The sequence below is a fragment of the Odocoileus virginianus genome, chromosome 16 (assembly GCF_023699985.2).
Source record: "Odocoileus virginianus isolate 20LAN1187 ecotype Illinois chromosome 16, Ovbor_1.2, whole genome shotgun sequence".
Classification (NCBI taxonomy): domain Eukaryota; kingdom Metazoa; phylum Chordata; class Mammalia; order Artiodactyla; family Cervidae; genus Odocoileus; species Odocoileus virginianus.
Window position 1 is genome coordinate 13150287 of NC_069689.1, and position 72089 is coordinate 13222375.

The following is a 72089-nucleotide window of genomic DNA, read 5'->3' on the forward strand; positions in this document are numbered from 1 at the left end:
TTATCAATATCTGTTTATCTATCTATCCATTCATCTATCATCTATATCTCAAAGTTCACTTCGGTTTCTTATTTGTTTACATTTTTCACTTATATATATATATATTTTTTTCCCACTTAATAATGTAACTTCTATGTTAGTGGTCATGGAGCACACTTTCTAATGGCAGCAAAAATTTACATAGCTTAGATTGGATTAACCATTCCCCAACATTTTAATTTTTGTTACTCGACAAACATTGCTAAAACTATCGCTCAAATATATATTTTATGTTATATAATTGTATGACATGTTGCGTGTTCTTTTTATATGTACTTGTTCAAATGTATAAGCATTTTTAGAGTCCTAAAAATACACTTGCTGGGTCAAAAGTATGCATCTTTTTCATTGTTGTTAAAAAGCCAAATGATTCTCCCAAAATGGTATCAGTTTTCACTCCAATCAGCTTTGGTCAAAATGCCTGCTTTTCAACAGTTTTTTCAATTACATTTTTAAAAATGGCTTGCAATCAGAGCAATTGTGTCTCAATTTTAAAATTTTCATTCCTCTGATTAATAGTAAGTTTGCACATCCTCTTATGGACTTATTGGCCACTTGTGTTTATTTTTCTTGGTTTGAACGTTATAACTTTCGAATATTTTTTTTCTGCCTTTTCACTTGTTTGTCTCTCATTAACTCTATATGCGTGTGTGTGTGCGCTTAGTTGTGTGTGACTTGTTGCAGCTCCATGGACTATAGCCTACCAGGCGCCTCTGTCCATGGAATTTTCCAGGCAAGAATACTGGAGTGGGTTTTCATTTCCTTCTCCAGGGGATCTTCCTGACCCAGGGATGGAACGTGTGTCTCATGCATCAGCAGGTATGTTTTTTACCAGTAGAGTCACCTGGAAAGCCCAAATGCGGATAAAAAGGATTCCTATAATTCACTATGGTATTAATGTAGCAAATAATCTATTTAGAAAGTACCTCTTTTATTTTTCTCACCTATCAGTCAGTTCAGTTCAGTCGCTCAGTCGTGTTTGACTCTTTGCGACCCCATGAATCGCAGCACGCCAGACCTCCCTGTCCATCACCAACTCCCGGAGTCTACTGAAACCCATGTCCATCAAGTCAGTGATGCCATCCAGCCATCTCATCCTCTGTCGTCCCCTTTTCCTCCTGCCCCCAATCCTTCCCAGCATTAGGGTCTTTTCCAATGAGTCAAGTCTTCGCATGAGGTGGCCAAAGTATTGGAGTTTCAGCTTCAGCATCAGTTCTTTCAGTGAGCAACCGGGACTGATCTCCTTTAGAATGGACTGGTTGAATCTCCTTGCCATCCAAGGGACTCTCAAGAGTATTCTCCAACACCACAGTTCAAAAGCATCAATTCTTCAGTGCTCAGCTTTCTTCACTGTCCAGCTCTCCCATCCATACATGACCACTGGAAAAACCATAGCCTTGACTAGATGGAACTTTGTTGGCAAAGTAATGTCTCTGCTTTTTAATATGCTGTCTAGGTTGGTCATAACTTTCCTTCCAAGGAGTAAGCGTCTTTTAATTTCAGGGCTGCAATCACCATCTACCCCTAAAGAAATGACAAGTATTTCCCCAGATTGTGTCCTTACCCCCAGTTTGTTCCTTCCACCAGGCAGAGTGCCAGCTTTTGCTTTTAGAATCCAGGCTTCCGTAATCCCAGAGCGGGGAAGGTTTGCATGTCCCAGGCACAGTGAGGAAACCATGCCAGATGGCGGGTGCCCTCCCTAAATGGGTCTTTGATTCTCCCGCCTGGGCCCACTGAGGCAATTAGGGTGGACATGTCTAGTTATGAGGCAGGGGATTGAAGGTCTGATGTTCTGGGAACTGAAGAGGAGAAAAGCTCAACTTGGGAATGGGAAGGAAAGTTTCCCCAGGACAGGGGTGGCAGGCACCTCCACGTGGAAACCTGAGCCAGAGAGGAAGCAGCCCCTCTGACATGGGAGGCTGGGGAAGGGATGGCTAGGGCCGGTGCAGGTGAGGCCTGAGCACTTGCTTATGCAGCAGGAGGGAGTCAGTTGCAAGTTGCCTGCTGTTGGACTGGACCGTGAGACCTTGGCCAGTACTGGGCTGCAGCAGCCATCCTGACCTCTTCCCAGGACCAGGTTCACGTCTGAAAAATAAGCTTGGATGAGATACTAATGCTGGACTTCCCATTAGTCTTGGTGGATGAGCACTGCAGCTGGATTTGTTTTGAATTAGACACATGAGAGCAGCTTCCTGGGTGGCTCAGTGGTGAAGAATTTGCCTGCTTAAGCAGGAGACCAGGGTTTGATCTTTGGGTTTGGACGATCTCCTAGAGAAGGAAGTGGCAAAGTACTCCAGTATTCTTGCCTGGGAAATCCCAGAGAATCCTGGTGGGCTACAGTCCATGGGGTCACAAAAAAGTTGAACATGACCTAGTGACTAAACAACAATAAGAACAGACACATGAGAAGGTGACATTAGCAACACAGCAGAGCAGGGTCACGGTGAGAACGGATACTGAGTCCTGGCCGAGTCCCAGGTCCTCTGCCGACTTTCATGTGACCTCAGCCAAGGTACTCTGGCTTGCCTCTCAGTTTCCTCTGCACAGTGGGGATGATACAGTGTTTACCTCTGGCAGCTTTATTTAGTTAACGTTTGTAAACACATATCAGGCACTCTAAAATATTAGCGTCATTATATCTCGGGGCAAATATGTTCTCCATTTCTTAACTTTGTTTATGTGAATTATGTGGCCTAGAAGTGTAGTAATTGTACTGCTGCTAGTAGTAGAAGGATTGAGGTTGTTTAGCAGTAGCGGTGGCTGAAGCATTAGCGTGGCATTAGAAGAACGGCAGTGGTGGTAGATTCTCAGCAGTAATACTGTAGTAGTTGTGGGAATAGCAGAGTCAGTATAGTGATATAGTAGCAGTTGTGTGGGAATATTAGCACTCCAGTAGGAGCAGCGGTGCATTAGTAGCAGTCAGGCAGTAGGTGCAATGCTAGCAGTGTGGTCCACTAGTACATCAGTGCTAGGATAGTGGTGCTGGTGGCAGGGGAGTTGTAGTAGTGGCAGGAATGGCACTGGTAGTAATGAGCAGTAGTGTGTGGGAGCAGGAACAGAGTGGTAGGAGGAGGGGGAGGATGCTCACGGAAGGAGCACAGAAGCAGGAGGCTGACGGACGAGCGTGCAGTGGAGGCAGACCCGGAGCAGCAGCGTTAGAACAGTATAGCGGTACAGTAGTGAAGTAGGAGTGTGCTAATGGCACAGGTGGTGCAATCGCATTGGTGTGATAGTAGTATAATAGTAGTGCTAGTGTCGGAGCAGTGGTGCTGTAGTAGTGATGATAGTTGTGGTCGTGTGAGGACACAGGAGTTTAGGGTCAGCAGTAGCAGTAGCAGTAGTAATAGCGTAGTGGTTAGTGGTGGTGATGATAGTCGTGGTCGTGTGAGGACTGCAGGAGTTTAGGATCAGCAGCAGTAGTAATAGTGTAGTGGTTAGTGGTGGTGATGATAGTCGTGGTCGTGTGAGGACAGCAGGAGTTTAGGATCAGCAGCAGCAGCAGCAGTAGTAATAGTGTAGTGGTTAGTGGTGGTGCTGATAGTAGTGGTAGTGTGAGGACCACAGGAGTTTAGGATCAGTAGCAGCAGTAGCAGCAGTAATGGTATAGTGGTTAGTGCTGGTGATGATAGCAGTGGTAGTGTAAGGACAGCAGGAGTTTAGGATTAGCAGCAGCAGCAGCAGTAGTAATAGTGTAGTGGTTAGTGCTGGTCTACTATACTTGGGGCTCCCCCGGTGGCTCAGACGGTAAAGCATCTGCCCGCAATGCAGGAGACAGGAAGACTTCCTAGAGAAGGAAGTGGCACCCCGCTCCAGTACTCTTGCCTGGAAAATCCCATGGATGGAGGAGCCTGGTAGGCTGCAGTCCATGGGGCCGCGAAGAGTCAGACCCGACTGAGCGACTTCACTTTCACTTCCATAGTGGTAGTATGTAGCGGCAGTGATGGTACAGTGCACAGTTGTGGTTGTTCAGTCACGAAGTCGTGTCTGACTCTTTGCGATCCCATAGACTGCGGCACATCGGGCTTCCCTGTCACTCACCATCTCCTGGAGTTTGCTCAGACTCATGTCTCCTGAGTCACTGATGCCATCCAGCCAGCTCACCTTCTGTTGCCCTCTTCTCCTTCTGCCCTCAATCTTTCCCAGCATCAAGGTCTTTCCCCATGAATTGGCTCTTCGCATCAGGTGGACAAAGTATTGGAGCTTCAGCTTCAGCATCAGGCCTTAAAATGAATATACAGCAGGAGAGCAGCATAGCAGCAGTAGGAGCATAGCCACAATAGCAGGAGCAGTGGTACTGTACTAGTAGCGTAGTATAGCAGTACACTAGTAGTGTATAGTAGCAGTAGTAGGTATAATTGTATAGAAGCAGGAGGAGCAGAGCAGTGACATTGATAATAATAGTAGTAGAGCAGCATCAGCAGTGGAGCCACATAGCATTAGTAGGAGCAGTTCACTTCAGTTCCGTTCAGTCGCTCAGTCGTCTCTGACTCTTTGCAACCCCATGGACTGCAGCACACCAGGCTTCCCCGTCCATCACCAACTCCCACAGTTTACTTAAACTCATGTCCATTGAGTCAATGATGCCATCCAACCATTTCATCCTCTGTCGTCCCCTTCTCCCACCTTCAGTCTTTCCCAGCATCAGGATCTTTTCCAATGAGTCAGTTCTTCACATCAGGTGGCCAAAGCATTGGAGTTTCAGTTTCAACATCAGTCCTTCCAAAGAATATTCAGGACCGATCTCCTTTAGGATCACTTCATGGCAAGTAGATGGGGAAACAGTGGAAACAGTGGCAGGCTTTATTTTTGGGGACTCCATAATCACTGCAGATGGTGACTGCAGACTTGAAATTAAAAGACACTTGCTCCTTGGAAGAAAAGCTATGACCAACCTAGACAGCATATTGAAAAGCAGAGACATTACTTTGCCAATAAAGGTCCATCTAGTCAAGGCTATGGTTTTTCCAGTGGTCATGTATGACAGTGAGATTTGGACTATAAAGAAAGCTGAGCACTGAAGAATTGATGCTTTTGAACTGTGGTGTTGGAGAATACTCTTGAGAGTCCCTTGGACTGCAAGGAGAGCCAACCAGTCCATCCTACAGGAAAGGAAATCAGTAGCAGTAGTACTAGTTATTATTTTACTGGTAAAACTTCTCTTCCATCTTTTAGGTATTGCATCCTACTTAGGAAGTTTCTACAAGCCTCTCAGTGAAACAGAATCAACCAAATTTTTCTCTACAATTCTGTGTTCTTTTGAGATTTAGATTTCTAATCCCATTTATTTCTCCAATTCCATCTCTTAACATCCCTGCCTTCAGGTAACATACTCAGACCAGCTGGTTCCTTCAGTTTCTGGAAAGCACCATCTTTCTCGTCTTTGGCCTTTCACAAGTCTCTTCCACTCTGCATTTCAGCTAAAAGACCTCTGAGCAACCCATCATCTTTTGCCACAGAAACATGTTGGTTTCTTCCCAGCACTTCTCACAGTTGTAATGACATCTTATTACCATCTGTGTTGTCCAGCTCCCAACTGGAAGAGCCACTGGTTCAGGGCCTGAGACTGTGTATGCGCCCATTACCACTGTGAACCCAAGTGCCTAGCCAGGCCCTAGCGCATAGATGTTGAATGAGTATTTCTAAAGTGAATGAATAAATCCATCTACAATTTATCTGGGGACAGATTATAAGAAAGGCATTTTATTACCTTTTCTTCCAAATAGATAACAAGATAATATCACTTCATTCTTTGCAGAAGGCATTTTTCCTCCGTGAATTTGACATGCCCTCTTTTTTGCACATTTTATTCTGGGACACACATGGGACTATTTCTTCACTCTTTCTTCTCTTACATTTCTCCATTCATCTCTTCTTGGAACAATAGCATAGTTTTAATTATTGTAGCTTTATAGTCTTATTTATGCCATCTGTAGGGCAAGTTATCCCTACCATTATTCTTAATTAATTTCTTCTTTGACTATTCTTGTACATTTTCTTTTCTGATTAATTTTAGCACTGTCTTGCCAAGTTCCATAAAAGACTCCATTGGGATTTTGATTGAGATTATATTGCTTTTGTAGATTAAATTGGAGTGTCTTGACAACTTTACATCATTCCATCTTCTCACCCAGGACACTGAGAGTCTCTATTTAGGTTTGTGTTTTTTAATAATCAAGACTACTCTCTAGTTTCCTACATAGATTTCTTGGATGTTTCATTGTTCATTTTATTCCTAGATATTTTATTTTATTTTGTTTTTGTTTTTCATTTATTTTTTTTTTTTAATTTTTTTAAATTTTTATTAGTTGGAGGCTAATTACTTTACAATATTGTAGTGGTTTTTGTCATACATTGACATGAATCAGCCATGGAGTTACATGTATTCCCCATCCCTATCCCCCCTCCCACCTCCCTCTCCCTCTGGGTCTTCCCAGTGCACCAGGCCCGAGCACTTGTCTCATGCATCCAACCTGGGCTGGTGATCTGTTTCACCCTAGATAATATACATGTTTCAATGCTGTTCTCTTGAAACATCCCACCCTCACCTTCTCCCACAGAGTCCAAAAATCTGTTCTATACATCTGTGTCTCTTTTTCTGTTTTGCATATAGGGTTATCATTACCATCTTTCTAAATTTCATATATATGTGTTAGTATACTGTAATGGTCTTTATCTTTCTGGCTTACTTCACTCTATATAATGGGCTCCAGTTTCATCCATCTCATTAGAACTGATTCAAATGATTTCTTTTTAATGGCTGAGTAATATTCCATGGTGTATATGTACCACAGCTTCCTTATCCATTTGTCTGCTGATGGGCATCTAGGTTGCTTCCATGTCCTGGCTATTATAAACAGTGTTGCGATGAACATTGGGGTGCACGTGTCTCTCTCAGATCTGGTTTCCTCGGTGTGTATTATTCCTAGATATTTTAAAATGTAGTTTTTAATAGTATGAATAGGAATTTTTTTCTGTTATATAATTTTCCAATTTTAGTAATGCCACTTTAATAATTTCTAACTGAATGTTTCTGTGATACTATGACTTAATGACTGGGGTAATAGTTATACTAATGACACATCATAATAGCAACCCATCACCCAATGTCTAGTATGTGCCACAAACCATGCTGGAGATTTTATGTATATCATATCTTGTTTAGTTATCACAAAAATCCTATAAAGTTGGCATACTACCCTTCCCCATATGTTAGAGGCAGGAAGCTGAGGCATCTTCCTGGGCCCACAGAGCCAGTGATGGCCAGTGTACAACACACATGGATCTGTCAGAGGCTGGATGCAGACTTGTCCCACGTGTCCACGCTGCCCAGGTGAGAAACACCATTAAAAGCAGTTTTATTAGAAGAAACACAATGATCATCAGCAATTTTACTCCCTGATTTTTAGAAATGACCAGATTTGGAATGGATCTTCAAGTGTGCCAAATACAACCTCACTGCGTAGAGCTTGCAACCCTTCAGTAACATCTCTCATAGAAGATGCAGTTACTGCACACACACACACACACACACACACACACACACACATACCTCGGACAATAGGAAGATCAACCCTTCCCATAGCATCCCAGTGAATTGTTGGACCTCTCTGATTCTCAGAGCATTCTTCCTTGGGCTGAGTGAAACATCTCTTTCTGATCTTCCCTCCTTGCCATGGATCCCATTTCTCCCTGGACTTACTCCTTAGAGCAGGCCTCCTCCTTAGATTCCACTGTCCAGTGCAATCTTTCTCTGGAGACTTTAAGCTAAATGAAGACAGACTGTATTCTGCCTTCCCCTGAGTCCCCAGTTCTGAGCTTCACACTTGACATGGAGAAATATCTCAATAGGTAACTTGTTGAATGAGTTGATGAGTTGCTCTTATTGACTTACCTGGAACAAGTCTATTCCCACTTCTTTGCAGCACTTTCTCAGATCTTAAGATCTCCTTATTAGGCCCCTGTGTGCCGGCTTGAACAGCCCCGATTCAAAGATTCTTCTAAGGCAGAGACTAGAGAAGACCTTTCCTCTGACCACACTCCTCTGGGCATGGTCCAGTTTGCCCTTGTCCATATTAGGGTGTGGTGTCCTGGATTACCCTGTTTCTCCAGCTGCCATCAGAGAGGAACACAGAAAGCAAGACCTAAAACTTTCATCGTATTCTGACCCCTGGTTCTCCGACCATCACATTTTTCAACTTTGCCCACTACAATGTCTAACCCCAATGTAGTATTTATTTTACTTCATTCCAATGGATATTCAAATATCAGCAAACTTGCCCAATTGGGACTAAGGCCAGTGATTTCCCTTCTCAAGCACAGGGAATCTGACCTATTAGGAAATGTGTAATTACACAAGATGCTATCTATTGGTCCATTTCAGGCATGTTTCAAAGAGATATATTCTCTGTGAGAACTGCCTGCCCACTTCTTCACTCAGAAATATTGCAACAGAGCCTTAATATTCCTAAAATAATGACACTAAGGATGATGGAGGGAGAGCCTCTTGCTCTCCCTGGATTGTGAGTTGGGATTGGAGTTGGTGAGGCTGCTGTGTGTGTGAGTGAGTGTGTGTGTGTGTGTGCGCGCTTGCACGTGGGGGGATGGGGGAGTGGAGGCAGGTCTCAGCGACACAGCAGAACAATGAGAGGCCAGCAAAAGTGGACAGGGCTTGGCGGAGAGGAACACTCATGCCCCTGTCTCCATTTGGCTCAGAAGCCCCAGGACAAAGACAGCATTGTGTTGGGGTCAGGCCCCTGTGGATGAAAGGCCCTGCTTTGTACAGCAGAATCCAGGCATGCTTTGTAGGGTGGGGGTGCAGGGGAGAGAGAAGATAGGGAGCCACAGAGGACAGAGGCCAGGTGGACACACAGACCTGGGGACGGGAGAAGGAGAGGAGACTACCCAGAGGCAGAGGGACCCAGAAGAGAGACAGAGAGGAGAGGACATGAAGGAGAGGGAGAGGGAAAAGGCAGAGAGGACAGAGCCTGGATGGTGCTGGAGTGAACCAAGGAGGGGAGCCAGCAGGACTTTGAAAGGAGGAAGAATGGGATGGAGGCACGGGGGGGTGGGGGGGTGGGGGGGGGCACGTGGCTGCTCTCTCCCGGACATAATGTCCCTTTCCACTAGCCCTGCTTCCCAGCCCCTTGCCCCCACACTGGGTGCCCGGTATGGGGATGGAGCATGGGATCCAGGCCCCAGGCTGGGAGTGGGAAGACCATCCCACCCCTTCGGCCCATCCTAGGTAAGGATGGGCTCAATAGGCTGCCTTCCGAGGGATGCAGAGGCAAGGCATCAAGGCCCTCTGCAGGAGAGATGGACGCAGGGATCTGTTTGCAGATTTCAAACAGTTTGGCCCCCACTGCGATGTTAACTGGAGGTTAATGGAAGACATGAGAGCGTCCAGAGCCGCTGAGCAGATCGCATAGGGCTTCGGAGTGGCAACCGCCTCTTCCCTGCTTTGTTGCCGAACTGCGCGTGTGTGCCCGCCCACCCTGCACTCGACCACCTGCCTCCAGAGCAAGAGAAACTCGAGTGGACAGCGCTGATCTCGATGGGGCTGGCGGCAGCCTTCGACGTGAATTTTGGACAGGGCCCGGTGGGGATGTAGGGAGGTGGTAGGGTCTCAGCCAAGTAGGAATGGCGTTGAGCTCGGGAAGGACTACATGCCACTCTGAGCCCTCGCAGAGAGAGGACCAGGATCATGGGGAATGACAGGAAGAAGGTCCCGTCCAGCCTGGGATGCAGGTGAGTGACGAGGGAGACTTCAGGGGAAGGTGACAATTGAACTCAGACTTTGTGCTGTGTTTCCTAAGGTTCTTTTCTTGATGCATGGGTGTCCAGGTGACCTGCTCACAAGCTTCCTCAGGGCAGGCACCCTTTTGCTTACAGGACAGTAAGCTGTTTTCGGTGCTGGGCACTCGATGGGTGGGGGGTATCAGGCACCGACTCACAGGTTTACGTGTGGAGCATTTCTGATGTCCAGTGGTTATTTGGGTTGGACAAAACGTTCATTTGAGTTTTTCTGTAAGATGTTACAGAAGAACCTGAAATAACTTTTTCATCAATACAATATCAGCCTCTCCATTTAAGAAATGTGGTCAGAATGCCTTCAGTGGACTCAGGAAGTAGAAACTGCCCACTGATTATGTGAATGAAATGGGCAGGACCCTGGGAGCCCACATCAGTGTACCTGGATTTTAATATTTTTCATGACCTTGGTCCATTACATTTCCTCATCGGGAGCCCCAGTTTCTCCTTTCAACAGAGATCATATTCTCTGTGTTACAGACCCTCTTGTGTATTTAATGAGATAATGTGGGAAAGCACAAACACATTGCCTGCCTGGCAGGGCAGGTTCAAGTTTGCCAGCTGTCTTCCCACACCCCCAGCCTCTCCTGCATGTTGTTTTTCTAATACAGAACTTTCTCCTGTAGCAGTAACTTTTTAATGATTATTAAAGCTTTGAATGATGTATTTGCATGTGTCTTATATTTGAGATGCTGTGAATTCCTGTCCTGGATGTGTTGTTTGGTGCCAAGTGGTCCTGGGCCACATATTACCTCTCTCTGTCTCTTTGCTCATCTGAAATGGGGATGCTAACCCTGCCTGTCCTAAAGCTTTATTTTGAGATTTAATTCAGGGCATGAATGTGAATGCTGAGCAAGAGGGAGGCAGATCCCAACCTCTGGAGAACTGGAGCATCACTGGTTTCTGGTGTTTGCTGAGAGGAGGGTGGTGGTCGTGGTGGTTGAGTCGCTCAGTTGTGTCTGACTCTTGCGATCCTGTGGGCTGTAGCCTGCCAGGATCCTCTGTCCATGATATTCTCCAGGCAAGAATAGTAGAGTGGGTTGTGTTTTCCTTCTTCAAGGATCTTCCTGACCCAGGAATTGAACCCAGATCTCCTGCTTTGCAGGCAGGTTCTTTACCGATTGAGCTACGAGGAATCATGGAAGAGGAGGGTGAAAGGCTCCAAGACAGATGAACTTGCAGATTTTCTTGGACAGTTGGGATTCTCTCTCTCTCTCACAAACTTATGGTTGCCGGCGGGGAAGGGATTATTAGGGAGTTTGAGACGGACAGATACACACTGCTAAATTTACAATGGATAACCAACCATGCGCTACATGGAACTCTGCTCAGTGCTATGTGGGAGCCTGGTTAGGAGGGGAGTTTGGGGGAGAATGGATACATGTATACAATCGCCGGAGTCCCTTTGCTGTTCATCTGAAACTGTCACAACATTGTTAACCAGCTATATGCCAATACAAAATTAAAAAAAAAAAAAGGTCTCTCTCTCTCTCCCCCTGGATCTGGTGTGTTGATCACATTTCCAGCTTAACCCAGGGAGATGGACCAAGGTTAATGAGAGCAGCTGACGGAGGTTCCCCACCGCTCGAATCTGGATCCTGCCGACAGCTGCTTGCAGAGGCAGCAGCAAGGCAAGTCCTGCCAAGTCCTCTGATGTGCTTCGGACTCAGAGCCAGAAACCCCACTCGGCTCCTGTGTCTGAAGATGCTGGAGCGAGACACAGTGCGGCTCTGAAAACCGGTGCGTAAAATCAGGCCCTGCTCTCCCCATTCTTCCCCTTTTATTTAACCACGTCAGCTCTTGGGCAACTGGAAAACATGAAAAGGCCCCAGGATGCCTCCTGGAATATGGTCTCCATTAACCCACAGCTGGTAGCAGTTACAGCGAAATTAGAAAACACTGAAGTGAAATTGTCATCTTTTTTTTTAAGTTCGAACTCTTCGAATTCCAAGATTGTGAGCTCTTGGAATGAGTGGGGTGGTAGAAAAGGGGGAAGCCATGACCTTAACCTCTCATGTGACTCCCACCCAATGAGGGACATGTTTCCTAGAACCCTGAACCCATCCTAGAGTTTCCCAAAGCCAAGTTTCAATAGGAGGGATGCTTGAGACCACTGAAGTTCTCTGAAATATAACAGATAAATCATTCTCATTGAGGGTGACAAAATATAATTGTCCTCCATCCTTCTGATCTATTTTTAAACTGTTTTATATCGAATTAGAGCTGTTGAACAATGTTGTGATAGTTACAGGTAGACGGCAAAGGGACTCAGCCATACACATACTAATGAAAATTTTTATTGAGAGAGTTTTTCAGATGAATAAACGACTGTGAACAATAATGCGGAGGGACCCAGTGTGGACTAGCCCAATTTCTCCTCATGGCAACATTTTGTAACACGATCATATGGTATCACAAGTAGAATACCATTGCCACTGATACAACTCACCAGTCTCTCTCAGACTTCCCCAGTTTGACTTAAATTCTTGTGTGTATTTAGTTCTGTACAATTCCATCACGTGTGTGGGTTCCGGTATCCACCGCCACAGTCAAGAGACTCAGAGTCCCATCACCATGAGGAGACCTCATGCTGATCTTTTATAACTGCATCTACCTTCCTTCCATTTCCATCTGCCCCATCGCTAAACCCTGGCCGTCACTAATTGGTTTTCTATCTCGATAATTTTGTCATTTCATGAAGGCTATGTATAGATAAAGTCATACAGCATGTGACCTTTTGGTCTTTGGCCTTTTCACTCAGCACTATTCCATGGAGAACTATCTAAGTTGTTACCTGTGCTTCTCTTTGTCTCAGAGTAGCATCCCATGGTATAAGTGCATCAATGTTTTCAGCCAATCACCTGTTGAAGGACATCTGGGTTCTTCCCAGTTTTGGACTAGTATGAATAAAACTGCCATGAATATTCATTCAGGTTTTTACATGAACACATGCTTTCAGTTCTGATTTATTTTTGCATCAAGGTCTAGGATTGTGCTGAGTGGGGAGGGATTAAAGTTGGAGACTTGTATTTAAGGGCAAACTCTACTGTTGACTGGGTAGTCAATGGCAAGCTTGAAAAAATAGGGTCAGTTAGCCCTCCTTCCTTTGAGGTTCTTTATGGTGGATGAAATTAAAAATTGTATATCCAAATATTCTCACTTAGAAGCACCATAGAAATGTATATTAGCACCCCTACTGTATTTCTAAATATGCCCAGTATAATTTGCTTTAGACCAGAGAGAAAGAGGGATCAATAAAATATATTGTCACAAAGAAGCCCGACATGCATCTATGGGAGCCAGGTAAAAGTGTCTAAAGAAGCCAGGATGTTTTCATCCAGGTAAGTGTGAAGGTGGCTACGACTGTTTCTGGAATGCTGCCTGAGGCTACATGCCTGTCCTCGCGGAGCCTGAGGAACTTCTCATGTAAAAGGGGCAGGATGATATTGCTTTCTCTGAGGCTTTTATGTGGACTAAATCACATAATAAGAATTAACCCAAGGCCTGGTGGCAGCTGACAGGCAGTGAGGGCTTAAGTGTTTGAAATTATATATTAAGAGTCTTGCATAGGTGCTCAGTCAAGTCCGACTCTTTGTGACCCCAAGGACTATAGCCCACCAGGCTCCTCTGTCAATGGGATTCTCCAGGCAATACTGGAGGGGGTTGCCATTTCCTCCTCCAAGGGATCTTCCTGACTGAGGATCGAACCTGTGCCTCCTGCTGCTCCTGCACTGGTAGGTGGATTCTTACCACTGAGCCACCTGAGAAACCCATTAAGAGTCTTAAAAACACACATGCTTTTTTTCAAGTCTTTATTGAATTTGTTACAGTATTTCTTGTTTTATGTTTGATTTTTTGGCTGCGAGGCATGTGAAATCTTAGCTTCCGGACCAGGGGTTGAACCTGCACCCTCAGCATTGCAAGACGAGGTATTAACCATTGGACTGCAGGGAAGACACACACATGTATATGTGTGTAGCAACTATAAGCTTTTGACTGTAGCAACTATAAGGTTGGAAATCTGCTCTAGTAAATTATCTGAAATTAAGAGAAAGTCTCACTTTTAATAATTTGCATGTATATTTAAGTACTAGTTTCTGTAAAAACATTAATGAATGAAAGTGAAATGTAGAAAGTGATTGTTGATGTGTTGGGTATTTCTCAGCACTCTGTTAGGTAGAAAAGGCAGGATCCACTTTCACCTACAGGATGGTATTATTTATCTGCCAAAACAGCATTCAAGGGAGAGAAAAGTATCAAGAAGCTAGTGAAGGTAACATCTGGATGTCAGAAGTTTAGTCTTATATGTACAGTCCTCTGATTTGTACACATTTTCTCCAATAGCAGGTGTTAATTTGACAATTGAAAGAAAAATTTGGGTAAAATATCCTACAACAAAACCTATTTTTGGAGGCATGGAATAGCGTCATAGGGATGAGGGACAGTGAGGGGTTACTGTTCATGAATCTAGCAAAGGGTTTAGAACACCCCTCCAGATGGAGGTTAACCACCGCTGGAATGTCTGACAGGACCCCAGGAGCAGGAACAAGGGGGTCCAGGACATATGCCTGTTGCTCTCTGCAGACTCAGGGACAGGAAACAACCTTCCTGCTTCAATCTCCTCCCTGACTTATGGTGCCGACAATCCCCACTCTGCAGGTTACTGTCAGAATAAATGCAAAGAGAAGAATACCATGCTCAGCACAAAAGTGTGCCTTGTGTAAGTGGAAGTATTATAGGCAAAGCAAAAGAAAAGTGAGTTAATCATCCAATAATCAGAACCACATATACAGAATTAAGATCTAAGAGACAGAGACCAAGAAAGGTCCGGGTATTGCCAGGACCGCTGAGGACAGAGGGAGAAGACAATTCTAATGAAAGGAGAAGCAATGTCCCCATGCTTCTGGCTGCTGGGTGTAGCTGGCCCTCTTCCGTGAAGCCTTCCCCAAGGCTCCATGAAGACTTATTCCCTCCTCACTCCCTGGATATATGCCTGCTTCCGCCTTGTGTCTCCTGGAGACATTTCCATGTTCTGCCACAGTTCCTAGATTTCTGCAGGCAATAACATTTTAGGTCCTCATGTTGGGGGCTCCAGGGTCAGGCAGCCTGGGTTGAGTGCTCACCCCACTGAGGGGTAGCTGTGTAGCTTTGGACAAACTTCCTTATGTGGAGAATAAATCAGAAGAAACTTTAGCATGAGGATGAAATCAATTTAATCCAAAGGAAGTGCCTGGCATATCCTAAGTGCTCAATAAACAGCATCCATTCTTGTCATTATTATCAACTAATTACCCAGAGTCAATGGGGTTCCCAGGTGACCCAGTGGTAAAAAATCTGCCCTCCAAGCAGAAGACGTGGGTTCAGTAGCTGAGTCAGGTAGACCCTCTGGAGAAAGAAATGGCAACCAACCACTGTATTCTGGTCTGGGAAATCTCATGGACTGAGGAGCCTGGCAGGCTATGGTCCATGGGGGTTGCAGAGTCAGAAGAGTCAGACATGACTTAGCAACTAAACAGCCTCAGCAGCATACACAGCCAGTATGCCTTGTGATCTCTGGGTCTGCATTTCTGAAACATCTGCCAAGTGCAATCACCATTCTCTGCATGTGTGCGCTTGCCAAGTCTCTACAGTTGTGTCCGACTCTTCTCAACCCTATGGACTGTGGTCCACCAAGCTTCTCTGTGAGAAAGCAGAGTGAATGAAAGTCACTCAGTCATGTCCGACTCATTGCAACCCTATGGACAATACAGCCCATGGAACTCTCCAGGCCAGAATACTGGAGTGGGCAGCCTTTCCCTTCTGCAGGGGCTCTTCCCAACCCAGGGATCAAACCCAAGTTTCCCACATTGCAGGCAGATTCTTTACCAACCGAGCGATGAGGGAAGCCCGTGAGAAAGCAGAGGTTCAGGGCATTTAAACATCCTGCCCAAGACCAAATAGCTACGCTTTTTCAATTTTATTTATTTATCTTTTGCTCAGTCATCGGTCATAATTGCTGTATCCAGGCTTCTCATTGCCTTGGCTTCTCTTGTTGCAGAGCATGGGCTCTAGGCCCATGGGCTTCAGTAGTTGTGGCCCAGAGGCCGAGTTGCCCCATGCTATGCGAGACCTTCCTGGACTAGAGATGGAATCCATGCCCCCTGCATTGGCAGGTAGATTCTTACCCGCTGGACCACCAGGAAAGTCCTGGGCACCTAGTTGTTGAATAACTGAGACAGGATCTGGGTCCTTGTTTGAACTCTGCTCTCCCCACACCTTCTTTCCACACCGGATTAAGAAATTTCAGAACCATCTCTTGCAGAACATGAAAGCACATGCCCCTGGCTCTCCTTTGTCCTATTGCCACTGCCAGCCTGGAGTCGCTAATGAGTCACTTAAGACCCTCAGGCTCAAACAGAGCAGCTTTCATTATTTCCCATGGACAAAAGGAATCAGGGTCAGTATTAAATGTAATTACCATGCACAGGACTGATAAATGGCATTTTTATGCTGTGTGCACTTGGGGGGCCGGAGCCCCTGTTGTGGCCCCTCAGGTCACCTAATCCCCTGTCGCCTTTATCCTCAGAGTCTGAGCAGATGGAGCCCAGGGTTCTCGGGTTACCTTTCTCCCCTTTTCACTCTGAGTACATTCTCTGACTGATGTGGCTTTCTCTTTTTCTTCTGTTTCTTGCTTCTCTCCTCCCCATGCCCCCAACCACCCATCCCCACTCCTGCCACCTCCACGCCAGTCCATGGCCTTTTGGTACTTGAACATCCTCAAAAGTCTTACATATAAATCTGGGGTCCTTGTGGCTTCTCCTTACGTGAACTCAGAAGAGCTTATACTGGACTTAGTTGACTTAGCCAACAAAGCCGGGGGCAGGATAAATTTTTCAAAATCCTTTTATTCTGCTCACACCAACAGGGGCCTGGAAAGCTGCCTAGGTCCTCTGCACAAGCTTCTCTTTGATCTGCACCTGTACTTTGCCTGGGGCCCAGAAGTGACCGCCCACCGCAGACTGGGGAGTATAGGTAAACTTCTGAATAGCCTTGTGTCTGCGATTCTTCCTTGTGTATTACACCAAAGGTCGTAATAGCCATCTTGCACGACTCCACCGATCAAGCAGAAAGCATGTCCTTGACATCTCAGTGAGAGCAGGGATCAGGCGGGTTCTACTTTCCTGGGCATTTCAGTGCATGGTACCCAGTGCAGCTCACCTCAGAGCAGGTACGTTGTAGATGCTGGGTGTGTGCAATGAACAGCCAGCACATGTGACTCGGTCAGGATAGAGTCAATAGACTCTAGATAGAAAAATTTATCCTGCCCCCAGCTTTGTTGGTCGGGGCAACCAAGTCAGGTTTAAGTTCTTCTGAGTTCAGGTAAGCAGAAGGCATTAAGGGCCCCAGATTTGTACTTAGCACTGGGGATGTTATTGATATTAGTGTTCATGCCCCTTTGCTGATGTTGAAGACCAACTATCAGGCCAGCAATTAGGGGACCTGGGGTCTCTCTGATTCAAGCTGTTCCCTGCTCAGCTGAATGGGAAGGCTGACCCCTAGGGCTTGGCCTTGCATGTCTAAGGAGTAAATGAAGATATTGGATATGGACTTTCCAAAGCTCTTTTCACACCATGACTCTAAGATATAACAATATATAATGAAGTTATTTGTGTCCTCAAATGAGTTCATTGGGGACAAGGGGTCTCAGCCTCACTTTTCACCACTGCAGAAGGCAGTAATCCTTTAATCTTTTGTTTTCCAGGGAGAATTAATTAGTTTTCCATCTGGGTATGCTGAAAGGAAGTACAGTTGGCTCTGCTTCTAACATACAGACAGAATCTTGCCATTTTCCACCATATCCCTGTTAAATCTCTACTCCTAGAGCCATCTTATCTCACTGGGATGCTACACTGGCTTCTAATCAGCCTTTCAACTTTAACTCTTGACACTCTCCAGTCCATTTTCACAGCCTCCTGAAGACATCCTTGAGCATCCAAATTGTGTCACAGTACCTCATGCTTTCAACCTCCCTCTGCCTTCTCAAGTCAGGCTAAATACACTCCAAGTTTCTTCCTTCACCTTGGATTCTGTACCTGTTCTGGCATTTTCTCCTCCTCAGACATTTTATCCTCACTCTCTCTTCTTTGGGGCCTTCCAGATGGTACAGGGGTAAAGAATCTGCCTGCCAATGCAGGAAATATAAGTGATGTGGGTTTGATCCCTGGGTCAGGAAGGTCCTCTGGAGAAAGAAATGGCAATACACTCCAGCATTCCTTCCTAGAGAAATCCATGGACAGAGGGACCTAGTGGGCTACAGTTCATAGGGTAACAAAGAGCAACTGAACACACACTCTCTCACCTTTATTTCTTAGGGACTAGCCACATTGACTTTTTCTCTGTAATATACCATGCCTGTTGACTTTTTTGAGATTTTTGGTTGAAATAATCTTGCCTTAAAATGCTTTAGGGGAAGGCAGTGGCTCCAGAAAGACAGATATTTATGGCTCTGGTTCTTCTCCAACTGGGAGCAAAGTTTGACTAGAACAGGAAGTGGAACGATGCTCATAGAGCATCTGATGGCACACAAAATGCTTCTGTTGCATTGTTTAATTTGCCGCACATTCTTCATCAGAGAACAATTTTTATGTCTATTATGCAGATGAGAAAACTGAGATTGGAGAATTTTAAGTGAGGCTTATGGCAGAGAGTGAAGAGGAACTAAGAAGCCTCTTGATGAAAGTGAAAGAGGAGAGTGAAAAAGTTGACTTAAAGCTTAACATTCAGAAAACTAAGATCATGTGGCATCTGGTCCCATCACCTCATGGGAAATAGATGGGGAGACAGTGGAAACAGTGTCAGACTTTATTTTTTTGGGCTCCAAAATCACTGCAGATGGTGATCGCAGCCATGAAATTAAAAAATGCTTACTCCTTGAAAGGAAAGTTATGACCAACCTAGATACCATATTAAAAAGCAGAGACATTACTTTGTCAACAAATGTCTGTCTGGTCAAAGCTATAATTTTTCCAGTGGTCATGTATGGATGTGAGAGTTGGACTGTGAAGAAAGCTGAGTGCCGAAGAACTGATGCTTCTGAACTGTGGTGTTGGAGAAGACTCTTGAGAGTCCCTTGGACTGCAAGGAGATCCAACCAGTCTATCCTAAAGGGATCAGTCCTGGGTGTTCGTTGGAAGGACTGATGCTGAAGCTGAAACTCCAGTAATTTGGCCACCTGAGGCGAAGAGCTGACTCACTGGAAAAGACCCTGATGCTGGGAGGGATTGGGGGCAGGAGGAGAAGGGGATGACAGAGGATGAGATGGCCGGATGGCATCACCGACTCGATGGACATGAGTTTGAGTAAACTCTGGGAGTTGGTGATGGACAGGGAGGCCTGGCGTGCTGCAATTCATGGGGTCGCAAAGAGTCGGACACGACTGAGCGACTGAACTGAACTGAACTGAACTGAAGCAAGGTGATCATTATGTCTTCCCCCAAATGTAACATCCTAAACCGATGAGCACTGCTGGTTCTAGTACAATGTCAGCGGAAGGTTTGTAGGCCCCCTTTGGGTCTCCTGAACTTTGAATTTGGTCAGTAAGCCCAGGCAGAGGGCAGTGTCCTGTCTTCACTGGGAGTGCAGGTGTGTGAGCAAACCTTCTCCTACTGAAGGTTTCCTTAGTGATGAACTAAGAAGGTTCTCTTAGTGATGGGAGGGGGCACTCAACTCTGGTGGATGTTCTGGGAGTCCAGATGTTTGAGGACTGAGGTTGAGCTCTTATTGCCTTATGAAACCTCCTGAATATTTAGTTAACATTCCCCATGACTTGGGCAAAAAACAGCAACAACGACAAAAGAACAAACAAACAAACAAAAAAACAAAACTGTGACTCATTTGGGTTGATGAAAGGTTAAAAAGGCCTATTCTTGAATCTGAAGGCCAGCGTTTGGGTCTGGTTTATGTCTGTCCAAGCACATGTCATTGGACAAATTAATTAGCTTCCTTTGAGCTTTGGTTTCCTCATCTTTAAACCAGCAGAAATGATGGGGGCTTTTCTTACTGAGACATTATGGGGATTATGTGAGGTAATGTCTATAAAGACCTTAAGAAGGCACTTTGTAAATACTGTGAAGAAGTGAACTAGTTTATTATGCCTGTCCTCTCAAGTTTGCAAATGTCGCTGGGCAGCAAGGACATCCCTCACATCTGCGCTGACAAAAACCACAAGATCAGGTGGTACAATCGAGCTCCTATGAGCAGGGAGGGTGGGTCCAAACATGCCTGGGGGAGCACTCACATGCATGTGTGTGACGTCACCCCAGGATTCTTGCTCTGGTGATTTTATGAGATCATGCACATGAGCACAGGCTCAAACATAGTAAGAACTTAATCAACGTTCGCCATAACCATGATGGAAAATTCCCGAGTCTCTGCCCTGGAAGAACCCATCCTCAGTGTCGGCAACCGATGGATAGAAAGCAAACAACACAAACCATAGCAACTCTGACAGTCTTAAAATGCTAAAACGGACATCTGGGCAAAGACAGTGGAAAAAGAAGGGATTACTAGAGGAGGAGGAAAGACTTCTGGGGGAACGTTATAAATAAACAACCTGGCCGAAGTGTTTGATTTTCCATAAAAAGAAGAGGAGAGGAGGTATTGGGAATGTGATTTCAGGCAGAGTTTGGCAGGAGTCAAGTCAGAGGTATAGAGGGCTCTGGCATGCTCACATGGGGTGTGTGAGAACCCAGAGGCCGGTGCCTAGGGAAGGGATGGGCCACAGGAGTAGGGGAGAGAGAGGACGGCTACTTGCTCAGAGATGCTGAGCATCTCATCCTTGGAGGCTGGAGACCCCAGAGGGACTGTGAGTCAGTTAACAACATAATCGAGGAGTGCCTGGATGGTTCGTTGTTTAGTTCAACTTATTGACTCATTCACAGACTCATTCATACAAAAGAGACTTTTGTAAATAATAGTAGGAGGCCCTTTTCATTGAGGAGGGTGCTGCTCCAGCTCTCTGTTTTCCAGGCCTCCAGGCCACCAAGGGAGAAAAGACATAAGTTATACTATTTAGAGTCACAAAAGTACCAAGCACTTGGTGAGACTAAGTGCAAAGGCTTCAGGGAGAGGGAGATGACTTCACCTGAGAGATGGTGGGAAACTTAAGACTTTGAAAGGAGGCTGCATCTCAGCAAAAGGGAAGAGCAAGAAAGTGATGGTAGCAGAGAAGTGAATTCTGGGAAAAGAAATCTGTGGGCGCAGAGAGCCAAATGTATTAAATGAGGAGCTCTACGCAGGGAAGAGGGAGCAGAAAGGGAGGTTGTAGGATGTAAAATCAGAAAGCAAGGCTGTGTCTAGATCGTAGGAGACCCCTGAGAGCCAGGCAAAAGGCATTTGTGCTTTTCCCTAGAGAACAGATACAAAACAGTGAAACAATAGCATGCAAGGATGCTTGGCTACAAAAGGACTTATCCCAATCACCATTTTAACCTTGTCCTTCACATTTTTTAATTTTCTGATTCTCTTTCTCAACTTCTAATCCAAAACTCGGCTGGAGAAGCCGCTGTTTTCAATTTGTATTATCTTTTTTTTTTTTCTTCACATTTTAATCCTCTTAGATCCCATTTCTGCTAGGTTAGTGAACCCACTAATCAGGTAAGCAGTGAGCAGCAGCCAGCCCAATTATGAAGAAGAATGTGACAGGCAAAGATGGGTCAGGGCATCAGGGGGGTTCATGCTGCCAGGGAAACCAGCCTGGGGCACACAGGTCCTCATCAGAGAAGCAGTGAGAAGTCCCCTGAGGGCGGCAGTGGGGGGCTCCGCATCGCCCGCTGGGAGCCCCTCTGCCCCTTCACCTGGCTTGGTTTCTTTGTCATCTCTGCCACTTCACAGGTGGCAGCATGACAAAATCCCACTTGCTCTTCAAGGCTCGACCCAAATGCAGCCCCTCTGGAGACTTTTGGAAGGGGGCCAGGCTGAGTTGAAAGATCCTGACTCAAGTCAATGGTGTTGAGTCCCAGCTTTGCCATTTGCAGCCTCTCTGACCTACATGGGGAGTGAACACGAGCCTCAGTTTCCTCTTTTATCACCAACATCATAGTACTGCTTTGAATACTAAAGAGTGAAAATGCATAGCATAATTTGGCTACATATGAAATGCTCAGTATATATTTGAGGTTGGAGCAGCTTCCAAAATCCTCAGTGGTGTCAATAGCTCTTCCTTCTGCCTTCGCCTAACATCCTTTCTCTCTGGGGTGACTTAACACACTGTGCTAGGATGTCTTTTCCACACCTGCCCCACCTCTCCACTGACAGGTGCTTGATGACAGAGTTTGTCTCTATCTTTGTTCAGATGGTAAAGAATTTGCCTGCAGAGGAGGAGACCTGGGTTCGATCCCTGGGTTGGGAAGGAAGATCCCCTGGGGAAAGGAATGGCAACCTACTCCAGTATTCTTGCTGAGAGAATTCCATAGACAGAGAAGCCTGATGGGCCCCAGTCTGAGGTTGCAAAGAGTTGGACATGATTGAGCAACTAACACTTTGTAACCTTTGGGCCTCATTAAATAATTATTGAGTTACTAGATGGATGAATAAATAACAAACACAATGGTCTAGTAGCTTGAGCAATTTTTAAAGGCTTAGAAGAGAGTCTGGCATATACTAGGTGCTAAGTAAGCATTTTTTGAATTAATAAGTGACTGAATTGATTAATCAGCAGGTAGGAGAGATGATTAGGTTGAAGGGAATAAATCAAGCCCATGTTCTGGAAGAGTTATCTGAGGAGGTGAGAGTAAGCATGGAGTAGAACTTAACGATGTGGGTAAAATTAAGGTGAAAGAAAAGAGGCAGCAGAAAGTTTTCCCTAGTAGTAGACACGTCTCCTTTTGTCTCTTGCTGTGATCCCACTGCTGCGTGATGTGTTCTGTGCGTGAGCAGTGACTCTCCCACATACCAGACTGGCAGGTATTGGCACGGGAGCTCATATGCTTTCTGCAGACTTCACTCAGCACTTCAGCTCCTTCTGCTGTCTCCCTCCCTGGAATTTCCCTTTAGTCACATGTTGACTTAAGTTTCACTGAGTCAGCTTTTGCTGCAGAGACAGTATGCCATGTTTCACTCATGGTACTGATAATATTTGGTGTTTACTACTCATTTTAAGGGCTTCCCAGGTGGTAAGGATCCACCCGCCAATGTAGGAGATGCAGGGTTCAATCCCTGAATCAGGAAGATCCCCTGGAGGAGAAAGTGGCAATCCACTCTAGGATTCTTGCTTGGACAATCCCATGAACAGAAGAGCCTGGAGGGCTACAGTCCATAGGGTCACAAAGAGTCGGACACAACCGAGGGGCCGAGCATGCACACAGGTTCATTATAAGGCTTAAGTGTAGACCTTATAGCCAACCAATCCATATTATGAAAAGTTGGTGATTCTGCAGCTGATAATGTTGCTGTTTATATGCAACAGCACACATATCCTGGTGTCTGCTGTAGATTCAGGTTTCCTGGTTCATGGGTAGACCACCATTGATACAGAAGTCATAGAGCCCTTGAGTAAAGGTTATCGCTCCTTTCTGTCTTCCTCCACCACAGTAACAGATTTAAGCTGCAGTTCCAGATGCCACAGTCACAGTGTGACGAGGGCACTGTACACTGTCCATGGTGCTGAACGCAATGCTTCTTTCTGCTACCTCTGGGGCATGGGGTGACCCCAGTCTCAGAGGAGCTCCAGTTCTTTCAGAAGCCCATTCTATCAGTCTATTCTGTTACTATTGTATTTCCCTTTCTAATAAGTTCAAAAATCCTGAAATGATTTACTCTCAACAAATAGGTGTACAATAGGTGTGTACACCTTTCGTCTTATACAATGGGTGTGTATTATGTGTTAATATATATGTGCATAAATTGTAAGTTACAGCATATTCACATTGTATATGGTAAATTTCTATTTGGTGAGAGTAAATTATCTGTGTGTGTATGTATATATGTATACATACATTAATATTTGTATACGGGCTCTCTGCTTGATGTATATACAAACACTTATATTTGCATGCATAAATATATATTATGTTATTTGTGCATGTATGTGTATATATATATATATATATAATTCCAAGTTAGGGAGCATTTAGGGTGCATCCATCACGTTCTCCCAATGTTTGTTTCTGTAGGTAATTCTGTTTGAGAGGTTCTAGTTAGGTGGAGTTAGATTGGAATCTAGAGAAAAAGATGCTATACTGGCTCTTCAGATTTTACTCCTTCATGATTTTAGGGGAACAGAAAGCAAGTTTAGTTGCAGGGGGGAGAGTATTAGAGTGTCCATATCTCATAGCTTTTGTTGTGTATGTGGAGGCAAATATTTTCTAGTCCCTTTTTCTAAGAAGCTAATAGAACAGTGGTTACAAATACATGCAAAGCAGTTAAGTTTAACTGGTGTGATATTTGAGTATAGAAATATATATGTGAAGTATAGATAAAATCCAGAGGCAAAAATGACGAGCAAGAAGCCTCCACAGGAAGCTTTTGGGGGAAGAACAGCAATGTTCTGAGACAGTGGAGCCAGTCTCCATGGATGAAGTCACAACACTTGCGACGCAAGGAGAGAGAGAGTGACTTGAGCAGAACCCCCTGGACAGAAGCAGAGGGAACATACAGATGCGCCTTTCTGTGAATCACGTAACAGTGGGCTCACCTGTGGAGCAGTTGCTGGAGAAGGTGAAGGTTACATGAAGGTAAGATTCATCACTGGGGGAATTGTCAGTCCTTTGTAGGTGCTCAGTCAGTGCTCTTTGAATGAATTGATAAATACACAATTTATTATCTGTGATTCCTTCTGTCTTAGTGAATTGAGTATGGTATGGATAGGAGGTGAGAACCCTAAATTTGCTCCCAACTTGTGACAATTCCAAGTAACTCCTACAATTAAAAATCAGAACTTCCAAAATTACACTATTTTAGAAGTTAAATTTTCAACAATACATGCTATTTTGAGATAATGTACAATATCTTCCTTATACCATTTTTAATGAAAATATTGGATTATAAAAACTAACCATATAGGGCATTGTGGGGATTCTGAAATATGCCCATAGTTTTTGTTTAAAGAAACTTCATTTTACCTTTACAGTTGATCTCAAGAAACCATAATATCATTATCTAATTTTAATTCTAATATGTGGAATGTTATCTTTTTGATATCCTTAGAAACATGGATCCTTATGACAAGATCACTTTCTCACATAACTGGTCTGTGGAAAACTGGTACAAAACCTAGTAAGTTGATAAAGTATCTTCTTAGCTCGTGGTGTATAGTTTTTCTAGTTACTCCATTTCTAATTATTATGGTCTTTGGCATTTATTCAAGTCATGGCTAGGATCTTTCAGTGTTTGGGGGTCACCGGTTGAAGCGTATCCTGAACAGCTTCACCCAGGACAGCTGGCACAGCTCTGCTCCAGGTGTCTTATCCTCTGTCAGGTTGGGTTGGGACATCTGACTGGACATGTTCTCATCACAAAGGCTGAGAAGCAGAAAGGAAGCATCAGGGTACAAGCGCTTTTTCCTGTGTCCCAAATGCTGACATCCCCTCAGTCAAAACACATCACGTGACTGAAAGATACTCCCAACTGCCAATGGGAGGACCTCAAAACTTGCATTGTGAAGGGCAAGGATGCAGAGAGGATAAAGATTTGAGCTACTGATGCAAATGCTGTTGCTGTTGTTCAGTTGCCCAGGTGTGTCCAACTCTCTGTGACCCCATGGATTTCTGCACGCCAGGCCTCCCTGTCCCTCATCATCTCCCAGAGTCTGCCCAAGTTCATGCTTATTGCATCAGTGATGCTGTCCAGCCATCTCACCCTCTGATACCCTCTTCTCCTTCTGCCCTCGATCTTTCCCAGCATCAGGGACTTTTCCAGTGAGTCGGCTGTTCGCATCAGGTGACTGAAATACTGGAGCTTGTTTCAGCATCAGTCCAATAACCTCTCACAAATTGCAGTGAATTTACTGATCCTTAAGGCCTTGTAAGTAAGCACCAAGGTTTCCTGGAGAAGAATAACTGAGCTTCTATCATTCCAGCCTGACTTTTGGATCTCAGACTTGCCAGCCCTCATTTTTTCATGAGACAATTCCTTAAAATAAACGTGTGTGTGTGTGTGTGTGTGTGTGTGTGTGTGTGTGTGTGTGTGTCCTGTAGATTCTGTTTTCCTGGGGCACACTGACAGACACAGGCCCAACCTGCTTAGGTATCTATTTTTCAAGGCATTCATCAGAGTCAATTACCTGGTATAGAAACTACACAATCTCTAAAACTGTATGATCTTGTGTTTGAATCCTGACCACTCCACCAACAAACCACATGGCTGTAGACAGGTCACAAACTGCTGGGACCTACTTCCTACATGAATAAAATGGAGACATAATTCTTCCTCACAGGGTTCTTTTTCATTAAATAAAAATAAATGAATATAATATACACAAAAGTGGTTAGGATTGTTCTTGGGGTTCAAGAACTCTTTGTTTCCTAATCTGGCTTTAAAATTAGCTCTAACTTGAGTTCAACATTCAAAGCTATGGTTTTTCTAGTAGTCATGTATAGATGTGCGAGTTTAGACCATAAAGAAAGCTGAGTGCTGAAGAATTGATGCTTTTGAAATGTGGTGTTGGAGAAGACTCTTGAGAGTCCCTTGGACTGCAAGGAGAGCTAACCAGTCAATTCTAAAGGAAACCAGTCCTGAATGTTCATTGGAAGGACTGATGCTGAAGCTGAAACTCCCAATACTTTGGCCACCTGATGCGAATAACTGACTCATTGGAAAAGACCCTGATGCTGGGAAAGACTGAAGGCAGGAGGAGAAGAGGATGACAGAGGATGAGATGGTTGGATGGCATCACGGACTCGATGGACATGAATTTGAGTAAGCTCTGGGAGTTAGTGATGGACAGGGAAGTCTGGCATGCTGCAGTCCACAGGGTCACAAAGAGTCGGACAAAAATGAGTGACTGAACTGAACGGAACTGAGTTTCAACATGTAAAATCTCTGCATTTGGTGCTTGGAAAGTCAGGGCTCAAGATAAAAAGGACAATGCATGGGAGGGCTGACGCTTCACATTCATGTGATGCAAAACCTAAAATCTGGACAGTCATCATTCCACAGTATGACAGGATCGGTCTCCAGCATATGGAATTAAAAGAAAGCATGTGTTGCAGTTATTTATCTCAAGAGTTCTCAAAAATGTTTTTCAAACAATGGAATGGGATTGCTCTCAAAAAGTCACTGCCATCTATGGGGTAATTAATATGCATATTAGGCATTCTAAATATATATTTCATCAAATGGTAACATACATCCCCTGGGGCACTGCATGCATATGCACTCACCCAGCTGGAACGCCTGTAGAAGCTACTAGAGTCTCTGGTGGTTGAGGCTGCTCTGAAAGATTTTGGAAATGCAACTAAGTATGTGGAAATCAGGTCAACAAAATAAAATCTCTTTTCAGTTCCTGGGGAAGAAGTGGCTTGGCCAATAGGACAGGAGAGAAAAGAGTGTTAAAGAGGAGATGAATGTTCATTATTGCCTTGTGTCTTATTTGGGAATTGATTTCTGAGAATGGAGATGACTCTGAAGTCAGAGAGGGGAGGACTGGCCATGTCCAGGAAGCAGCAAAGCTTGTGAGACCTGACCAGACTGTAGCTGTAGACGCAGTGTCTGCACAAGTAAGCTCACAAAGAAGGTATTCCTTCATCCCAGCAAAGACCACTACCAGTCAGACTCCTAGAGGTGGCCTGGTGTCAAGTCATTGTAAACACAGAAAGTTGCCCTGATGTTAAGGACTCTACTTAAAATCTCAGGGCGTGTACATGCTTAGTTGCTCAGCAGTGTCGACTCTCCGTGACACTTTGTACTGTAGTTTGCCAGGCTCCTCTGTCCATGGGATTTTTCAGGCAGGAATTCTAGAGTAGTTTTCCATTTCTTCCTGCAGAGGATCTTCCCGACCCAGGGATCAAACCCAAGTCTGCTGCATCTCCTGCCTTGCAAGCAGATTCTTTACTTGCTGGGCCATCAGGGAAGCCCTATAGTTCAATTCAACTCCAAGCCCTGCCCAAAGCTAAGTCATGACATGGGCTAGAGACAAGGTCTCTGAGACTCGGGTTCCCCAAATATAACACAAGGGTAATTATCACAGCAATCAATGATATTAGTGCCAAACCACAGTGCATGCGCCAAGGTGTCCCAGTGACATGAGGGAGGGCAAATTTTGGAAGTATAAGAGTATCATTTCTGGGGAAATATACCAATCCTGGATTCACTGCTGTTTGGCAGGCAGATATTAAAATGTGCTTTGGATGTGGACAGATAAAGGTGGAAGACCCTGGGCAGAAAGGACCATACCTCAAGGTCAAGGATTTGAATTCTGTCTAGAGGTGGAAGTGATATTTTCTGATGAGCAAGATGAAAAAGGGGAGTAAAAAATGTGAATGGCCCGAGAAGTGAGACAGGGCTGAGCCACTGGTGCCTAGAATTTTTAGCTGCATTCTTGAGACGGTTCAGGGCGTTGTTGTGTCATCTCCACACCCCTGGACCTGACTAGTGTCCCGCCCAAGTTGGGGTCCAGTTGAAGTGACGAGGGCCTCTACTCAGATACTGCAGAAAATAGATGGAGTGCATGGTTGGTGAAAGACTAGCAAGATTGGCCTGAATATTAATGATAAAAGGGGAGGGTCAAAGATACCCATCCCACTGCCTTAGAGAGCATGCAGTGTGGGAGGGAGGAGTGGGCTTGGGAGGGTCTGGCTTGAATGGGGAGCCACCCTGGTGAGGCAGAGGACCCAGATGCAAAACCACACTGCCATTCCCTCAAAGAGGGATTTATTAAATTTGACTATTAAATGAGTTTATTTATTAAACTCTCCCAGAGCCCCTGATGTTGTGGGTAGACTTTATGCACATGCCATTTCATACCAGAAAGAAGTGTTATACTCAGAATATATTCTTGAAGGTTAAGCCAGTCCTTAAAATCATTAGCAATACTTTTCTCTACCTGCATAGCTTTAAATGACTCAGTTGATTCAATTTCACAGCACCTCAGTTTCTCCTTCTGTAAAATTGAGGTACTTGAAAAAAAAATCTCACTGTATTGAAGTTGGGAGTTTGGGGAATCAAGTCTAGATCTATAACCAGCTATGTCTCAGTCACTGATTGCCACAAATTACCCCCAAACATAGTGGCTTGAAATGATATTTATTATTGTTCTCAGTTCTATAGGGCAGCTGGGCAGCTCTTTGAGTCTCAGCTGGGCTCATTCAAGCATCAGTTGTCAGCTGCAGTTTGGGGTCAGCCAGCTGTCAGCTGGTTTTGGATGGCCTCAGCCAGGACAACTGGGGCAGCCTGGCTCTGGGCAACTCGTCTCTCACCCTAGCAGGCTGGCCTGGCCATGCTTTCATGGCAATTACAGAGAAGGAAGAGGGGAAGCCAAAGGGAGCAAAGACTTTTTGAAATGTCTGGGCTTGCTTTTAGTTTCTTCTTGTCCAAAATGGATGACGAATGAGTCCTGAAGCCTGAGTCTAGGAATGAGACAGACCATCATCCCACCGACCAGGGGAGGGTACTGCACGGTGATGAGGCGAAGTACCTGGATGGCTGAGGCAGGGAAGAAGTGCGTCTTTTGCAGTCAATCTACCACTGTGACCCTGAGCAAGCTCCCTTCCCCAACCCCAACCCACATTCTCTCCATCCCCACCAAGCCCTGGTGCCCCACTATGAAGACATGCCTGTGATAAGGGCTGTAGATACTGAGGGCATTGTTGTTTTTCTGATTCTTATACTTAGGACAGACGGCTGGTTTATTTCTTTATTTTCTGACTCCTCATATCTTTGGTTTGGAAGGCAGAATTCAAATGGAAATTATACTAGCCAAAGTCTTGTCAAAGTAGGGAGTAAAGGAGATTTTATAAGATAATATGACAAAACCAAGTTTTTGTGTGTAAGGGTGTTTATGTCAGAACGTGTGGCTCTTAGCTTGTCAGAAGCTTGCATTGGTGCCTTCTGCGTGTGGATGTGTGTGTATATGTGTCATATGCCACATATTACTGATGTCTTTTATCTCCCCCTTTATATGAGTGGCTATAATTCAATGGACATTGCAATGCAGCTGTCAGCATCTACATTTGGTGAACAAAGCCATATTTTGAAACTATGGCATGACGTAACTGAAGGCTATGTTTGCATATGTACAAAACCAAACTCCTCTTGTGACAGTAGAAATGAGACACTATTTACAAAATTAAAAACATAAATTGCATGAGCAACCACAGTGAGTTACATTTAATAAGTCCTTGGCTGGTGCCAGAAATATTATAGCTAACTAATAATAATGAAAGAAGAATCTCTGAACTAAATCTCTGAGCAGTTGCAGAGTTCAGAGTTCCTGTCTCACAAATGTCCATTTGTTTCAACAGTTTGGTAGCTCTGGGAGGTTCTGACCATTATGAGTGTCAACCTGGGGATAAGACCTCAGCTTTGGATTGCTGTGGTCACCTCCAGGGATGCTGTATTCATAGAACTAGAAATGGCTTGCACTCTGACAGCAGGCAGACTGAGGGCAATTTCAACACTTCATTAGCTCTGTGACTTTGGACCTTCTTGAGCTTCAGATGTCAAAGGAGGTTAAAGAACAGGAGTCAGTATTGGATATGAAGTTTCCCAACAGATTGTTCTCAGTACTAGTGTTTTCAGACAAGTGCTTTTTTTTTGCCCACCCAACACTTATTTCCTAAGGACCATGTGTTAGGTACTATGGTTTACTACCTTCCATTTATTCCCAACCTCTTTTGCCTTATTGACCTCTAGCCACCTTTGCAGCTATGAGTGGTCAGTTACTCAGCTATAAATAATAAGGCATAAAGGGAAATCAACTGAATGGCTTCTGGGAAGAAGGAGTATTCCCTGATAAAGAAAATGGCTCATGAGGAGATTTTTGTCACCCTAGTAATCTTTTGCTTTCCATATTTGGCTGTGTACATGTGAGGATATGACATATGGAGCTATGGCAGCCATCTTGGAACTATGAGGCAAAAAACCAAGGCATGAAAAGTCATCATGTTGAGCATGATGGAGATGACAGGTGAAACATGGTGAGCTCCTGGTCCTCTCACTGAGCTGATAAACCAAACTTGAGATTACCTACCTTTGAATTTCCTGATAAATAAAGAGCAAATTCCACTTGGTTTAAACTTCTGTTTATTACTTATAGGCAGGGGCATTACTAATAATTATAACATACTGTTTTATGAAACAGGGCTTCCCTGGTGGATCAGATGGTAAAGCCTATGCCTGCAATGTGGGAGACCTGGGTTTGTTCCCTGTGTTGGGATGATCCCCTGGAGATGGAAATGGCAACTCACTCCAGTATTCTTGCCTGGAGAATTCCATGGACAGAAGATCCTGGTAGGCTACAGTCCTTGGGGTCACAAAAAGTCGAACATGACTGAGTGACTTCACTTTTTACTGTGTTATGAGATTAAAAGAGGCATGCTCCTTGGAAGAAAAGCTATGACAATCCTAGTCAGCATATTAAAAAGTAGAGACATCACTTTGCTGACAAAGCTCCATATAGTCGAAGTTGTTTTTCCAGTAGTCATATGTGGATGTGAGAGTTGGGCCATAAAGAAGGCTGAGTGTTGGAGAATTGATGCTTTTGAATTGTGGTGCTGCAGAAGACTCTTGAGAATCCCTTGGATAGCAAGGAGATCAAACCAGTCAATCCTAAAAGAAATCAATTCTGAATATTCATTGGAAGGCCTAATGCTGAAGCTCTAGTACTTTGGCCATCTGATGTGACAAGTCGTTTCATTGGAATAGATCCTGATGCTGGGAAAGGTTGAGGGAAAGAAGAGAAGAGGGCATCAGAGGATGAGATGGATGGCATCACCAAATCAATGGACATGAGCTGTGAGTAAAGTCTGGGAGAGATAGTGAAGGACAGGGAAGCCCTGCCTGCTGCAGCCCATGGGGTCACAAAGAGTTGGACATGATTTAGCAACTGAACAACAACTGTGTTACAGGTCATAGACCATTAGCTCAGAATATTAGCTCCTTATTAGGCTCAGAATATTAGCAAAGCATGCTTATTTTCTGCCCTCATCATGACTCCATGCCTGCAGGAGATGCAGATGGTTTGGAGAATGGACTTGTATTGAGGCAGGATAAGAAGGGATGTCTCCACCCAGTGCCTTGAGAGGTTTCATTAATTATATTGTACTTTATCCTCAATAAAATGGAAATATCCTGCAGAGTAGTACCTGATTTAATTTTCCACAAAAAGTCTGATGGCTTTTCATAGAAATGTGATGGCCTTTAGAATCCAAACAGAAAGTAAATAGGCTTCCCCCTAATTCTGCAGCACATGGAGAGGATGAGCCCCCTCAGAGGGCCCTGGAGACAGGGAGCTGCAGCAACATACTCTCATCATCAGCCTGCCCTGGAGAGACAGTGTCTGCAGGTATCTATGGCAACAGACTCAAGACCCATGGACCACAAAGAAGCCATGATCCCTGATGGACAGATTCTCAGCCAGCTGATCGAGGTCAACGTCACCAGTGATAAACCATGTTGCTATTGTGAAGTTTGGGAAACCATTGTAGTTTAGGGAAGTCTAAAGATACATGAAGACCAAACATAATATGGGACCCTGGTTAGGACCCTGGGACAGAAAAAGGACATTAGGGGAAAAAATGAGAAAATCTGAATAGAGTATGGACTGTGGTAAATAATACTGTGTCAATATCAGTTCATTAACTGTGACACATTTACCCTATTAAGATGGTAGAAATAGAGAAAATCTTTGTGGGGTGTACAGGAACTCTCTGTATTATCTTTGTAATAATTCTCTAAATTTAAAACTGTTCTAAAACATTTTGAATTCTATTTTTTTAAAAAAGCAGCTTAGACACTGGTGCTTTACATATAAAGAGGCAAATTTAAAAATAATCATGCAGTTTCTTGTCAGAGGGCATATAAGCCTGAAGAGAATTGAATGACACATTTAAATGCTGGGGGAAAAGAAAAAGACAAATCAACCCCAATTTGAATAAAGGTGAAGTCAGTATGTGAGAATTACATCTAGATCAATGGGACAACACAGCTAAATCAGAGATGAACCCACACAGAGTTTGTCAAATAATTTCTAATAAAGGACCAACCAGGGTAAGGACAGTCTTTTCAAAGTAAAGCTGCTGGGACCACTTTGGAGTTTGAGAGTGGTGGTGGGAAATAAAACCTCATGCCACAAAGAAAAATTAAACAACTTCAATAGGTCATAGAAATCAAAGTAAGCTAGAAAATATTAAAACTTTCAAAAGGAACATAGAAACACTACTTGCAAGTGAGGTAGGCAAAGACGTCATTTACAAACTGCAAAAGAAAAAAGCACTGCTAAGTTAAAAGCATCTGCTCTTTGGAAGAAATTAAGAAAATGAAAAAGCCAGTATACAATGGGAGAAAATATACACAATATATACATCTGACACATGACTAGTATCCTGACAACTTCACCTGAAACTAAATTTATGGTAAAACCCCCAACTCTCTTTAAAAATGAGAACATGTTTTAAAACAACAATTTACAAAGGAAGATATACAGAGAGTCAATACACTTTTGAAAAGAAATTCAACAATATTAATCATCAGTTAGTTCAGTTGTTCAGTCATGTCCAACTCTTTGTAATCCCATGGACTGCGGCACACTAGGCTTCCCTGTCCATCACCAACTCCCGGAGCTTACTCAAACTCATGTCCATTGAGTCAGTGATGCCATCCAACCATCTCATCCTCTGTCGTCCTCTTCTCCTCCTGCAGTCTTTCCCAGCATCAGGGTCTTTTCAGATGAGTCAGTTCTTCATATCAGGTGGCCAAAGTATTGGAGTTTCAGCTTTAGCATCAGTCCTTCCAATGAATATTCAGGACTGATTTCCTTTAGGATGGACTGGTTGGATCTCCTTGCAGTCCAAGGGACTCTCAAGAGTCTTCTCCAACATCACAGTTCAAAAGCATCAATTCTTCAGTGCTCAGCTTTCTTTACAGTCCAACTCTCACATCCATACATGACCACTGGAAAAACCGTAGCTGTGACTAGATGGACCTTTGTTGGCAAAGTAATGTTTCTGCTCTTTAATATGCTATCTAGGTTGATTATAGCTTTTCTTCCAAGGAACAAATGTCTTTTAATTTCATAACTGCAGTCACCCTTTGCAGTGACTTTGGAGCTTAAGAAAATAAACTCTGTCACTGTTACCATTGTTTCCCCACCTATTTGCCATGAAGTGATGGGACTGGATACCATGGTCTTCATTTTCTGAATGTTGAGTTTTAAGCCAACTTTTTCACTCTCCTCTTTCACTTTCATCAAAAGGCTCTTTAGTTCTTCTTTGCTTTCTGCCGTAAGGGTGGTGTCATCTTTGTATCTGAGGTTATTGATATTTCTCCCGGCATCTTGATTCTGACTTGTGCTTCATCCAGCCTGGCATTTTGCAGGATGTACTCTGCATATAAGATGATTAAGCAGGGTGACAATATACAGCCTTTGCCAATTTGGAACCAGTCTGTGGAGATCCAATCAGTCCATCCTAAAGGAAATCAGTCCTGAATATTCATTGGAAGGACTGATGCTGAAGCTGAAACTTCAGTGTTGGCGATTCGAACTCTGATTCCTCTGCCTTTTCTAAATCCAGCTGGAAAATCTGGAAGTTCATGGTTCATGTACTGTTGAAGTTTTGCTTGGTGAATTTTGAGCATTACTTTGCTAGTGTGTGAGATGAGTGCAGTTGTGTGGTAGTTTGAACATTCTTTGTATTGCCTTTTTTTGGGGATTGGAATGAAAACTGATCTTTTCCAGACCTGAGGTCACTGCTGAGTTTTCCAGATTTGCTGGTGTAGGGTATGGAGTTAGAGAAGGTGAGGTTCAGATAAAGGGGACCAGCACTTTACAGGAACAGATCACCCTTAATGAGGCGAGAAAGGGTAGCAGTCAGATTAGTGAGGTGCTGGACTAATCCAAGAAAAGAGTAAGTATTTATAGGCATATATGTGGAAATCTACTGTCTTAAGGGGGCCTGTCCTTCTCCAGGGTTGTTCAGAATATTTATCTCTTAAATGGCTGGGGCAAGGAATTCTGGAGATCAGCCAGAGGCTGGACTGACTGGGAGCTGGGCGTCGTCAACCTTAATGTCCATTTTTTTCTTCGGGTGAGAGAGTTCTTGGTTTTGCATAGAATGGTGGGGAGGACCTGGAGGGGAGTTTAACTCCAGGCTATTTTGAGCCATATAACTTTCCTTCAGCTGGCATATTGAGTGCAGCACTTTAACAGCATCATCTTTTAGGATTTGAAATCAGGAATATACAAATTAAAACTGCAAGGAGATGCTGCATCACACCCACTAAAATGATTAACATTTAAAAGACAAATAAAACCCAGTGTTGGAGAGAATGTGACACTACTTGAATTCTCATATATTGAGAAGTGGAGGACATTTTGCAGTGTATCAGAGTGATGAGACTTAAAGCCAATGAGATAGATCTGGGAATATCATGTCAGCTAAAGTAGCCAGATGTAAATGGTACATGCAGTATGACTGTTATCTGGAACTCTGGGAAGACAAAGCTATGTAGAATGGCAGGAAGTTAAGCAGTGGTTGCTTAAGACAGTGTTGGGGGGATGGGTCTTGAAAAGAAGCAAGAGAGAAATTTGGGGTGATGAAAATGCTCTCATGACTGTGGTGGTGATTACCTGGGTTTTTTCTTTGCTCAAACCACACTAAATTGTACTTAAAATAGTTTCATTTTTATGTAAATATACCTCAATATATTAATTCAAAATTATATTGGGTCCAGATCATGGAAAGCCTTGCACACACAATATAACCTCTATGAGAAACAGAAAAGTTTTATTCATTGCTGTTTGTGCAGAATCTAAAATAGTTTCTTCCATACTTATTTAGTCGCTAAGTTGCATCCAACTCTGTGACCCCATGGACGGTGTAGTCTCCCAGGCTCCTCTGTCCATTGGATTTTCCAGGCAAGAATACTGGAGTGGTTTGCCATTTCCTTCTCCTTCTTTCACATAGTAAACATTTAATGCATATTTGTTAAACATATGGATTAGTAAGTGGATTACTGAAGGAATATCAGTGCAAGAGTTCTGAACTCTTATTGCAAAACCAGACCTGTTTTCTGGTTTTGTGGGGTGATGTCATCAGGTTGTGTTTCCTGTGTGGGGCAGGATCGCAGAATGACAGGTGTATTTTGCAGGTGAAATCCATATAGAAGAGCTGATGAAGGCTATCAGAATAGTCCAGAGGAGGACCCAGGGGCTGGAGACTCTGGGTGAAAGTGAAAGTCACTCAGTCATGTCTGATCCTTTGCGACCCCATGGCCTATACAGTCCATGGAATTCTCCAGGCCAGAATACTGGAGTGGGTATTCTCCTTCTCCAGGGGATCTTCCCAACCCAGGGATCGAGCCCAGGTCTCCTGCATTGCAGGCAGACTCTTTACCAGCTGAGGCACAAGGGAAGCCCGGAGACTCTGGGTAGCATCACACTACTATGTCTTTGTAAAACACTCATGGAAACACAGGCTTTTATCTCAATAGAACACACAAAAAAGAGAGAGAAGTTTCTTGGGTCTCTGTCCCTGCCAGGATGCTTTCTAAAACTGAATGAAAGATAAGAGGCTAGCAGTGTGGGAATGTAAAAAATAGCAAAAAGGCTCCTTCAAATTCTAAATGAACCAGTAGCACCATCTTCTCCATCAACATGGATCTTGAGTAACTCGTGGTCAAGAACGTGATGCCTGTGAAGACACATGAACCTTCTTCAGAGAAGCAGGACCCGGAAAAGAGGCCAGCCATCCCCTCCTCCCCTGTCTCTTTCTCTCCACCGCCTCTTTTTCTTTGACTGATTAAACTGAAAGATGTTTTCAGAGCTTTCCTACCAAAGGCAAATTCAAAACTTTGAGTATCTCAACATCACCTTTAAGAGAAGCTATGTGATTGCCTTCATAGCAGGGGGAAGCAGCAAATCAGAAATTAGAAAGAAGGCACGTTGACAGTGATTGATGCCCAAGGCTTTCTCCTGATTCGCTGATTAAACTCATCAATCTATATGCAGAAGATGTGTCCAAGGCAAATGGAGGCAACCAGCCTTAACGGATCTGGTTGTCAGAACTAAGGGGAAAAGGAGGCTCTCAGCTTGATGGTGTGCAGAAAATACAGGAAAACAGGGAGGCATACCATGGGGAATGTGTGCCTCCACGGGGGAGAAGCTCCAGGGACAGAGCGTGCCCCAGGAGGAGCCATGAATGTGCTTGTCGAAGGAGTGGAGAAGTGAGGAATGAAAGATTCCCTGGAGAGTCCAAAAGATTTGCCAAGTTTCTCATTGGGAACCTGGAAGTCCTCAAGAGAATGTAGAGCCAGGGGCAAATCTGTTCTCTCCTTCATTGCTGATTTAACTCTTTCTCAGCTTATTAGATCCAAGCCAAGGTTTATGTCCTTAAGGCAGCTTGTGCTGTGATAGATGCCTCTGACATCCCATCCCTTTGCAAGGCTGCCTGCTGAGGGGAGAGACTGCTCTGCATGCATCTCCTATAGCACTGTCCTAGCCACGCTGGGGCTTTCTGTTCTTCTGTTTGCTTGTCTTACCATTAGATGTTGGGCCCGTTGAGGACAGGGCCTTCGTTTCACCCATTACTCCCTTACGAGTATCTATCTTGGTGATTGACACTATATGGGCACTCACTGCCTATTTGGCAAGTAAATTGTTCCCCCCCACCCCGCCCCAATTCTCAGTAGTCTGTATCTATTAATGTGTCTTCTTAGTGGGTTCTTCCTGGCTACTTCTCTAGCTTCTTCTCCTCTTCTCCTACCCTGCCCTAGATTCCCAGGGTTGCTGTAACAAATTACTACAAACAGGGGTGGCCTAAACCAACAGAAATATATTCCTTCACAGACCTGGGGGCTTTACATTTGAAATCAAAGTGTTGGCAGAGTTGCAGGCTCCAGGGCAGAATCCTTCCTGGTCTCTCCCCGGCTTCCCAGGGCTCCAGGAAGCATGAGTGCAAGCACTGCTTCTGTCTTCATACAGCCTTCTTTTGTGTGTGCTTGTCTTTTCTCCTTTTCTCTCTCTTGTGAGGACGTCTTGTTATTGGATTTGGGGCCTGTGCTAATCCAAGATGATCTCATCTCCAGATCCTTAACTGCATTTGCAAAGGCTATTATATCAGGTAAGGTCACATTTTGAGGTTGTGAGTCCACCATTCAATCCACTGCAGCACTTCCTCCACACCAGGTTTTTTTTTTAGGCACATGGTTTAACCAACACTAGATTCCATCTCCATTTCCAGAGGTGGATCGTTGGGTACAAGTCAACCATTATGTCCCAACCAGTGGGCACAGAAGTTAGTCTATTCGATGAGGGTCTCATGACTGCTCAGACCAACCCATGCCAGTGAGACTTGATTCCAAATGATCTTTATGGGAAGCAGATTCTTTTGTTTTCCTTGGAAATCTGGAGAAAAACATGTAGGAGGCCTGGGAGCTGCTGATAGCCTTACTGGGGCTATGAAGAGAAACTCTGTGGAAAAATAGGGCCTAGAAAAGAGGGACCTGGGAAAGAGGAGAGAAGGGAAGGGGGAGACAGGGGAAGGGACTCTAGAATTCACACCATGGTGGTCCAGTAGTTAAGAATCCACCTTCTGATGCAGAGGACATGGGTCCAAGCCCTGGTTGGGAGCTATGACCCCACATACTGTGGGGGAAGTTAGCCCAAGCGCTGCAAATACTGAAACTCTTCACTCTGGTGTCCACAAGCTACATCTAGAGAAGCCTGCGCACCTCCATAAAAGATCCTACCTGCTGCAATGAAGACCCCGCATGCTGCAGTTAAGACCCAATGCAGACAAATAACTAAATAAATAAAATTTAATAAAAGAAAAAGAAGTCACACACTTTACTGAAGCTCAGGAAAAAGTTTTACCTGATTTTTAAGTAAACAGGTTAACTTTCCTAGCCAGCTAATCCTTTTTGTGTTCAGTCAGTTCAGATAAAGGATTCTGTTATTTGCCACTGAAGATTCCTAATTTATTTATAGACACTTTGGGGGAAAATGAAGCTCAAAGTGTGGATTATTGTAGAAAACTGTATGGAAATCTAACCTGCCTGTTAGCTATATATTCTTACATATCTTTGGCCACAGACCTTATTTTTAAATTAATACTCATAGTTTTAAGCTAGCTGCAAGCCTTCAGGGTGATGTTATTGATAATTTAATTTATTTCTCTTCTATTTATTTCTGTGTTCATTTCATGATCAGTTCCACAGACTTCAACACTGTTTTCAAGAACTTTCTCTATTTGAAAAGCCTTTCCTGAGATAAGTGAGCTAACATTGAGGGAATTTAAGGACCCTCTATCATGTTCCCACACCAGACTGTATCTTTTAATAAACAATTTCATGTGCTCTCCAAAGCCAAACCATGCATTAGGCACAACTGCTCCTACCGGCAGGTATAGGAAATGAAGCTGAGAATGTGTTTCATTGATGTGCTTCAGATTACCCAGCTAACATTCCATGCAATTAGGTACCAGCTCAGGTCTACGCTACCTCAGATCCTACCAGTCTACCCTCCAGGAGCCAAGTAGCAAAGGATAGGCTTGTAGTCTTCAGGGAGCTTAAAGTGTTACTGAGGCAACAATACCAGCGTGCGTGGTTCAGTCTATTCTGATGGAAGAGTGTGTGTGTGTGCTCCGTTGCTCAGTAGTGTCTGACTCTTTTGTGACCCCATAGATTGTAGCCTGCCGGGTTCCTCTGTCCATGGGATTTTCCAAGCAAGAATATTGCAGTAGGTTGCCATTGCCTCCTCAGGGGTTCTTCCTGCCCCAGGGATCAAATCCTCACTCCCTGTGTCTCCTGCATAGGCAGGCAGACTCTTTGCTGCTGAGTCACCTGGGAAACCCAGTGAGAGAATATTAGCCTGGAAGTTAGGTTATGTGGTGTCTTGACTTGGTGAAGGATCCATAGTTGTATTTTAGGAGTCTTGAGACTTCCTACATTGTGCATGGATTTTTATGGATGAGCGCAAATGTACATTTTTCTAGAGAGACAGTTTGCAGCTTTCTGTATACTCTTTTAGTTTCTAAAACCCCAACATATTCCAGAAAAGATGGTCTCTAAGGAATGGTGAAAATCAAGCAGGATTCTAGTTGAGAGATGAATTGCAGAGGACTTTTTTTATGTGCACTAGTATCTCATAGAGTTTTTCTGATAGCTCAGTTGGTGAAGAATCTGCCTGCAATGCAGGAGACCCCGGTTTGATTCCTGAGTCAGGAAGATCCGCTGGAGAAGGGACAGGCTACCCACTCCAGTATTCTTGGGCTTCCCTGGGGGCTCAGCTGGCAAAGAATCCATCTGCAATGAGGGAGACCTGGGTTTGATCCCTGGATTGGAAAGCTACCCTGGACAAGGGAAAGGCTACCCACCCCAGTATTCTGATCTGGAGAATTCCAAGGACTCTACAGTCCATGGAGTAATAGAGTCAGAGAGGACTAGGTGACTTTCACTTTCAGTATCTCATAGATGGTGGCATTCAAGTGAGGTAGGGAAGTGAGGGATGATGACTGTGAAAGATGGCTGGATGGGCTGAAGGCACCTGGAAGATGAGGAATGAGAAAGGATAGCCCAGACATTTCCATCACATGGGTCTTCCTGGAATTCAGTGTTAGGTTTTTCAGCTCAAGCCAAAGACAGGGAAGCCTTTGAGTTGCTGAGACAGCAAACTGTTCATTTGAGGAAGAGAAGCATCATCTCTAAAATCGTTATAATCCAGAGAAGGCCAAACTGTCATCACCAGTGGTATCAAGCCAAAAGAATATTGACTTGAACTTCAAGAGAGATTTGGTAAGTTGGAAGGAAAGAGTGAGTGCCATTAAATGTAGAGTGATCTTTTGGAGCAAAAATATGTATCACTAGGAAATCTTGTTCTTCTTTATTCATGTTAGTGCATTATTGACAGACATGAAACCGTGATGATGCATTGCTATGTGTTTTTTTTCAAAGCATCTTCTTCAAGTACCCAGCCATCTTCTCTCCTGCTGACACAACCCCCTAGGCCCCATCTGCTCTTTATTGGGCTATTTCAGCAGCCTCCCAGCTGTTCCGTCTACCTTTATTTATTTATTTTTTTCTCCAGCTCAAGTGGGGAGCATGTGGATGATCTAAGATCACAAGTCTATGTACAAGAGACTATAACTTCCATGAGAAAAAAATACATAGCCTTCCCTGATGCCTGAGCTCCAGAACCTTCTGTCTGGGTCCTTCTCAGTTCAAACAAGCCATTCCTTTAATATTCTTCACTGGTTGTATGTTTCATGTCTTCTGACAGAGTCCCCTGTTCTTAACATGGCTTCCTGGGCTTGGCAGGTCCTATCCTCGCCTCTCTGCTTTCTCCTCCTTACCATCCCTGTGACCCTCAATGCTGGTAGTATTTCCCAGAGGGTAGGGGAAAGGCAGAGTGGGAGGCCCCCTGTGAGGAACAATGTCTGATATGCAGGTGGGTTGGATCGGTAGGAATCTGTTTCCTTCCCTCCTAGGCTCAGGGGTACAAAGGTGGATACTTTCCTGGCCATTTATTTTTATTATTTTATTACTTTTACATTTGACTCAATGGACATGAGTTTGGGCAAACTCCAGGAGATAGTGAAGGACAGGGAGGCCAGGCACGCTGCAGTCCATGGGATCTCAAAGAGTTGGACACAAATTAGCGACTAAACAACAATTTTTATAGTGATAATCATGACTAACACTATTATCATTTTAGGTATGAGGGATTTATTTCGTGTCTTTTTGGTTATTTTTAGCAACTTTCACTGTCACACAGCAGAAAGAATAATTACCTGCCCTGTGACAGCTATATTATGACCAAGATGAAAAGGAGACTCTTTGCTGACAAATTCAAGCACTGTGTCTTTATATCTGTGTTGTATGAGGGCTGGTGATGTCTTTGAAGATTATGAACAAAGTAGTGGAAAAAGACAACGCTCATGAGAGGACATCAGAGAGAAACTATAGAACACATATACACACTTTTGAGAGCTGCTTCTCTGCATTCAGTTCAGTTCAGTTGCTCAGTTATATCTGATTCTTTGTGATCCCATGGACTGCATCACCCCAGGCTTTCCTGTCTATCACCAACTCCTGGAGTTTACCCAAACTCATGTCCATTAAGCCAGTGATGCCATCCAACCATCTCATCTTGTCATCCCCTTCTCCTCCAGCCTTCAATCTTTCCCAGCATCAGGGTCTTTTCAAATGAGTCAGCTCTTCGCATCAGGTGGCCAAAGTATCGGAGTTTCAGCTTCAGCATCAGTCCTTCCAATGAACACCCAGGACTGATCTCCTTTAGGATGGACTGGTTGGATCTCCTTGCAGTCCAAGGGACTCTCAAGAGTCTTCTCCAACACCACAGTTTAAAAGCATCAATTCTTTGGTGCTCAGCTTTCTTCACAGTCCAACTCTTGCATCTATACATGACCCCTGGAAAAACCATAGCCTTGACTAGACAGACCTTTGTTGACAAAGTAATGTCTCTGCTTTTTAATACTCTGCATTAGGGATGAAATAAACATTGCATGTAATTGTCATAATAGTGCTACCAGGTCAATACCATTATTATACATATTTTATTGATGAGAAGACAGGGATTTCAAGATGGATGGCTTGGAAGGTCAAAGAGAAAGAAGAAACAGAAGCTGGCTGAATCTGTCAGCTTTCATAGGAACTACTTGGAAAGCGTCTCTGTCCGGGCCATGAGACTGTGCACTGGTACTAAAGCAATTTCCAACCAGTTTAACACATTCTCTAACAAACCAGTGAAATGACACTTGGCCTCCCCCTGAGGTCTTAATCTTTTAGCCTGAGAGCCAGTCCTCTGATTTATACTTGCTTGTGGCCACAGGGGCTCACTCTTGCTCTGACCTAATGACCTGCCTGAGAATCATCCCACTGACTAGAGGAGCTTCTGGAGTCTAGGTTTTACTACTAAGCTGATGTCAAGTGTCAGGGCTGATTTATCAAGTTAAACGGCTGGTGATAAAGTAAAAGGCATCTTTTCTTACCTTTCTACCTCCTCTCCCTACTCCCACCACCCCTAACTCTACTCGAGTGCTGCTCTGTGAATCTTCCTTAAGCCCACTGTGGGCATGTGTTTTCCCCTTTTGCTCCTTCCTTCAGTGGGTCTTCAAATTGTTTGGCTGTCTTTCAGAGTGGTTAAACAATTCTGAAAATGCTGGCAGAATTGTGTTAATTCCAGTCTCTTTAGATCCTTACATGGGCCATTGCCTCTTAACTTGTACTATCCAATAGGGTTGCCACTATTTAAATTAATTAAAATTAAATAAAATTCAACACTCGGTTCCTCTTTTCAGTACTCAGTGACCGCATGGGGCTGCCACATGGACAGTGAAAATCTGGGACGTTCTATCCTTGCAGAAAGTTCTATTGAATGGTGCTGTCCTAAATCCTATGTATAGGCTTCCCTGTGACTCAGTGGTAAAGAATCTGTCTGCCAATGCAGGAGACACAGGTTCGATCCCTGAGTTGGGAAGATTCCCTGGAGAAGGAAATAGCAATCCATTCTAGTATTCTTGCCTGGAAGATCCCACTGGCATAGGGGCCTGACAGGCTACAGTCCATGGGGTTGCAAAGAGTCAGACATGACTTAGCGACTGAACAAGTGACAGTGAACAAGAAGGACAGTGAAGTCAAGGGACTGAGCCACTTTCACTCTGTAGGATGCATGTGAGTCATGCAAATATCTGGAGCAGGTGCATGGGGAGGTGCAGAGTGTTTCAGATGGGGAAGACCACCCATGTTAGGAGGGAGCAAACCACTTCCTAAGCAATAAGCCTCAGACCAGAGGGTCTATAGGGCAGAGGGCAAAGGGGAAAAGCATGTGTGAGCCCCATGCAGATACTGAACATGAACCAGGATGAGCATGACGCTTATCATTCAAACAGGGACCCTTGAGATCATAAAAGCAGGTGCTTCTCATGATTATGCTGGGATGATAGGCATGCCCTGAGACTATACTGGGCAAACTGGAGTGTGTGGTCACCTCACTTTATCCTAAGACAACAAGAACTCATTGAGTCATGCAAAGCTGAGAAATGGCCTGAGCAGATTTGCGTTCTAAAAGGATCTCTGTCCAAACTATTGTATAGAGGATGAGTAAACAACAAGGTCCGTCTGTAGAGCACAGGGCACTGTATTCAGTATCCTCTGATAAACCACAATGGAGAAGAATATGAAAAAGAAGATGTGCATGCATAGCTGAATCACTTTGCTATATAACAGAAATTATCACACCACTGTAACTCAACTACACTTCAAAAAAATAAAATTAAAAAGTGATCGCTAGTTCCAATGCATTGCTGCAAAGGGGGTAGCCGGAATTTATGTAGCAAGAACACTGTTATTCGGAGCGGGATAGTGAGAATAAGAATAGAGAGAAGCAGCCTGGTTCAGGCAATAGTATAGAGTGGGGAAAGGAAATGTACCTTTGTCACCTGCTGGGGAGGGGGAGAGGGGGAGGCTGGGCCTCTGCTGGGCCTTCAGGAATAGGTTGGCCACACTGGAAGATGGGCAAGGAGTTCAAGGTGGATATTTGAGTTAACAGTGATCCTGGCACCTTACTCTCAATGCCCTTTGCTTTCCCACCTTCTATACAAACTTCCCTCATAGCTCAGTCAGTAAAAAATCTGCCTGCAATACAGGAGCCCCGAGTTCGATTCCTGGGTTTGGAAGATCCTCTGGAGAAGGAAATGGCAGCCCACTCCAGTATTCTTGCATGGAGAATCCCATGGACAGAGGAACCTGGCGGGCTACAGTCCATGGGATCGCAAAGAATTGGACGTGACTTAGTGACTAGACCAGCACATAGATGTGACCCTCAGGTTCTATCTCCAACACCATGTTTGTTCTCTGAATAGTTACTAGTGTTCTGACTGCCTTCTACACGTATAGTTAAGATTGGCAAAATATTTCAAAAATGCAACTCCTGCCTGAGACATTGAATAGACTGAACATCTGCTAACATTTTCTGAAATAGGAAAATCAATGATAAATCGATAGATTCATAGCTGTTTTTCTCCTGAACAGAGAATTAGGTGGCATTAAAACGGGCAGAATTAGCATTCTAGCAACAGCCTCTTGAATTATAGAGTACTCAGCAGCTCGCGCCACAGTACCTTGTAATTTAGAGTTCTTTATCTTCCCATGTTGTGTTTGGTCCTGGTTTCTAGTTTTCTTTTATTCGGAGTTAGTCATCACGTTTACTGTCTTTCCTGGCATTGTTTATAAGGGCCCTGGCTCCTTCATGGAGCAGATTCATGCAGCGTACTATATTTGGGTCTTAAATCGATCACAGGCTGAGAAACTGCACATTATCCCAAGCAATTCATTTAATATTTTATCCAGAAAATGTAATTAGGAATTTCTGAAAACAAGTTGCTAGACAATCAGGGGAAACAGCCACAACCAATTTATAAGGTGGGTTGTGGGTAGCACTTCTTGGGAAGCTGGGCCGGGAGTTGAAAACTTTCTTACTGGGATGTAATTCTGTGACTGTCTTCCATTGACTTGCAGGGAAGTGAACACGATTTCCTGACATGTGCAGAGGAGACATGAGAGATAAAAAGCAAACAGAAAGGCATGCTTGAATAGCCCACTTTAATTAAATTCAATTTATAACACCATCTTATTTTGAGACTTGGAGTAATTTTCAGAGTGGAAGGCTGGTTGAAGGACTCAGGTCAAAAAAGGCGCAGGTGCCTGAGGCTGAGGCAGGAGGGAGGCCAAGTGCCTGGGAGGGAAAGGGTCAGTCTACTTGAAGCCCCTGGGAAAATCTCCTGCAGGGGCATCCCTCCAGCTTCATCCTCAGGAGGGAGAGTGGGAAGCCCTGTGTCCGGGTCCAGGGCTGGAAGTGCACACACTTCTGTGTGTGTGTTTGCAGGTGAGTTCAGAGGCCCTCCTGTGTTCATGCAGACCCGCTCCCACTTCTTGCTGGACTCCGCCTCATCTTCCAGTCACCAGCCCTCCTTACGGTTTGGGTGACCACGTGACCTATTCCGGCCAATGCAATGCGCGCAAACCCCAGGGAGCTTCTCTGAGGTCTGGGCCCAGGAGCCTCCTTTCCTCTTCCGCATTCTCTGCATCAGGGTCAGCAAAGTCTGACCAAAGCTGCCGGCCAGCTGCCACCCACGGCTCGCTTCTCTAGTGCCCAGAGGCCAAGGACAGCTTTTATTGTCCTTGTTTCAATGGCCAAAGGAAAAAAGAAGAATATTGAGTGATATGTAAAAATTACAGAAAATTGCATGAAATTTTAGTGTTCATACATAAAATTTTATTGGCACACAGCCATGACCCTTTGCTTTTGTATTGTCTATGGCTGTTTTCACACTGCAATGCTGGGTTGAGTAGGTGCCAAGGAGAAAGCCTCTTCCTCCACAAGCTATATATATTTTAAAATATATTGCACTAAGTCATATTATATTATATTTATTGCATTATTCTGTATTGTTTCATGTATTTTCTATTTTCAAATTATAAATGGACAATAATAAATTATATATATTATTAATAACTTATCAATTATTTATATTATTTTACATCATAAATATAAAATCTATTATACTTATAGTATAATTCTCATATTTGTATATTATTCTTATATAATTTATTTATATTTTATAAAGTATATGATACTAAAATATACAAAATATATATTTGTATATATGCACACATATATATGTAGCATATATAATATATATGTACAAGTATATATACATATATAATTAAATATATAATTACATATGCATATAATTATATATGTTTTGAAACTGTACAGTCCATGGAATTCTCCAGACCAGAATATAGGCATGGGTAGCCTTTCCCTTCTCCAGGGATATATGTATATAAATATATATAGTGTATATTTGCATACCTGCATTGGGCTTTCAGAGTGGTACAGGACTAAGGAATTTGCCTGCCAATGCAACAGACACAAGAGATATAGTTTCAATCCCTGGGTTGGGAAGATTCCCTGGAGTAGGAACTGGCAAACCACTTCAGTACTTTTGCCTGGAAAATTCCATGGTCAGAGGAGCCCGGCAGGCTATAGTCCACAGGGTCGCAAAGAGTTGAACATAACTGAGGATATAGACACGCACACATAACCGTGTTAGGTAGATATATGATACTTTTTGTTGTTTAGTCACTGTGTTGTGTCCAACTCTTTTGTGACCCCATGGACTCTAGCCCGCCAGGCTCTCCTGTCCATGGGATTCTCCAGGCAAGAATACTGGAGTGGGTTGCTGTTTTCTTCTCCGTGGGATCTTCTTCACCCACACATCAAACCTGCTTCTCTGGCACTGAATGACAGGAGTGTTCTTTACCACTAAGCAACCAGGGAAGCCCATAAAGTTTTTATAAATATACAAAAATATTACAGCATATAAGTAATATACCATATATAAATATATAACACATTTTATTATATGTTTTCTATTTCATATATTTTAATATATTAAATTATGTTTATATGTTTATTATAAACAGATATGTTTATTACTTATAAACTTATAAGTAATATAGTTATACATATAATACAGCTATGTATTAGTTATAGATAATAAACATTACATATAAAATACATATCATATATATATATATTTGTAATGGAAGGAAGGACTCATGTAGGCAGAAGTACTTAGGATCCATAAAAACCTTGTTACAGTTCTGTTTGTAACAAGATTTTAAGCAACTGTAATATGGCCATAACATATTCTATTCAATCAATTCTCTATTATTGGACATTTGGGAATTTTCACAGTTGTGACTGAAATAAAAATAGTAAGTTGAACACGCTTCAGTGTAAGTTGCTGAATATAACCATATTTACTTTTTTGGAACTACTCTTCTTGCACACTTTGTCTTCTAAAAGTATCCATCGCAAAGAATCCTGAAAATATTATGGGCATCATGCCTGCTGCATGTCAAAAATAAAAAGCGGCCCTGGTTGTAAAGGAATCTTTAAATTCTCACTGTGAGTGAATAGTCAGATTTTACATGTTGGACTTTCAGGGGTGAGACTTTGGATACATATTCTCATGTTTCCTTTTTATTTTTAAAAACCATCAATTCTCAGGTTATCCACACAAGTCACCTTTAATTCTCAGATGAAAATTGCTCAATCATGTCTGATTCTTTGCAAGTACATGGACTGTAGCCTGCCAGGCCCCTCTGTCCATGGGATTCTCCAGGCGAGAATACTGGAGTGGGTTGCCATTCCCTTCTCCAGGGGATCTTCCCAAACCAGGGATCGAACCCAGATCAAACTCAGCCATCAGGGAAGCCCATGAAGACTGGAGTGGGTAGCCTTCCCTTCTCCAGGGCATCTTCCTGACCCAGGGATTGTACCAGGGCTTCCTGCATTGCAGGTGGATTCTTTACTGGATGAACTACCAGGGAAGCCAATGCTTTAATATAATTAAGAAAAAGTAGACATGAGCTTTCTAAGACATAAGCTTGACTGTGTACCTTCCCTCCTCAGGTGCCTCCCCTGGATCTGTTTTCGGTAGTTATTGTTTCCTCCTGTGTGCCACAGGGAACTTTGCATCAAACCCTTGGTGTCAGGTCTTAGGTTTGTCTTTAATCCATTTCAAGTCAATTTTTGTGAGTGATGTGTAAGATAGGGGTCCAATTTCCTTTTCTCCTTGTGCATATATACATATAGGCTTCAGAATTGCTAAAAGGCTAGATATCAAATATTCTTATCATCAAAAAGAAACAATAATTACATGATATGATAGAGGTGTTCCCTAGCCAACCCCACAGCTATTGGGGTGTTCTGGGGGGGCAGGGCCAAAGGGGTCTGTGGAGTGTTTTCTTCTAGACACCACCTGATCCTGGAGCATCACCACCCTGTCCCCCACGTTCATCAGGGTCACTGGGAGAGAAAGCCCAGGGTGGCCAGAGGGGCGGGGGCAGGAGCAGAGGCTGACACAGTGGTAATCACGTGCAAGGTGCAGATGTACCACACCGGGTGGGCACCTTACATGGACACAATGTTACAAGTCAATTACATCTCAGAAAAAACAAACAAAACAAGCCACGTGGTGACAAGTTAAAAACGTAGTTTTCAGGAACTGGCATTTCTCTCTCTATGATGTTTCCCCTACACACGTTTCTTCCTCCTCTCACCTGGTACTGCCCCATTGGTTTGAGGGTGATATTTCTGCTGTGTGCCCAGGAGGCTCACCACATATACATACACACACACTTTGTGCTGTTGGTAGTTTTCTTTCGACCTGGAATGTTGCTACTTACCCTTCCAGTCCCAACCAGAATGTCTTGCTTTAAGGATACCCGGTTCTGTGCGTGCTAAGTCGCTTCAGTCCTCTTCAACACTTTTGTGACTCCATGGACTGTAGCCCACCAGGCTCCTCTGTCCATGGACCTTCCCAGGCGAGAATACCGGATTGGTTGCCATTTCCTTCTCCCGCGGGTCTTCCTGACCCGGGGATCCAACCAGCGTCTCCTGCATTGGCAGGTGGATTCTTTACCGATGAGCCACTAAGGAAGGCCGCTAAAGTATTTTACCTAATGATTTCAACCTTATTATGATTTTGTTTTTACATGGGTATGTTGGTTTTAGAAGGAAACCACAAACAGAAGGTAACTTCAGAAATAAATACATTGCTGACAAAAGCCTGAGGTCTGCTCTGGGTCAGGTTGGCAGCCAAAGACAGGTTGAAAATAAATTAGCACTTCCTTCCCTCCTTCCTTTTCTTTCTTGCTTTCCTCTCCATTAAAAAAAAAAAAGATTATCTTGAAATAATTTTAGTTTCACATAAAAGTTATAAAAATAGTGCAGAGGTCCTGTGTACCCTTTATCCAGCTCCCCCCAGTGATAACATCTTATGTAATAATACATAGTTCAATTATCAGAACTAGGAAATTAACATTGATATGATATTAAGTAATCCAGAGAGCTTATTCTTATTTCACTGTTGCTTAAACACACTCATTTATTTATTTTTGGACTTTAGTTCTATGAGATTTTGCCACATTTACAGATTTGTGTATCTACCATCACAATCAGTATAGAAAACTGTTCTTTCACCCCAAGGAAACTCCATTGAATGAATTAATGAAATAGTAAATTAATGTATAGATAAGACCTCATTTCCTGGATCATTGGAAGACTTGATCTAGTGATATCATAGCCTGAATGAGCACTTCATGACAGAACACATTTTTGAGGATGATACCAACCCAGTAATGAAAATCAATACTTGAATCCGGACAATTACTACTTCACACAGCAGACGTGGTACCCCATGCCAGTTCTCAGTCAAATCAATTTAATTAACCAAAAAAGGTAGTTGTTATGGCAACAATGTTACTAATCTGTCTCAGCAAATACTCAGTGTAATTGACCTGTTGCTAGGCAACAGCCAATAGGTTGGATGACAGATGATGACAAATTTCATCTGGTGCAGATGTTGCTATTCAGTCACAAATTAGGTCTCTGGTCAAGGAGAGGTTTCCCAGACAGCGTCATCCAGATATGGATATAATATTCCAAAAGATCTATTACGGCAGTGATATGCAGAAGGAACCTGAACCCATGTTTTATAGGCTAAAAATCTAGCAAAGTAAGTATTATGGAAATTAAGACCAGGATGTGCATACTTACCAAGTCCTCTTGAAAATAATATCATTATTTTAGATTTTTGTAGGCTTACTCAATCTCTGATTATTCTCACCTTTATCTCTTGGTGTAAAAATAAAATATACACTTATCAATATATACCTCTGAAATGTAAAATAAATCTTTGGAAATAAAAGCCATAGAATCATGTCATTCAACAATTTCATACCCTAGGAGAGCTGTCCCCACCCTCTCTCTCCCCCCTGGTACTCTCATTCAAGAGTACCTATAATTTTCTATTTAAATTTTTATTTGCTTTCATTTGGGGAAACCAATGAATGATTTCCCAGATCCCTAAATAACAGACATAGTTCTTATTGTCTGCCTCCTTTAAGCTGTAAATATGTGATATATTCAAATGAGTGCCAAAGGAAATACAAGAATAAGAATTTTTTTTAAAAACAATGCACTGCCCTTTGACCCATCCATAGCCCACAAAACTTCAGAGGTGGGCCCACTTGCTAGCTGAGCTGATGCCTGATGGTGATACTGAGAGTCTGACTCTGGGGGAAGCTGTGTTTTGTAGCTATGGCATCATGGCATACAGACGAGGCTCAGACTCTGAAGATGAGGGTCAAGCTCATCTCTGATGCTCTCTGCCGCATGGCCATGGGTGAATCACTTCTTCCTCTGGCTTCTGGGGGATCCAATAAGTCTTTCCCAATCCCTTGGGACTAACTGTATGGTTCTGCTGAGGCATCTTGTGTCGCTGGCCACCGGGGACTTAGTGGAAGAATTTGACATTACGTCCTGCACCATCCTGTCCCCCACCCCTTAGAGCAAGGAGGGTGAGGGACAGCTGCCCGGCAAGTAGACAATGTTAGGGATATTGGTAGCTGAAGGTACCTATAGGTAGCTGAAGGTACCTATAGCAAGGCCAGTACGATAGCCATGCCAATATTACGTTATTGTTATTGCCGTTACTATTATTACTGTTACTGTTATTGTTCTTCACAGAACTCTGCTTGGAGGGTAAAAACTGCCTCTTTGATTCACAAAGTGAGAAGTCTAGACAGTACTGTAATTAAGTCAGAGGAGGAGGGGAAGAGAAAGTGAAGGAAGAGTGAAGAGGATAATAAGAAGAGGAAGGGAGGGACGGAAAAAGAGAGAAGAAGAGGGAGGGGGAGGGAGAAAGGGAAACTTGTTTGGAGTGTAATTCAGATATATCAGAAACATACATCGAAGTGTCCTCTTCTGATAGTGCACACTCCGGCTATTTGTCCGGTATTTGAATATATATTTGGTTTCTTTGCAGCAGTTCAATGCCATCCACTAAAAATTATTGCATAAGGGGAAGCTAATTTGGGAGGAGCAATTTTCTCAGAACTGATTGCAGAAACAGCTATACAATTATCTCAACAGAGCACTTAGAACAGAGCTGAAAGGGCCGTGCCTTCTGATTTACCCTCGTCTCCTGCATCATGGCTTAATTTCCTGCATCCAATCACTCCCGGAATGAGACATACTGAGGGTTCACCTCCTGAAAATGACCACCAATCAGGGAATGCCCAAGGGGTCTAAAACTCTCTCCCTCTTTGCCGTGAAATCCTCCCCTCTCTCAGCAGACTGATTTATGAAGCAGGTGCCTCCCCAGTGGAAACCTGATGTCACCCACCTGCCTTCACATGAAAGGAGGCTTTAGCCAAACTCTTTTACTTCTTTGAGATCCAACCGATCAGTATTTCAGACAGAAAACATTTGCAGGTGTAGTTTGTAAAATGCCATACAAATATAAGACGGGCCTAGAAGTCTACAGTAGAAATAGCTAGAGCAATACTTGGACATGTTCTTCTTTGTCTTGAACTTGAGAAAAAGAGTGTGTACATGTATGTTCCAGGCACCAGGGTTGAGGCTAGGAGTGGGTGCTCAGGACTCTAGCTGCCAGGGTTTGAGTGCCAGCCTGGCAAGTGACTAACTGGGAGAACCTGGGCATGACACTTAATTTCCCTAAACTTCAGTTTATTCTTTTGTAAACTGAGGGAATTCACAGGGCTTCCTTTACAAGGTCAAGGCAAAGATTCAAGGCTTCCATTTGGGCAAAGTGCCTGCACATAGTTTCCATCCCCAAAATGTTGACCATTATTATTATTAATATCATTGGGCTCTCCTGACAAAAATCCCATGAGGTTGGCATACCCCACGTTTTCCCTGAGGAGGAAAAGGAGGCTGAAGAGGTGAAATAGCTTGCCCAGTGTCACCCCTGATAAGGGAAGGCGGGGGCCCAAACCCAGGCTTCTTCCAAGGCCCACCCTCTATCCTGGCAGCTTAATGAGGGTTTCAGCTTCACGCTTCTCTCCCCTTGATTAGGTGTTAAATATTTACCATCTTGCCTTTCTTCCTCTCTACCCTCTTTAAAAACGGTTTAATTAAAATCATTCATTGAGCTCATGATAAAAATATGTAAATGTGATGATTTTTGTGAAATGAATCCATTGTTTCCCTTTCATTCCCAGAGGACTGTGGATGGAGAGGATAGAGAGTCAGGGCTTCCAGTGAATTTGAACAAGCATTTGATAATACATCGTAGAACCGATTTCAAGGTCTGGTGGCCACAGGACCCAGCAATTCATGTGTTGTGAAGCACAGCTGGATTTTCAGGCAGGGGCTGGGGGTGTAGTGGGAACATCGCCTCCGTGTTTCTAGGAAAACAGAGTGGAATGTACTTGAAGAGGCAGAGCTGAAGGGAACCCATTTGCACTTCGCCACTTCTGCCTGGGCTGGGCCTCCCCACGCTCACCTGCCTGAAGGTAACCTGGGTGGCTTTGCGCTGTTTCTCTCTGAGTCCACAGCCGCTGATCAGCCACTGATCTGGCCTTTCCTTCATACTCCCACCTGCCCCGTAGTCCTGCCTGGTGGGTGGCCTGAAGATAACGCAATGCACTTCCTTTGTTTCTTAAGTGCTTGATCTATGTTATGTACTAGGGGTTCAAGTCCTTGCTTTCAACATATTATTTGCCCTCTGAAACTCAGTGAGCCTGGCAGTGATAGACCACTGCAAGCAACTATATGCCAATAAAATGGACAGCCTGGAAAACATGGACCCAGTCTCATAACGTGCCATCTCCCAAGACTGAATGAGGCAGAAATCGAAAGTAAGAACAGACCAGTCGCCAAGTACTGACACTGAAACTGTGTGAAGCTCTTACGGGCCTGGAGGCGATGCAGACTTCTGCTCACAGTCCAGGGCTCAACCCACGGCTGCCTTGCAGGGGAACTGGGAAATGGAGTCCGTCCTGTCCTCGAGAGGAAGGGGAGCTTGAATGCTACAGTGAGGGCCACGCCGGTGTCCTGTGCGTCTCCTTACGGCGCGAAGCCCTTGAGGACACGGGTGACGGCACTGAACCGCACGTGCTGAGCGCCTTGCCCAGGGTCTGGTGCTGCTGTGTAAGTGGTGAATACTCCCCGGGGAAAAATGTGACTGAACAAGTGAAGCTGTGATATAATGGTCAAAACCATGGATACAACCTCCCATCATTGGGTTCTGCTGCTGCTACTGCTGCTAAGTCGCTTCAGTCGTGTCCGACTCTGTGCGGCCCCAAAGACGGCAGCCCACCAGGCTCCGCCGTCCCTGGGATTCTCCAGGCAAGAGCACTGGAGCGGGTTGCCATTTCCTTCTCCAATGCATGAAAGTGAAAAGTGAAAGTGAAGTCACTTCAGTAGTGGCCGACTCTTCGCGACCCCATGCACTGCACCCTACCAGGCTCCTCCATCCATGGGGTTTTCCAGGCAAGAGTACTGGAGTGGGGTGCCATTGCCTTCTCCAGCATTGGGTTCTAGTACATGATTTAGTCTAGTTTGCTCTGTTGGACAACACAGAAGGGAAGTGTAGAGTAACTTGGACATCTCCCAAGTTACATCTTTCTGGTACTTCTCAACATTTCAGTTGAAACTTCTGTTTTCTTGCACTCCTCTTCTCTAGACAAAAGCTTCATGGGGAGAGATTCAGCCCCTTTAGGAAGTGTTCCTATTATGGTATCGATCCCTCCATCTGATTCATCCCAGTTTCTTCCGACTGCACCAATGTTGTCTTTCCTTCCGCAATCACAGAGAAGATGACATGAAGCCATATCTTGCACTCTGAGTACGAAACTGCTCCTAGGAAATCTCTCGTTTCAGACATCTGAATGTTGTCCTTGATGTAGAAACAGATTTTTTAAAAATGTATAAAAACTTTTTGTATCTTAAAAAATTCGGGCTTTCAGAAGCATTCACTTTGTGAACCCATGTACTATAACCCACCAGGATTCTCTGTCCTTGGAATTCTCCAGCAAGAATAATGGAGTGGGTTGCCATTCCCTTCTCCAGGGATCTTCCCAACCCAGGGATCAAACCTGGGTTTCCTGCACTGCAAGCAAATTCTTTACAGTGTGAGTCACAAGAGAAGCCACATATATATATACATATATATGTAAATGAGTATATACACATGCATCTGGTAAAACAATAATTCCAAATAATCCCTTTTTCCCAAATAGGAGATGCATATAAAAAATTTCAGTCAACTTGAAAATATAAACTTTTAGAAATGAAGATGAAATAGTCAAACGTCTACTTACATTTATTTCATTGATTTATTTAAGCATTCATATTTAAAACAGCTAAAAACCATCACTTATATTAATATGATGAATGAAATAAATCTTACAAATAAATAAACATAGACTACTTGGCATTTAGCAATCACTTTATCAATTTGCATGTTTTTTTCGGTTTAATTTGTTTGTTTGGAATTTTACAAAATCAAGACTATTTTAAAGATAGTGCATCAATAGTACTTACTTTAGCTGTTCAGCTCAAGAATTATCCCCTTGAGAATTCTCGAAGAAAATGAATATTTTAAGAATCTTGTTTCTCAAGAATTCCTCTCTACTCCCCCTAATTTTAAGAAACACAACTTTTTGAGTAATGAAAGCAATCATTTATAAAATTTGAGAATTCCTGATTTCTATTTATACTGCGAACATGATTTTCAAAAAGAGAAACTTACAGATCTGTAATAATTGTAGTTAAAAATACCTCTTCATCTTTGGAACATTCAGAGTAATTTTAAGAGATTATTGACCACACTGGTAAGGAGCAGAAAGAACTCCTTTGGGAGAGTTAAACCAGGTTAGAACATGGGGAAAATATCTAAAAATTGGCTTAAACTATTTTTTTGTCCTGCACTAAATAATTGAGAAGTTTTCTATGTAATTGAAAACCCATACAATTACTTCTTTTCTGAGGGTCAGTTTTTGGGGAAATGCATCACTTCATACTCAAGTACATAGGAGAGTGACAGAGTTTTTTGCCCCAAATGTTGATGGACTGTGAGGATGGAAACTGACCTGAGGGTCACTTTAGCATCTTTCCTCTTCCTCCTACCAACATTTTCAGTCTGCTGAATATGATGTAAAGGAGGAAATGCAGGAGTGAGTGATTTTTAATTCATTAGACAAGACGTACTCTCTTTGGAACTGTGTTGCCTAATAGACATCTAATGTGAGACATACACACAGTTATAAGCTGTCAAGTAGCTCTTGAAAAAGGTAAAAGGAAACAGGTCAGATTAATTTTAGTAATGTATTTATTGAGCACAAAACATTATAATTTTTACATGGAGTCAACATGAAAAGCATTTGTGAGATGTTTTCTATTCACTTTTTGGTAATAAGTCTTAGAAATCTAGTGTGGCTTTTACACTTACAGCACTCTCAATTTGGACCCACAGTGTTGCAAAACTTGATCGACATCTGTGGCTCCACGCACGCATAGTTGCTTCAGCCGTGTCCGATTCTTTGTGACACCATGGACCATAGCCTACCGGGCTCCTCTGTCCGTGGGATTTCCCAGGCAAGAATACTGGAGTGGGTTGCCATGCCCTCTTCCAGGGGGCCTTCCAGGGATTGAACCTATGTCTCCTACAACTCCTGCATTGCAGGTGGATTCTTTATAGCTGAGCCACAGGGGAAGCCCAGCATCTGTGGTTAGTGTCTAAAATACTGGAGAGTACAGTTATGGAGATAAGAATATATATATATATATGTATTATTTCTTACAAGAATAAGAGTATAGAACATATATGTATATATATTTATGTATATTATTTTGTCTATTTTTATACTTATTATTATATGTATACTCTGTATATGAATATATATTCTATATATAAGAATATATTCTATACATATTCTTATATCTATTTCAATATATGTTTTATATGTATTTATTCATATATATACATATAAGAAGAAATAGTTTAAGAGTATATATTCTTGTGTCTGCTTCTATATATATTTTACATATAGCTATTCTTTTTTTTAACTTATATGTAGAGTACATCATGCGAAATGCCAGAGTGGATAAAGCACAAGCTGGAATCAAGATTGCCGGGAGAAATATCAATAACCTCAGATATGCAAATGACACCACCCTGGTGGCAGAAAGTGAAGAACTAAGGAGCCTCTTGAGGAAAGTGAAAGAAGAGAGTGAAAAAGTTGGACTAAAACTCAGCATTTAGAAAACTAAGATCAGGGCATCTGGTCCCATCGCTTCATGGCAAATAGATGGGGAAACAGTGGAAACAGTGAGAGACTTTATTGTTTGGGCTCCAAAATCACTGCAGATGGTGACTGCAGCCATAAAAATAAAAGATACTTGCTCCTTGGAAAGAAAGCTATGACCAACTAGACAGCATATTAAAAAGCAGAGACATTACTTTGCTGACAAAGGTCCATCTAGTCAATGCTATGGTTTTTCCAGTAGTCATATGTGGATGTGAGAGTTGGACTATAAAGAAATCTGGGAGCCAAAGAATTGATGTTTTTGAACTGTGATGTTGGACAAAACTCTTAGGAGTCCCTTGGACAGCAAGGAGATCAAACTGGTCAATCCTAAAGGAAATTAGTCCTAAATATTAATTGGAAGGACTGATGCTAAAGCTTAAGTGCAATACTTTGTCCACCTGATGTGAAGAGCCAACTCACTGGAAAAGACTTGATGCTGGGTAAGATTGAGGGCAGAAGGAGAAGGGAGCAACAGAGGATGAGATGGTTAGATAGTATCACCAACTCAGTGGATATGAATTTGAGCAAACATCAGGAGATGCTGAAGGACAGGGAAACCTGGCATGCTACAGTCCATGGGGTTGCAGAGTTGGACACAACTTATCAAGTGAACAACAACCTGAAAATACCTGATATATATATGAATTCTCCAAGCCAGGCTTCAGCAATACGTGAGCTGTGAACTTCCAGATGTTCAAGCTGGTTTTAGAAAAGGCAGAGGAACCAGAGATCAAATTGCCAACATCCGATGGATCATAGAAAAAACAAGAGAGTTCCAGAAAAACATCTATTTCTGCTTTCTTGACTATGCCAAAGCCTTTGACTGTGTGGATCACAACAAACTGTGGGAAGTTCTTCAAGAGATGGGGATACCAGACCACCTGATCTGCCTCTTGAGAAACTTGTATGCAGGTCAGGAAGCAACAGTTAGAATTGGGCATGGAACAACAGACTGGTTCCAAATAGGAAAAGGAGTATGTCAGGGCTGTCTATTGTCACCCTGCTTATTTAACTTATATGCAGAGTACATCATGAGAAATGCTGGGCTGGAAGAAGCACATGCTGGAATCAAGATTGCCAGGGGAAATATCAATAACCTCAGAAATGCAGATGATACCACCCTTATGGCAGAAAGTGAAGAAGAAATAAAGAGCCTCTTGATGAAAGTGAAAGAGGAGAGTGAAAAAGTTGGTAAAGCTCAACATTCAGAAAACTAAGATCATGGCATCTGGTCCCATCACTTCATGGCAGATAGATGGGGAAACAGTGGAAACAGGGGTGACTTCATTTTTCTGGCCTCCAAAATCACTGCAGATGGTGACTGCAGCCATGAAATTAAAAGACGCTTACTCCTTGGAAGGGAAGTTATGACCAACCTAGACAGCATATTAAAAAGCAGAGACATTACTTTGCCACAAAGGTCCATCTAGTCAAGGCTATGGTTTTTCCAGTGGTCATGTATGGATGTGAGAGTTGGACTGTGAAGAAAGCTGAGTGCCAAAAAATTGATGCTTTTGAACTGTGGTGTTGGAGAAGACTCTTGAGACTGCAAGGAGATCTAACCAGTCCATCCTAAAGGAGATCAGTGCTGGGTGTTTATTGGAAGGACTGATGCTGAAGCTGAAACTCCAATACTTTGGCCACCTCATGCGAAGAGTTGACTCATTTGAAAAGACTCTGATGCTGGGAAAGATTAAGGGCAGGAGGAGAAGGGGATGACAGAGGATGAGATGGTTGGATGGCATCACCAACTCGATGGACATGGGTTTGGGTGGACTCTGGGGAGTTGGTGATGGACAGGGAGGCCTGGCGTGCTGCGATTCATGGGGTCACAAAGAGTTGGACACAACTGAGTGACTGAACTGTACTGATATATATATATATATATATATATATATATATATATATATACACACATATATATACACACACACACACACATACATAGTAGTTTTTCTTTCCAACATAGAGAAACCAATTCTAAAATTTACCAAGTAATTAAGTACATACTTTTAAGGGATGAGTTGGGGGAAGTGGGACATTTATTTATTTATTTCCAGGCAGTTCTATTCCAGATACATGAATGTTATTTCAGAAGTAAAACCTTCATCAATTTGGATTGTACTCTTGCCATTTTCCCTGACACTGGACTACAGCAAGCTGGTTTCAGGTCCTTCGTCTGTGCAATTAATATCATTCTTTTTTGCCTGATGCCCTGGGCTGGTGGTCCAAGGATTATAAAGAGCTCATTCTTTGAAGTTTGTTATTCTGCTGTCTCTTAAAGGCTTCAAATCTTAAATTTAAAAAAAAAAATACAGGATGGAATTCAAGTTTTCTTTATTAGACATTCAAGAGAAAATATTACTCCACTTGATGTTGACTATCTGAAACAATGCTTAGTAATGATAATAAAACTGTCATTTATTGAAAGCCTATGCCACACTTCATTTTTCCAAGGTACTTTTAAGTACATGATATTTTATTTAATCCTCATAAGCACACCATGAGAGTGAAAATACTTGATTCATAGATGGTGAAATGTGCCTGAAGTGAAGTCTTTTGTTAAAAAATTCAGAGCTGATAAGCCGTAAATAAAAAATTAAACACAAGCTTTTGTCTTCTAGTTCAGGTTCCATAGTATGACTCTAAGGCTTATGGTTTTGCACTGTTTAGAGAATTTCTTCCAAGTAGCATTACTGAACTTTTACATGTTGCAGAACATTTGGCCATAAAGTGAAAATAACCATGTTTGAATCCTGACTCTGTTTTTTTATCACTTATTCTATGACTTTGGAAAAATCATATAGTTGACTTCTGCTTCCTCTGAAAATGCAATAGTGAAGCCCTCCTCAAGTGGGGATTCATGCAGATTGGTCATCAAAGTATGCTAGAGCATTAATTAAAACCATGAACACTAAAAGTAACCTGTTTACTAGTAGTGCAATAATGTAAATAAAATAAAAAATACGTTGAATGTCACAACAAAAATATTAGATATAAAGGCATTAAAAGTCAAGTTTTCAAAGAATATTAAATGACTGGATTCTGGATGCAATGTTAAGGAAACTTTATTTAAAAAGTAAAATATACCATATGATCCTAATTTTGTAATTCATAGAGACATGCATAAACAGTTAGGAAAAAGCAATCCTGCCAAGAATCACACTTATTGTGGTTATCCCTGGGTCATAAATTACAAGTAGTTTTTTTTTTTTTTTTAAATAGAGTGCACTTCTATATGTTCCAAAATTTCTATGATGATCACATGCTCATTTATCTTCCTTAATAAGAAAAAAAAATATTTTAAGTGGCATCTCTAGTTACGAGGAAAAGTTCACTTTTAATGAAGACCATTTGACTCATCAAATAAAGTTTTCTACCTCCTACACTTAACGAACTATTTTAAGTCTCCTCTTTCTTTAGACACCTACTGTTCCTATTAATTCTGATATACTATCAGTCCTCATTAAAACAACCCTGAGGGACTGGAGGAGCAAGTGAATTTTCCAACAGGCGAGAAGTGAGGTCACAGGAAAAGTAAGGAAAATCAGAGACTTTCTAGCTCCCTCATGACCTAAGTGGTTTTTTCCCTAAGTAGGGGTCTGTGAGTTACCTTGTATATATCGCAACAGTCTTAGATGATGAAGTTCATCTTCTGTGTAATAATGATGATGTCTTGCTTTAGTTAGAGATGTCTGTGTGTTCCACAGGGAGGATTTATATGTCTGGTAAGACGTAAAGACTCTCTAAAGAAGAGACAGCCTCAGCTATATTTTCCCATGAAATTCCACGGGTGATGAAAGGAATCCTGGAAGATGTGGATCTGGTTTTTTCCCTGTTGTTTAGTTGCTAAGTTGTGTCCAACTCTTTTGCCATCTCATGTACTATAGGCTGTCAAGTTCCTCTGTCCATGGGATTTCCCAGGCAAGAATAATGGAGAGTATTGTCCTTTTCTTCTCCAGGGGAACTTCCTGATCCAAAGATTGAACCCATGTTTCCTGCATTGGCAGGTGGATTCATTCCCACTGTGCCACCAGGGAAGCCTCTTTCTTTTGCTACTAGTCACTAAACATCCTCAAGACCCTAGTCTATAGAAGAGTGCTGGGATTTCTCCTCTCAAAATCAGGCAGGTGAAATGAAACTTCTACTAACACTTTTCATTAGCAAGGGGGCCATAGATATTAGAAATATATGCTGGTTTCTGTCATCTCTAAGACTACTGAGAAGCTCTTCCCAAAATTCCCTAATGAAATATAATATGAATTTGCTTAAATGGGAACACAGTGTGATACCTGTAGGGAGACCAAGGTGGAACAGAAAAGGATGTGAAATCAAGAACAAGGATAAGATAGAACAATTGTTTGGAGTTTGAGATTCATTGTGACTTGATCATTCTTTCTTTTGGGTGAGTGTGTTTCAGTTTAAATGAATAACTGAATTGAAAAATATATACATTCCTAAAAGTGAGGCCACTTGTGTTTCTCTAGAAATAGTCAGTCAACGAGAGTGCATGATGTAGTGGGCGAACACTGCCTGTTAAGTTGAAATGATAGGGTTCAAGGTCTGTCTTTTCCACACAAGCTGGGGGGCCTGTATCAAGTTCCTTCAACTCTCCAAACCTGTTTCCTCTCCTGGGAGAAGGGATGCATTTTTTTTTTCTCATAGTGTAATGATGAGTATAAAATGTGTGGATGCACTGCAAAAACAATGGATGATGACTATTAGAGTCTAGTTAATAGATGATGCTTTCTACTTGATATAGGGAAAGGTCACATTCTTTGAACGCAGACAAGAGTTTTCAAAGTGCTCTTACATGTGCTTTCTCATTTACAGTCATAAGCAGGATTGTTCATGGTGATAACTTATGAAACTGTGGACTGTGCCAGTCTTCAAGTCTTATCTGTGAGTCCCAGGGGGCCATCTTTTGGGTGTTCCCTAAATTTTCCTTGCCTGATGCGGAGTAGACCAAATAACAAGTTCAGATCTGCACTTTCTCTTCAACTCTTTTTTTTCTTCTTCTTCTTCTTCGGCACTTGATCCCAACTGCAGATGCCTAGAGGAACTTAGAAATTCTTTTCATGTCTTAGAAAAGTTTTTTTTTGGGGGGGGGTACTTTATAGGCCAACATGAAAAAAAAAGGTCCTTTTATGAAAGCTATCCATCAAATGTCAAGGATAATAATCAATTTTCTGTCACAATGAACTGATAAAAGCTTTCAGTAATAATGTCATGGGGGGAAGAATTTGTGTTGGAACTCAAAATGCACAGCCCTGATATCAAACGAATTCATAAAAGCTCAGTGCTCCTGTAGCCCTCGGAGGCATGACAAAATACAATTTCTCATCCACAGGATATGGAATAATTCCCCTTTTTTTTATTTTTACACTGAGAGGAGCAAAAGGAAATCTGAATTAAAAAAAAATATTGCACAATCCCGCTTTTGCAGGGGAACATTAGTGATCATTTTGGCCTCTGATATCAGAAACGGTTCTGGTGATTTCTCTCACATCATGCAAATGGCCGCATAATGCCTGCTCGTCTTGGAATGTAAAATCAAATCAGCATTCTAATGCTACAAGCCGGTGATGAGCTTGGGAATAAATATGCAGGAGCGCATAAAAAAAATCAAGGCAATCAAGAGGAGCCAGCGTCCTTGCTCGGACTATAAATCTTTGTCTATTTCAATCGTAGGGCTGGCCGAATCAGTGTAAAATTCCAGCAGGGATGTCATCAATTTCTGTTAACCTCTCTATTCCTCTTTGTGTTGGCTCTGGGGTGATGGATTGGTTTTGTCACTCCTGCTCCGTTCACAGTATGTTAACATGGAAGGGTGCAGGCAGGTTATGAGGAAAGGTTGTTGCAGTCCCAGCCTTGACCCTCCCTGCCTCTCTTCTGTGGGATCACAGGTCCCTTTCTGTCTGGGGAACGCGGGGTCTCCTTTGGGTTCCTGGGTGCTCAGCTCAAAGACTGCACGTTGACTGGTCCAGTGCTGAATCAAACTAAGACTAACTCTAACCCTAACCCTTCTGAAGTGAAAATAGCCCTGTTGATTGATCTTCTGAAGGAACAGCTGGCAGTGTATTAAGATAAGAGAAGGAACGAGTTAGGAACCTGGGCTCCAAACAGAAGTCGGGCTCTGAGTTACTTCATGGCCTGAGATACAGCTGTGTCTCTTCTGGTGTCATTATCGAAACTGTTACTGGTTTTTCCAGCCAGAATGCTATAGTTCTTTCCAACAATTCTAATGGATAGAAGTCTCTGCTTCACACAGAGGTTGATGGTAACACATTATCACACTTGTCTTGAACAAATATGTAAAGGTGAACCAATAAGCCCAGTTGTTACTGTTTAGTCACTATGTTGGGTTTGACTCTTTCTGACTCCATGGACTGCAGAATGCCAGACCTCCCTATCTTTCACTATCTCCCAGAGTTTGCTCAAACTCATGTTCATTGAGTCAGTGATGCCATTCAACCATCTCATCCTCTGTCACCCCCTTCTTCTCCTACCCTCAATCTTTCCCAGTAGTTCACCTTATACTTCCACAGCATTCATAGTCTATGCCTTCAAAGTTGCAGAACAGAGTATTTTCGGTGTAGCTGCTGTTGGTATTAACACAGAGCTTATATCTGTGCTGTACCATTCTGTAGTCCCTGGCCACATGTGGCTATTTCAATTTGAAAGTCATTAACTTGGAATCAAATTAAAAATTCAGTTCTTCTTTTCACTAGCCACATTGCAAAGTGCTTAATAGTCATCTGTGACTCATGGATACTCTATTGGACAACTCAGATGTTCGACATTTCCATCATCATAGAAAATTCTATGCGACAGAGCTGGCTTAGACTGCATTTATTTGAATGGGTCTATGCTTTTCAAAGTATTCACCAGGGGAAGCCAGATACTTATTTCAATAAGGCTGCCATTGTTGAAACATGGGAGCTTGGTTATACAGCTATTAATCAAAGATGAGACATGTTCATAAGGTAATGGCTTGCTTGGAAATTGACTCTAAAGGAATTCCAAAGACATTTCAAGCTTGCTTTGAGTGATGCCAAAGTTATTAAAATAAGTATGATAGAAAGAACCTGTGGGCATTTGTTTAAGACGGATCTGAACTCCAGACCAAAATCTGACACATCCTAGTGCCAAGACTTTGGGAAGTTCATTGAAACCTCTGAGCCTCAGTATTTCATGAGTGATATATGAAATGATAATATCTTATTCATAATTTTTTTTCCCTGAAGTTTAAAAGAGATAACATTGTAAAGAAATCTAAGCTAGTGCATCGAACAGAGCGGGAGCTTAAAGCATTTTTGCTCACGTGATGTGAAAATTTCTATACACTCCATCTTCAGAAAGAATTTGCATTACAAGGGTAAGTGAAATGGTAATCTTCAATCACTAAAACATTGAGCCAGGTGCCAATCTAACTATCTTTGTTTTGGTTGTGGTTGCGATTTCTTTATTTTGAAGTGAACTAGTGCAGGTTGGTCATCTCCTGGTTCACCTTCCATCCCATCTCCTGAAGCTCAAGTCTTCCTTGACTGCTAGGATTACCAATTGCATAGCTAACTCTCCATGAAATGTAAGATCAGCCATAGCTTCAGCAGGACATGCATAGGAGTCAGTCCCAGGCCGTTATTAGTGGAGTAGCAGTCCCCAAGCTTGGGCTCTCATGCAGGTGCGTCAATCAAATGGTCCATGTCCCCAAGTCCTGATACTCTTTATTGCCAAGGAGAGCTGGAGCCACACGTGCAAAGTGTATGCTTCTGAACAAAGCCCTCTGCTTTTAAGGGTCTTGATTTTCCACTCTGCACTTGGAGCCCATTCAATGGCTCAGTATTCACACTTCATCTCTACCCTCAGAGCCAATATGAACTTTCCACTGTGGCTGAGGTGGGACATCCCAGAAAACTTGAAGCCTAGAGACCTAGTTTTATTCATAGAGTCGGAGCATTTCCACCTCTGGGTAATATGCTCAGGTTGTTTGTTTCTCAAACCACAGATCTTTGCCTTGTGTGTGTTCAGTAAATGTAAATATCTGATATACATTAAGCAAAGATGAATGAATCTTGGATGTTAATATTATTATACAATAGGTTAAGATATTACCATTGTCCAGAAGACTAGTGTGCTTCATAAAATAGCAGCATTATTTTAATAACTAAGATTCATAGATTAACTAATAAATATGTTAACTTACTGGTTGCCCTATTACCTTGTTCTAAGATTTAAGGCTAGTGGTGAAATACATGGAGTAAACAGGATTAAAAGAAAGTAAATAAAACAGAAAAAAGGGAAAATGATGCATGTGTCAATGCACATTAGAGATATTAAGGTCTAACAGCTAAGATTAAAAATGCTTCCATAACAGCAACATTATACTGAAGTTCTACCACAGGTCAATAATTTCCCTGTCTTATTTTAAAAGCTCACAGCTTACTTGGCTTTTAAGCCAACCAATGCTCAAAGGGGCTGTTGTTGATGTTCTTTAGTCGCCAAATCGTGTCCATCTCTTTTGCAACCCCGTGGACTGTAGCCCACCAGGCTCCTGTTCGTGAGATTTCCCAGCAAGAATACGGGAGTGGTTTGCCATTTCTTTCTCCAGGGGATCTTCCTGACCCCGGGATCTAAGTCGTGTCTCCTGCATGGGCAGGCAGATTCTTTGCCACTGCACCACTGGGGAAGCCCCTTGAAGAGGTTACTATGGTTAATTTTATATGTCAACTTAACTTTGCTAAAGGATGCCCAGATGTCTGGTAGAGCAATTTCTAGGTGTGTCTGTGAGAGCGTTTCTGGAAGAGACTAGCATTTGAATCAGCAGAAAAATTAAAGAAGACTGACCTCCCTAATGGCAAAACAACAATGGCAACAGGCGTCATTCAATTTCTTGAAAGTCAAAGTAGAGCAAAACTGGGTGAAGAAATGCTAAATTTGCTCTCTCTGTTTGAGGTGGGGCACCATGTTCTCTTACCTTCACGTGCTGACAATCTTGATACTGTTACCAAAAAGTGAGGGTCCAGCTGTCTGCCACTCAAAAGCCAATAAACAAGCCAGGTGGGTGGAAAATTGGCTTTGTTTCAGATGCCAGCAATGGGTGTAGGGGGAGGGCAGACATCTGGCCAAAGGCAGTGGGAAAGAGCTGTTACAGATAGAGGGAGGAGGCGACATGCAGAAACATTACAGTCAGCTCTGACAGTCACCTTCACATTGGTCATCGGTAGTCTGACCAGCATCACTTTGGTTGTTTTAAGTACAGCTAATCTTCAGCTCCAGGGTTCATTTGCTTCCACTTTGAGGCTGATTCTTAGAATTGTACCAGCTTATGTCATGGGTATCATCTGGTCATCATGTACCTAGCTTCTCTATCTGGCAAAGGTTTCAGTGTCTATAAGACAGCTCATAGGAGATGGCTCAGGATGTTACCTACAGTCCTTGCGAAGGTGCTAAATAAATATCCTTGACTATGCTTAATGACTGTGTTACTATTCTTTGGTTTCCTTTGCCTGTTTTCCTTTGTGTCTGCATGTTCTCATTCTTATGATTAAACATATTCTCTGACTAAAGGTTTCCACAGACAAAGGCAGGCAGAGGACATGGAGGGGCAAGGACCAGAGGGTCCTGCTCCATTCCAGTAGTTGGGCTTTGCTCTCAGAATGAATTGCACCATCCCTTTTCCTGGGTTTCTAGCTTCAGATGGTAGACCATGGGACTTCTCAGCTTCCATAACCACATAAATCAATTCTTTATAATATATATTATTTCTATGTATATATATATATGTATATGTCCTATTGTATCCCTTATTATATGTTCTATCACATACATAAAACATATATGAGTTATATATCCATCCTTTACTATATACATATATTATTACAATGCATTATATATTAAATATATTATAATTATAATAACATTATTGATGTATTATATGCACATAATATATATTATTGATATAGTATAGTATATGTGTCCTGATGGTTCTCTTTCTGTAGCAAATCCAGAGGTTCTTACTAATAGAGGTTATAAAAACTGTTTAATGTCACTCAATACAGACTCTTGTTTCTAATGTAAGCCTCTTTTTCTACTGTATGAAGTTATCATTCCAAAATCCAGTTTGGTGAACTTCAAAATCAAGGAAAATGCACAATTAGTCAAGCCCACTGATGTCCATGATTTGGACAAACTACTGTATTTGGAAATGGATATGATTACATCAAATAAAGGTCTATAATGTAAAATCCATCATCTGGGGCCCCAAGCACTGAGAGGAGATGCTGATCTCTCCTGAAGAAATGAATGACTACAGTTTAGCAGCAACAGTTCCTAGGAAAGCAAAATGAAGCGTGGGTGCAGCACAAAATCGCTAAGGAAGACTATGCCCCATGGAATCTTTGCTCTTCCAATGGCCAGCTCCAGGACTGGGAGCGTTATTCACTCTCAGAAGTCTCTAGTTTTCTCATCTATAAAATGGGGATTCAGGTACCTACTTCACAGGGCTGTTGTGAAAGTTAAATCTGATAACTATGCAATGTACATACCATGGTGTTCAGTCAATAGGGCTCAATCAATGCACCTATGAATATGTTCATAGTAACTATGTTTTTCAATGCACTGGAGTGCACAGATCTTGTCCACACACGTGATTTCACTTAGTCCTTGCCTGCTTGAGTCAGATATGGCACTGAGATTGCAACACCCATTTTATTGATGAGGAGACTGTTTCTGGAGGCTGCAGAATCCATTCATATAGCTAAGTCATGTCCATCCAACTCTGGGCAACCCCAAGGACTGCAGCACACCAGGCTTTCCTCTCCCTCACTATCTCTCAGATTTTGCTCAAATTCATGTCCACTGAGTCAGTGATACTATCTAAACATTGCATCCTCTGCCGCCCCATTCTCCTTTTGCCTTCAACCTTTCCCAGCATCAAGGTCTTTTCCAATGAACTGGCTCTTCACATCGGGTGGCCAAAGTATTGGAGCTTCAGCTTCAGCATCAGTCCTTCCAATGAATATTCAGGATTGATTTCCTTTAGGATGGATTGATTTGATCTCTTTGTGTCCAAGGAGCTCTGAAGAGTATTCTCCAGCATCAAAATTCAAAAGCATCGATTCTTCAGTGTTCAGCCTTCTTTATGGCCCAACTCAGCATTTAAAAAGAAAGCTGGTCTAGACAATTAATCCTCAAAGGGAAGATTTGGCACATAAACTGAAGAAAGAAACTAGCATTGCTCTGGAACCAAATTAATGAGAAAAGAGGTCAAAATGCCCCTTTGATCTATGTGTGCACTTGTAATTGGGTGACTTCACTTATGGAATTAGAATAAGTTGACCTCAAGGTCAAATGCCAAGGGGGATGAAGCACACGCTGGAATCAAGATTACTGGGAGAAATATCAATAACCTCAGATACGCAGATGACACCATCCTTATGGCAGAAAGCAAAGAAGAACTAAAGAGCCTCTTGATGAAAGTGAAAGAGGAGAGTGAAAAAGTTGGCTTAAAATGCAGCATTCAGAAAACTAAGATCAGGGCATCTGGTACCATCACTTCATGGCAAATAGATGAGGAAACAGTGGAAACAGTGGCTGACTTTATTTTTCAGGGCTCCAAATTCACTGCAGATGGTGACTGCAGCCATAATATTAAAAGACGCTTACTCCTTGAAAGGGAAGTTATGATCAACCTAGACAGCATATTATAAAGCAGAGACATTGCTTTGCTAATAAAGGTCCGCCTAGTCAAGGCTATGGTTTTTCCAGTAGTCATGTATGGATGTGAGAGTTGACCTATAAAGAAAACTGAGCACTGAAGAACTGATGCTTTGAACTGTGGTATTGGAGAAGACTTTTGAGAGTCCCTTGAACTGCAAGGATGTCCAACCAGTCCATCCTAAAGGAGATCAGTCCTGAATATTCATTGGAAGGCCTGGTGCTGAAGCTAAAACTCCAATACTTTGGCCACCTGATATGAAGAACTGACTCATTTGAAAAGACCCTGATGCTGAGAAAGATTGAGGGAAAGAAGAGAAGGGGATGACAGAGGATGAGATGGTTGGATGGCATCACTGACTCAATGGAGATGAGTTTGAGTAGTCTCTGGGAGTTGGTGATGGACAGGGAGGCCTGGCATGCTGTGGTTCATGGGGTCGCAAAGAGTCAGACACGACTGAGTGACTGAATTGAACTGACCTCAAGGTGGTGGTGGGGTGTGGGGTGGGGAAAACCTGGTAACAGGATAAAAGCAAGTGAAAGACATATCTTTCTGAGCGGCATTTGTCCACTAGTTTGAAAATCCCATGAGCACAGGGATCCACTTATTCCATTTTTATCTCAAAAATATCTAGAAGGATGCCTAGTATGCCATGAGCCTTCCTGATCAGTGGAGATAAAACTAAGTGAAAGGTTGAGTGGAGAAGTGAATGAATGAGGGCTTCCCTAGTGGTCTAGTGGTTAAGAGTGTGCCTGCCAATGCAGGCGCCATAGGTTCGAACACTGGTCCAGGAAGATCCCACGTTCCACAAAGGAACTGAGCTCATGTGCCGCAACCACTGAAGTCCATGGGCATAGAGCCTGTGCTCTGCAACAAGAAGAGCCACCACATTGGCAAGCCCACACAGCCTAATGCAAAGTGACCCTGGCTTGCCACAGCTAGGGAAAAGCCCAGGCAGCAACAAAGACCCAGCACAGCCATAAATAAATAAATCCTTAGAAAAGAAGTGAATGAAACCACAAAGGAAATGACATTCTGACTGGTTAGTGATAGAATCATGTGGAGAACTCTTTGAAAGGTAAACTATCTGGACCCCATCCCTGACCAAGAGAATCAGAATCTCTGGCCATGGGTCTTGAGTAGGAGTATTTTTGTTATTGCTCCAGTTGAGAATGATTTTCAGCCAGGAGTGACAACCACTGATCTAGCCCTATCTATTAATTTTACAGATGGAAAAACTGAGGCTCCACCAGTCGAAAGGACTTGCCCATAGATTTGCTGCAAGTCAATCACATGTCTGACGCTAGGGGCTTTTGGCATGAGTGTGAGTGTGTGTGTGTGTGTGTGTGTGTGTGTGTGTGTAAATGCATACAATGATTTCTCTTGCTCTAGTTTCTTTATGACTCTTCTGCTCCCTGACAATCTTCCTCCACTGATCTTTTTGCTGTATGCCTCCTTCTTGTATAATGTGTTTTTCCAGGGTTTTTTCCCCCTCTTAGAATCCTTCAGTGATCTTTCATCCACAGGCTGTGTGATCTTTCTCTACTGTGCGCTCCTAAACTTCCCTCAATTTCTGAAAGCGAATGGGTTACAATGTTTTTGTGAATCCTACACTTACTACTCCTCCATCATATGGGGAGCTCATCAAGGGCAGAAAGGATGTCTATTTTAGCTACTTGTCTCCAGAGTTTGACACATGGGCTCAATTAACAGATAATGAATAAATGTGGGCCAGTTGCTTTACATGCATAAAAGTGATTTGTATATACGCATATGCACATCTGGGTGCATGTACATCATTTGTGTAGGACTCATTTGAAAATTTGTCATTTGAATGTATGTATGATTAAATGTAAATGAGATAATTTAATTTAATTTGACAGAATTTATTGAGCACCTATTATATCCAAAGCTCTTTGTTAAAACGAGAGATTAATGAGGTATAGGGCAGTCTCTGGGCAGCCTGGAGTGCTACACTCTATGGGGTCGCAAGTGAGTGACTGAACAACAACAATTGTGGTGACAGGCGAACAAGCAAAGCAGGAAGCAAAAATAAGCTGAAAGCACATGGCATATGAAACCTCAATCCAGGGGTTCTCAACCTTCCTTTGGAAGTGCCACCCAGGCACCAAACACGTTTCTAGACCCCTCCTGTCCACGTCACAAGGGCTGGGCAGACCAGGAAGGAGATTCGTTCACTGCAGGAAGAGCAAGATGCACACACTCAAGTGAGCTTGTTCTTGATGTGGTTTTGGCTTTGGCACGTGGTCCGGAGAAAAAACCATAGAGCGTTGCCGGCTGGATTGGAATTCAGTTGCTGTACTGACCACGAAAGCAGCCTGTTGCCATTCTTCATGAAGTGTAGTATCATCTCCTGGTTTGGATTCTACATGTAAACGGATATCTCGGCAAGCTGAACATGAACACAGATTTTCCTGTGATATCACTTCTAATCCCATTGGCTAAAGCAACTCATGGGACGCTTCTCACTTCGCTCTCTAAAAATGATTGAGAACCTGAATAGCTTTGGGTTATATCTATCAGTATTTAGGCATAAATACTAATATAAATATTATCATTATTTACTGAATTAGAAATTATACATTATTAATACTATTTATTAATTTATTTTCAAAAATGACAAATTTATTATGTGATAATGGAAAGAAGGTGCTTGTAATGAAAAGTGAGTTTTTCCCCCAAGAATAAAACATTGAGAGGAGACACATTATTTTACATTTTTGTAAATCTCTTTAATGTCTGACTTAATAAAAGACAGCTGGGCTCCCACGTCTGCTTCTGCATTCAATATGCTGTGATAAGTAGTTTTGATTGAAGTATATGAAGAAAATCCAGCCTTACATATTTGGGCCATGGGAAAAAGAAGGGGTATTTCATAGCTTTTCAGCTAATTTGGGATATTCTTCTTTGATACTATGCCAAAACTTGGCAGAGGGTAGTTTCTTAAAAGTTAGTAGTAATATGGAATCTGAAACCATATTGATGAGCTTTTCATGCTCTGTTATATTAAAATCTTTTGGTCTACCTTGAACTTTAAATGTAGTTAGTGACAGGCTCATGCAAGTCTTCATAATATCATATATTTGAGATTTGGAAAATAGTGGTTCACTGAGTTATGCAAATCTTTCAAATACTGATATATTTCTTTATGTGTTATTACCAAAAA

At 42.8% G+C, this 72089-nt stretch overlaps 1 long non-coding RNA gene across 1 annotated transcript; it reads left to right on the forward strand.

Annotated features, from left to right (window-relative positions):
- The first annotated feature begins 9157 nt into the window (after positions 1-9157).
- LOC139038686 (uncharacterized) lies at positions 9158-59618 on the forward strand. Its single transcript, XR_011491751.1, has 2 exons — positions 9158-9783; positions 56953-59618. It is a non-coding gene; the product is annotated as an uncharacterized lncRNA (long non-coding RNA).
- The last annotated feature ends 12471 nt before the right edge of the window (positions 59619-72089 follow it).